Source organism: Trichosurus vulpecula, chromosome 6 (assembly GCF_011100635.1).
Source record: "Trichosurus vulpecula isolate mTriVul1 chromosome 6, mTriVul1.pri, whole genome shotgun sequence".
Lineage (NCBI taxonomy): Eukaryota > Metazoa > Chordata > Mammalia > Diprotodontia > Phalangeridae > Trichosurus > Trichosurus vulpecula.
Genome location: NC_050578.1, coordinates 131,436,875 through 131,508,963, shown reverse-complemented (window position 1 = coordinate 131,508,963; position 72,089 = coordinate 131,436,875).

Here is a 72,089-nt window from a genome sequence, read left to right as displayed (position 1 = left end):
ACAAATGGCAACAGAGAACAGCTTGGTAATACCCCTCTCCTCTTTCCCCCAGCCCCAGGGGCAGTCTAGTGGTTCAGACATGTAACACGCTGCTCTTTCTGATCTCATGCCCTAGAGTTTTTGACCAAGAGTTTAAGTGGCACTTACAGGATATTATGCCATCATCCATTGAGAAGGACAGAAAAGGAGTCTGGATCACCGAAATCAAGGTATTTTCCAAGTTGTTTCATGGGGAATGAGGGGCAGGGACCCAGAAAACTGAACTCTAACTGTGTCATAGCAAGCAAATGACTGATGAGCTCGGCACTGCCAAAGTCAGTTCAACCTTACTTACATGCATCCTGAAAACTAAGGCCATACCAGTCAAGCCAGTGTTCACCAGTATTGTAACATAGGATGCAAATTAGGTTGATTTAACAACAATAATACATTTTCCTCGCCATCCCCCCTCATCCCCCAAGGATGCAGTTGATTGCAATCACATCCTGATGAAAATTTTCCTTTACTGATTTTTTACTTGTTGCCTCTCTAAGCAGCATAAACACATCAGAAGAAATAAAACCACTAAGAACAACTACATTGAGACTCATTATGCAAAATCCTTGAGAAAATGCCCCACATCATTTCCCCTTGGTTATCACTGAGAAAGGAAGTAAGAGAGTTTTGTTTTGGCAGGAAGTTTTCACTGATTGGAATAAAAATGGAGAAAGTTGTCACATCAACAGATCACTAATTGAGCAATTCCACATTGCTATTGTCTGTCATCTTGGTCTATTTCCCTAAAATGGCAAAGATTCCAACTTCAATATTCATTACTTGGTTAAGGTGCTAGTGCAATGATTTCCACTATTTTAATATGTTTATTATTAGTTATGAAAAGAGCGAGGGCTGAATATATTCAGATGACTTAATTAAATTGATTCCAATTGTAATGCAACAAAGATTTTTTTCCCTTCCCTTCTGGAGGTCTGCTGAAACCCACATGTATTGACTTGAAGATTCTTGCTGAAGCTGTGAGCTAATTAGCATCTGCTTTTAAATGATAACACTAGTTAAGATGCTGTTCATAATTAAAGTGTTAAAATGAAATGGGGATGGGATGATTTAGGGTGGACAGATTCCAAAACAGTCATTATTTAGGACTGGCTCCCAAAGACACTTTCTGACCATGAAATTGCTTGTAATATAAGCAATTAAGTTTCAGAGTCATTTTTAAAATTTAAATGTGGCTGTAATTCTCTATTCAATTGCTTCCATTCCCCCTGAATTTTGTTTGCTATTTATGACCTATAACATATTCACCCCGATTTTGTTCTGTTGTTCACTTGTGTCCTTGATGCCCTACAGAAATAGCATGAATCACTAGTTCCTAGATGCTTGTCTAGTAGTGGAGTCCTTATCTTTTATCTTTTTAACTGTTTTGAATCATTAGGGCCTTCACTCAAATTGGTTTCAAAGAAGATAAAGAGATTCTATATGCAAGACTAGGTTTCTGAAGAGTGAGATAAACTGCCATGAGTGCATTAAGTGATTAAGTGCCCCAGTTGATAATGATGACTATATCTGCCCCAGGAAACAATTTTAGCTCAAATATTACTCAAGTTATTATTATTATTTATATTATAATATATATTTATGATATATATTTATATTATTATTATTATTCTGTTGCATTTGTTCCAATTAAAGTTAAAGTTCACTTCTCTCTTTCCCTCTCACATCCTCAAAAAAGCATAGATATTTTATGAGGAAACATTGGATTTCCATTTAGGTCCAGCCAGTTGAAAAATTCTCAAGTGTATAGACACTGTATGAGTCTTAGAAAAGAAAAATTGATTTCCTTCAGGTTATCACTTATGATAAACTGAATGATTGCATATGGAACCCTATACATAGACAGTATGAATCGTTGGGAACTGTACCTGGGAAGATAACAAAATATCCCTACTGATGGGTGACCTCATAATAAGATTGTAGAGTCTTCTAAAGAAAAGTAAAAGCTTCTTACATTTAAACTTTAATCCTCTTTATTAAAAGAAATGGTAAGCTTATGTTAAGGATGGATATATTGACTTCTTTGACAACATTATGTAAATGGTTGATTTGGATTTGGAGTTATTGGGCCTGGGTTCAAATTCCATAGTCACTGACTACATGACCTTGAACAAATTACTTATTTTCAGTTTCTTTTTCTGTAAAATGAAAGGTATGGATAGATTAAATGATCTGACAATGTGCTCTTGACTCAAAATCTATGATCCTACGAGGTGGCAATGATTTTAAATTTGTTTTAGAAATGGTGGTGGATTCCGTTGTGCTATTCTTTTTCATTTTTTTCTTGTCATAGGTTATTTCATTAAGGAAGCTTGCTAGTCAAAATCAGAGAATGATAACATTCAGATTTCTATCCCTTGCCATATTTTTAAAAAGGGCTTAATTTAAAAAAAAATTAACTGGACTTAATTTTTCATTATTTTTTGGGAGAAGGAACAAGCAATAGAAGTCTCATTGAAATTAATTTAATACAGATTCCCTTTGATTTCATAAATTGTTATCCAAAATGATAGCCTTCAGTTTGGTATTTTCTGACCATAGGAATATGACTGAGAATAGTGATACATAACATTCTTTTCAATGAAAAATTTTCTCACCAAAGAACTTGAGAGAGAATATTAACCTCCACGTTTTACAAAGTGCTGATATGACTTGGGCAAAGTCATCCAAGGATTAATTAGCACAATTGAGCTTTGAAGGCATGTATTTGGGCTGAAAATTCAACACTATCATCCCTGTATCACATGGGTATTCGTTATTTGCACACGATAGCCCCCAAGAGTTCAAAAAAGGAAAGGAAAAAAGTATACTCCATTATGCATTTAATATTAACTTGTTTGAATTTGATTCAGTCCACTAATTCTGCATTCTCTCATCCTTAATAATAATAATAACTGGCTATTATGTGGTATAGCAGGTTGCAAAAAGCTTTACACACATTATCTTTGTAATTGGGGATTCTCTCATGGATACTCAGTCCAATGAGTATGCATGAGAGTCTTTGCTTGCTGTTGACTTACCTGGAGCCTGAAGAGTCCCATTTCTGGCAATGCATGATGACATACAAGGAAAGCCTTGATTTTATTTGTCCTACTCTTAGGTGAATAAATGTAGGGGATGACAGTAAGGTGCAAGAGAGACCCCTGGGTCAGCTGAATTTTATCAGTTTGATTGTATGCCTTAAAATTCCATATAAATTGTCTCCCCATCCTCTAAAAATTTTCTGGGGTAGACTTCAAACACATTCCTCATAATACCAATCCAGAACAGTCCTCTGGGGTCCAGGAAGAAACATTTTTGAATGTTTCCACAGTGCCATATAGAAGATAGTCTCAAAAGAGACAATAAAACACAGTCCCACATGGGCAGGTGAAAAATCACCAGTTACCCAAAATACAGATACATTTATGTAGATGCAACAAATAAAGACCAGAAAATATGGAAGATAGCAGACAGGAAAAACAACACAAAATAAAAACCATTGCAGTGTAATGACATGCAAAGTGATACTTTTTGCTGTTTTTTCTTTTGGAGTACTTCTCAGTACCAAGGCAGTCAAATGCCTTTGATTGAGTCTTGCCTTTGTTTGAATCAAGAGTTCTTGATTAGAAACTGTATATATACTCTCAGTTTAGCATTTTTCATTGTGGCTTACTCATTGGAAGAGTGTTCTTGTGATTTGGCCAGATAAGACTCTGGGTAGCCGTTAAGGAGCCTCCTGGCTTTGAAAACCCAGATGTTGGTGCTTCTCTCTGTGGTAAATATTATTTGAGTTCTGACTCAATGTCTGAATTAGGATTTTTAACAGTTCACCATGTCCAGGCTTCCACCTTTTACAGGGTTTAAGTTTATGATTTTCACTTCTTAATGTGTATTATGGTTTTTACCAACCAGAACCCCACATAGATTAATCATCATCAAAGTGGTTGGCCATAGTTCAATTGGAGCCCTATTTAAATGGGTGTGCATGACTTCTTGCCCTGATCCGTACCCAGACCATTTCTGTATGCATGGGAGTGAGTCACATTTAACTTTTAAAGCTGAGTCATTAAGCAAATAGTGGTATTTGATTTAACCTTCTTTGACTTGAATGAAGTGACTCTTTGAACTAATCCATTATTGTGCCAGATGTGCAAAAGTTCTTATTTCTTGAACCTGGGATTACTTGGTTGTAATTTGCATGATTCTTTAAAATTTTTCAGGGTTTATCAGTGTGACTCATGGTTTCAACTTCTCCCTCCTGAAATATCTACTTTCTCAAACCCTCCCTTTTGTATGTACATTCCTGACCATAGGGATGGTAAGTGCTTTAAGAAACACTGTATTAGTGGAAAGAATTTCCTTTCATCGATTCTGACCTTCTGTTATATACAGAATATAAGTGACATTGAACCTTCTCTCCTGTTGTCCCCTTTTCAATGAAGATGCCTTTCCTTTAGCTTGAATCAAAGACATATTCCTCTGATCAAAAAAAGAGGAGAGATGGAATAAGAGCAAAAGTTTTGATTTTTGTATAAGCAAAGCTTCATCAAAATAATCTTGGCTATAAACTGAACATACCACTAGAATGAGATTGTCGAGACGCAAAAGAGAAGCCCAAAGTTTGTTATTTGGTTTATTCTTAGACTAGACCTATGATTTCATTGCTATAATAACTCCTTCCCCATGCTAAAAAAAGATATGAAGCTGTTCTACAACTTCTAGTCTGGAGAGTTATTGGAGGCATGGGGAGGTTACGTGAGTTGGCCAGGGTCAGAAATTTAGTACTGTCAGAAGTGACCATTCATGTCAAATTCAAATAGAAATGGATCCCTGCCAAGCCATATTGACTTAGAAACCCACAAATTCACATCATCTTTGTTGTATTTTTTAAAAAAATATCTTGATTACATTTTAATCTGCTTCCCTACAGTTGTATAAATGGTATTATTGACATCTTTGGTGAAGATTACAGTGATTAGAGTCATCAGACACTACACTGACATTCTAATTATCAAATATTTTGCTTAAAGAAAGATAATAATGATTATGCTATGTCACATTTATAGTTTTTCACCCCTTCTAATTCTTTGCATTTCATACATGTAGAGGACAAAGGGGTAGATTACAAATACCAATGCTTAATTGATATGTGATGAGAGCAGACTATGTTTGACGACTTTTCATATATTTCCTGCCCATTGAAATTTAAGAATTTTATTTTCTTTGTATGAAATTTCATAAAGTTTTCACTTCAAAAAATTTTCAAAAATGCAATTAAAGGACTGTTTCCTTGGAATTATGAGGACCATAAATGCAAGTTATTGATAAAGGATCAGAGAATAATAAATTTATAGCTTCAACTTTGTCTAGTCTAAATCCTCAAATTAACAGATGAGGAAACTGAGACTCAGAGAGTTGAAGGGCATTGCTCAAAATCACATGAACATTTAATTTCAGAGCCAAGATTCAAACTCAAGTCCTCTGACACCAAACCCATTTTTTCCTAGAAAAAAACTCATCATTCTAAATATTGTTTTTCCTTTCAAAATAAAAGTAGAAAAGAATAATGGAGAAAATGTTGGACTTGCAGTCATGAGTACAAGTTTTATTTTTGACACATTAACTTTGTAACCCAGATAAAAGTAACAACATTTCTGAGCCTCAGTTTCTTTATAGAAAATGACAATAACAATTTTAGTCCTTATGTCATGGAATTATGACTAAAAGTTTTAGGCAGAAATTTTGGTATTTATCAATCATGGAATTAAGATGTGGAAGAGAAACTGTCAAAAAGGTGTTTTTAAGGTCATAAAACAATTGTTGACTTAATGAATACTGTTTGATAGTTATTATCTCACAAGGTCCGCTAAACAGGACAGGAACTCTCTCTGCCTTGAAACAACTAACAAAATGTTCTTTTAAGTATTAGAGCCACAGTTGAGGTAAAATTATTTTTGCCTGGGGATGGTTATGTAGTAACATCTCCCACATTTTTGGAATGGCACATTATAGCTATTATTCATTTCTTTTATAAAAAGTTTAGTAATAATTAATATTATTGAGAATGATAGGAATATGTGTGTCTCCTAGCAATTCTCTCTCCCTTCTTCTTTCTCTGTCTCTCTGTCTCTTTGTCTCTCTCTCTCTTTCTCTCTCTTTACCACACATCCTGTATTTCACCCTCATTCTTATCCTACCTCCTTTGTCTCCCTACCTCAAACTTTCCATGCATCTTTTTCATTCTCTCCTCTTCTTCCTATATCTTTCTCATTTTCTCTTTTCTTCTCTTTTCCTTCTCTCATTTTCTCCACTTCCCTATCTGCAGCAACAATTTGGCTAGCAGATGCTGTAGGGGTGTAAGACCCAACAAGACCAGCAACAAAAGCTGCCAGCACAAGTTTTTTTGATCTTCTTTACTAAGGAGAGTACCTTTAAGGGGTTAACAATCTCACTTTAATCGAACATACATCACTTAGTTCAGGAGGAAAAGCCAGCACACTGAACTTCAAAACAAATATGAACAAATTACAAACAATATAAACAAACCAAATCACAATTCATAGTTACCAAACAACCAATGGGTCTGGGTTAGCAAAGCTGCGGGTGGTGCAGTTGCAACGAACTGTCCAGAGTCCCACACCACTCTTCCAGTGAATGAGAGCCCCAAACAAAACATTTGGATTTCTTTAAAGCCAGGGGCTCTAAACAATGGCCTGCCCAGCGTCACATGCCACTCTTCCATTGAGTGAGAGCCCTGAAGCAAAATGCTAACCTCTGAGTTTTTATATCCTGTTCAGGGCTTGAAGGATTCACATCTAATCAGCAAAGGGGTGTGAGTCTAGGGCTTTACACCTAGTAAGACTTAAGCAAAGGCATTTAATTAATTTAGCATTCTAAAACAGTAAAAAAGTCCCACCTTAATTACCAATACACTGTCCCATGTGCACAATCTTACATAAGTCTAGCAAATGAAGAATATGTATGTATGTACACACACACACACACACACACATTTAACTTCTAAGAGCATAAAATACCTTTAGAGTGTACCTTTATTATAGAACAATGTGCCCAATGTTTTTATAAAAACTTCTTAACAATAAAGATAGTATATTAGTGGCCATACTTTCAGTCATACCTAATTTTGTATGGAAAGATGATAATTTAAAAAACAGAAAAATGAATTAAAGTTCTGAGACATGTTAGGTATGATTTTCAGAGAATTTGTAATCCTCTCTCCCACCCCTCAAAATACAGTTCCTAGAATTGTGGAAAGGGATAGATGACAAACTTTTATGGTAAATTATCTTTCCTAACAGCCACAATGAGAACTAAAAATTTGCACTTCACTACGATCAAAATGATTCTTTTTCTTTATATTTTGCAATATTCATACCTGTTTCTCACACATACATATGTTTCTTTCTCTCTCTATCTCTCGCTCTCTCTCTCCTCTCTCTCTCTCTCTCTCTCTCTCTCTCTCTCTCTCTCTCTGTCTCTCTCCCTCCCTCCCTGTTATAGCAGCAAAGATCCTAGCATACCCAGGATGGCCTGCTGGCACAGGTTCTTTAATCTGCTTTTAAAAGGAAAAATAGCTTTGAAAGGGAAAAACAATCTTCTCTGATCACGTTCACTAGTTCAGGGGAAAAGTCAACACCCTGAACATGAGAGAAAATACAAGCAGAGAAATTAGAATAAAGACCAACAGACAGTTAACTGCCTGATCAAAGCAATATTGCTATACACTTTACATACATCACTGGATCAAGAGAGCCTTTACATCTAAGCAGTCTGGTGGTCTGAACATATATCTACTCAGAGTGTCTACCAGGAAACCAAAGATTCTTCTCATAAGCAAACCCCCAAAGCAAAATACCAACTCAGAGTATATATACACTTCTCAGAGCCAGAAGGCATCACAACCCTCCTGACTCAGTGCCTAATCAACTTAGTATCAAAAGGTACAAGAAAGCCTGCTCTAAGCAGGCTTCCCTTCCCCAATGGGCTGTATATGACTCAGCTATGATCTGGGCCAGATCTCAAAGCAGATCACATAAGCCTATTAATGGATGGGGAAGATCTTCCTATTGTATTAGCATTACACCTCTCCCCGCCCCCCTCCCCGTCTTCTGTGTGTGTGTGTGTGTGTGTGTGTATGGCTTATGTAACTTTTGATGGCTCTATATTTTATATAGCACCTTAATGTTTGTAAGGTGCTTGACCTGCATTATTTCATTTGAGCTTCACAGTAACCCTGTGAGGTAGGTTCCATGATGCCCATTTCACAGATGAAGAAACTTAAGCTTAACGGGTTAAATGACTTGCCTGTTTTCAGATATTTAATGTCTCTGGGTAGTATTGGGGATCAAATCTGCCTGGCTCCATTCTAACCACTATAACAAACTGCCTCTAACTGATATGGGTACTCCTCTTACCGGTATAGACAACTACCCACTCTTGTACTTCTAGCCTATACTATTCTTGTACGTGATCTTATAAATTCACTCAGAGGATCTACTCATCATGCTGGGAGCCTTCTCTTCAATCTCAAGGTGATATGCAAATATTTCACATGGTAGAGTATCACTAAGTGAAGGACAAGATATATATATATATATATATGTACATCTATATATATATATATATATATACACATGTGTGTGTAAAAGTGTGCATATACATGCTGTATACATGTATATTTAAGTCTATATGTGCTATGTCCCAAAAGTCTTGGTGCAGTTTTAAGCTATTAAAAGCTCAGACTAATGATGTCATTGCTATAGAGCATTCTTGATGAGGAAGTGTTCTCTATCAGTGCTAAGACTGAAAACTCTTCTGAAATTTATAGTCTAACAGAAGTTTCCTGGAATGCTGAGAAGTGGAAGTTAAATGCAATCTCTTCCTGAGTTTGAGACTGGCTCTCTATACTGTCTATATTCTTATGCTGCTTATATAAATTGTTAACAAAGGAAAATCCATTGGTATCCTTAAGTCAAGTGAATAAAAACATATGTACTATTCATTATTTTTGATCAGTTCAATTATTCCACACAGCAATGGGCTTGAATGCTTTCCTGTTATATGTAATAGTTAATAACATTGCATGCATTAATGTACATGGGCTGCTATTGTGTTGTGGAGTATCTTGGAGTGAGTCCTCTGAGCAAGTAAGCCAGGCATCTATCAAAAGGGTATATCATATTTGGAGATGAGGGTGGGGTAGGGATATAAGTTAATATATTAATAAAAGTTAATGAGTTCATATGAGTTGAAATCTTAATATAAGTTAATATGTTAATGAGTAATTTGAGGGAGAGCCAAGGGGAAAGAACAGAATTCACAGAGTTGAGACATGGAAGAATCATGGGATTATAGAATCCTAAAATTAGAGATGGAAAGACCTCAGAGGCCATTTACTCTACCTCCCTCATTTTCCAGAATAGGCATCTGAAGTTCAAGGGGGTTAAATGACTTACCCATGGTGACAGATTTAGTGATAGCAATCACCAACATATGAGCATTCCCAGTGATGAGATTTTTATATCTTGAGTTCTTCAAACTTCAAATTTTTCTCCTATTTTTTCTAGCTTCTTGTAATATTTCCTCCTTGACCTGTGAACTCAGGAATTTGGCTATAACATTCCTAGGAGTTTTCCTTTTTGGTATCACTTTCAGGAAGTGATCAGTGGATTCTTTCAATTTCTATTTTACCTTCTAGTTCTAGAGTGTCAGGGCAATTTTCTTTGATAATTTCTTGAACTTTGATGTCTAGGCTCTTTTTTTTTGATCATGGTTTTCAGGTAGTCCAATAACTTTTAAATTATCTCTCCTGGATCTATTTTCTAGGTAAGTTGTGTTTTCAATGAGGTATTTCACATTGTTTTCTATTTTTTCATTCCTTTGCTTTGTTTTATGATTTCTTGATTTTTCTCAGAGTCATTACCTTCCATTTGCTCTACTCTAATTTTTAAGGAATTATTTTCTTCAGTGAGCTTCTGGACCTCCTTTTCCATTTGGCCAATTCTGCTTTTTAAGGCATTCTTCTCTTCATTGGCTTTTTGGACCTTTTTTGCCTTGTGTGTTAGTCTATGTTTTAAAGTGTTATTTTCTTCAGTATTTTTTTTGGATGTCCTTTAGCAAGCTCTTGAGTTATTTTTTTCATGATTTTCTTGCCTCACTCTCATTTCTTTTCCCAATATTTCCTCTATGGCTCCTCCTTGATTTTCCAAATCTTTTTTGAGCTCTTTCATGGCCTGTGACCAATTCATATTTTTCTTGGCAGCTTTGGATGTAAGAGCTTTGACTTTGTTGTCTTCCTCTGGTTTTATATTTTGATCTTCCTTGTCACCAAAGTAAGATTCTATAGTCTGTATTTTTCCACTGTTTTCTCATTTTCCCAGCCAATTACTTGACTTTTTAACTCTTTATTGAGTAGAAGTAGAACTCTGCTTCCAGTGTGTAAAGTGTACTGCCCCAAGCTTCAGGGGATTTGTACAACTGTTTTCAGAGATACTTCTAGGGACCCGTAAATTTTTCAGTTCTTCCAAGCTGGTATGATTAAAAAAGAGGTGTTTACTCCTCTCTTGGCCTGTGCTCTGGTCTTTTCTGCCTTGGAACTGTGAGGAGGATTCAATCACCACCACCACCACCACCACCACCACAAGCTCCATCATGCCAGCATTCCACCTTGCTCCAGGACTGCCACCTAGGACTGCAATCCAGATCCAGGCACAAGCAAAGCAAGAGAATCTGGCCTCAGTGCCAGCAAAGAGGTCCATGTAATCCTCCTCTGATCAGCCACTAGCTTCTTCCACCATCTGTGGGCTGAAAGCTCTGGAAACAGCCAGAGCTGCCACCTCCCCAGGGCTGGGGCAATACCGTACTCCTTTCTCACCCAGATATGAAAAACCTTTCTTACTGACCTTTTAAGTTGTCTTTGGCATTTGTGAGTCAAGAAGTCTGGAAACCACCACAGCTTCCAGTGATTCAGTCCTCTGAGGCCTGTTTCAGGTTTGCTGGGGCCTGGTCTGTGCTTGCCTGTTCTGTACTGGACTGTGCTCCTCTCCCAGCCTGGTGAAACAGACCTTTCCTGTTGACCTTCCAGGTTGTCTTGGGCTGGAAATGTATTTCACTCTGTCATTTTGTGGGTTCTGTTGCTCTAGAATTTGTTTAGAGTCATTTTTGCAGGTATTTGGAGTGGTTTGGGGGAGAACTCTAGCAAGTCCCTGCTTTTGCTCTGCCATGTTTGCTCCATACCCAATCCTGTATTTTAGTGTAGTATGGAAAAAGGCATGGGAGAGAAAGGGAAAAGGAATGAGTTTAACCACAAAGGAATGAGAATCAAAACTGAAATCAAGAATAGATACTTTAAAGTGAAGACTTGTCATCAGATCCTGGAAATGAAGAACTTCTGCAGGCAGCAGGGTGGGAGTGACTGGGAAAGATACGAGTGGATAAATGATCATTTACAAACACAGAGTTATTTGTAGAACAAAAATCCACTTTCCTCTGCATGTAACATTGCAGCAATGCCTGGAACACATGCTGCCTTAATCAGGGTGGTTTCCTGAGACTTTTTCTTCTCATGAATACTATTACATTGGTGAGTATGTTTTTTTGTCTGTTTCTACTTGAATCTGAGCTGAGAAAAGTAGAAAAATTGTTGATCATATGGTTGCTCTTCTCATTGTTTTGTGTGGTGATATATACAAACTTTGCTAGCCCTTTGATCTGAGTCCTATAGGAATCCAACAATATTTGTTGATTGACACAGATGGTCACCATCAACTTCAGTAGAAATATCACTATATTTGGAGTAAAAGGATATGGGTTCAAGTCCTGACTCTCCTACTTGTTATGTTATTTGTGTAACGGTGGCAAGACATTTCACTTTCCTGAGGCTCAGTCTCCTTATCTATAAAATAAAGGAATTGAACTAAATAGACTCAGAGGTCAATTCTAGATCTAAACTTATGATTTTTTTTGACAATTTGAGCCTATAATCTTTATTTAATTTATTTAATTTTCAGCATTGATTTTCACAAGAGTTTGAATTACAAATTTTCTCCCCATTTCTACCTGCCCCCCCTCCAAGATGGCGTATATTCTGGTTGCCCCATTCCCCAGTCAGCTCTCCCATCTGTCACCCCACTCCCCTCCCATCCCCCTTTCCCTTCTCTTGTAGGACAAGATAAATTTCTATGTCCCATTGCTTGTGTGTCTCATTTCCTAGTTGCACACAAAAACTTTTTTTGTTGTTGTTGCTTTTGAACGTCTGTTTTTAAAACTTTGAGTTACAAATTCTTTCCCCTCTTCCCTTCCCACACACCCTCCCCAAGAGGTCAAGCAATTCAACATAGGCCACATGTGTATCATTATGTGAAACCCTTCCACAATACTCATGATGTGAAAGACTAACTGTATTTTGCTCCTTCCTAACCTGTCCCCTTTATTGAATTTTCTCCCTTGACCCTTTTCGAAAGTGTTTGTTTTCGATTACCTCCTCCCCCTATCTGCCCTCCCTTCTATCATCCCCTCATTTTGTCTTCTTCCTCCTTCATTCCTGTGGAGTAGGATACCCAATTGAGTGTGTATGGTATTCCTTCCTCAGGTCAAATCTGATTAGAGCAAGATTCACTCATTCCCTCTCACCTGCCTCCTCTTCCCTTCCTACAGAACTGCTATTTCTTGCCACTTTTATGTGAGATAATTTACCCCCTTCTGTCTCTCCCCTTCTCCCTCTCTCAATATGTTCCTCTCTCATCCCTTAATTTGATTTTATTATTTTTTAAGATATCATCCCTTCATATTCAACTCACACTGTGCGCTCTCTCTCTCTCTGTCTCTCGGTCTCTCGGTCTCTCTCTCTCTCTCTCTCTCTCTCTCTCTTACACTCTCTCTCTCTGTCTCTCGGTCTCTCTCTCTCTCTCTCTCTCTAAAAATATATATATATATATATATATAAATATATACACACACACATACATATATACATACGTACACACACATATGTATATATACATACACACACACACACACACACACACACACACACACATATATATGCATATTCCCTTCAGCTTCCCTAATACTGAGGTCTCATGAATCACACACATCGTCTTTCCATGTAGGAATGTAAACAAAACAGTTCAACTTTAGTAAGTCCCTTGCTATTTCTTTTTCTTGTTCTTTTTCTTGTTTACCTTTTCGTGCTTCTCTTCATTCTTGTTTTTGAAAGTCAAATTTTCTATTCAGCTCTGGCCTTTTCACTGAGAAAGCTTGAAAGTCTTCTATTTTATTGAAAGTACATATTTTTCCTTGGAGCATGATACTCAGTTTTGCTGGGTAGGTGATTCTTGGTTTTAATCCTAGCTCCATTGACCTCCAAAATATCGTGTTCTAAGCCCTTTGATCTCTTAACATAGAAGCTGCTAGATCTTGGGTTATCCCGACTATGTTTCCACAATACTCAAATTGTTTCTTCCTGGCTGCTTGCAGTATTTTCTCCTTGATCTGGGAGCTCTGGAATTTGGTGACAATATACCTAGGAGTTTTCTTTTTGGGATCTTTTTCAGCAGGCGATTGGTGGATTCTTCAATTTTTATTTTACCCTGTGGCTCTAGAATATCAGCGCAGTTCTCCTTAATAATTTCTTGAAAGATGATACCTAGGCTCTTTTTTTGATCATGGCTTTCAGGTAGTCCAATAATTTTTAAATTATCTCTCCTGGATCTATTTTCCAGGTCAGTGGTTTTTCCAATGAGATATTTCACATTGTCTTCCTTTTTTTCATTCCTTTAGTTCTGCTTTATAATATCTTGATTTCTCATAAAGTTACTAACTTCCACTTGCTCCAATCTCATTTTTAAAGTAGTATTTTCTTCTGTGATCTTTTGGGCCTCCTTTTCCATTTGGCTTATTCTGCCTTTCAAGACATTCTTCTCCTCATTGGCTTTTTGGAGTTCTTTTGCCATTTGATTTAGGCTATTTTTAAGGTGTTATTTTCTTCATTATTTTTTTTGGGTCTTCTTTAGCAAGTCATTGACTTGTTTTTCATGGTTTCTGTGCATCACTCTCATTTTTCTTCCAAATTTTTCTAACTTGCTTTTTCCCAATCCTTTTTGAGCTCTTCCATGGCCTGAGACCAGTTCATGTTTTTCTTGGAGGCTTTATATGTAGGCTCTTTGACTTTGTTGACTTCTTCCAGATGTATGTTTTGGTCTTCTTTGTCACCAAAGAAAGATTCCAAAGTCTGAGTCAGAATCTGAGTCTGTTTTCGCTTCCTGGCCGTGATCCCAGCCAACCACTTGACCCTTGAGTTTTTGGTCAGCACATGACTACTTGTAGAGTAGAGAGTTCTTTGCCCCAAGCTTGAGGAGCTGCACTGTTGTTTTCAGAGCTATTTCTGCACAGCAAGCTCTGCCACACCAGGGCTCCTCCTCCCCAAGAACCACCAACCCGTACCGTAAGTCAGATCTAAGCAGGCTCTGCACTCCTGCTCTGCTCTGCCACTTAATTCCTCCCACCATGTAGGCCTGGGGCTGGAAGCAACTGCAGCTGTAGCTCTGGAAACAGCCTCAGATCTGCACCACCTCCGTGGCCCCTGGGGTCTTGGCTGACCATGCACTCCTTTCACTCAGTCCTCGCAGTATTTCCCACTAACCTTCTCTGTTGTCTTGGGTGTTTTGGGTTGACAAGTCTGGTTACTGCCACAGCTCACTTATTCAGGGTGCTACAGACTGTTCTGCCCGTCTCCTGGTTTGGTTGTTCTGGTCGCAGCCCCTGCTGGTCTCTGCTCCACTCTGCTCCCAGCTCCATGCGATAGACCTTACTCAGTGACCATGCAGGCTGTCCTCGGCTTGAGCCCTCCTTCCTGCTATTTCCTGGGTTTTGTGGTTCCAGAGTTTGTTCAGGGCAATTTTTATAGGTGTTTGGAAGGTTCTGGTGGAGAACTTTAGGCAAGTCCCTGCTTTCCAGCCACCATCTTGTCTCCCCTCCGGGGAGCTGGCTTTTGAACCAGAAAGATGTGGGTTCAGTTCCTACCTCTGAAATGAATTATCATTGCTACCTTTGGCAGGTCTCATAAACTCTCAATGCTTTGCATTTCTAAGCTCACCTGAGAACACCATTCAGAACACAGATGGAAAGGTGAGAAATCAATACCACCTAGATCTTTTGAAGCTAAAAGATCCTCCTTATGTTGAAGGTGAGTGGTGGTAGAAATGGAGGGAGAAGACCTTGTCAAGCCAAACTCTCCAGACTCCCCTCTCCTCTTTATCTCCCATCCTTAGAGATGTGGCAGAAAGCCATATGCTCCAGTTTCTGGAAGTCAATCTTACATCTAACTTGGATCTAGAGGGTGTGGCAAAATCCCCTCACCAACGGAAACAGACCTCTTGTTTGGCATCATTCACTTCATAGAATGGGCTTTTAAGCACTTTTTAAGGTATTTTGATCGACTACGATGTTCTTATCTAGTTAAGGTGTGAGACTGAAATTGAGTGTCATGGTTTCCATCCTACCCTTACTCCCTCAGTAGAATCTAGGTTCATTGAGGGCAACAACTGTTGCATTTGCATTGTTGTATCCCTTAGCACGTAGCTAGCACAGTGCTTTGCATTTGACAGGCACTAAATGTTTACTGAATGAATGAATACTAACAAAAGTGCCATTTATAGAGAAATTTAAAACTTTACTAAGGGATAGATCAAAAAACTTATATGAGATGGACCAAGCAGGTGTTATTACCAGTTTACATTTGAAGAAAAGGAGGTTCTAAAAAATTGCCTGGGGTCACATGGCTAGTACCTATGGAGTCAAAACTTAAACCCAGGCTCCAAAATGTCAAGAATAGTCCTTTTCTGCTATATCAACTTGACTTTGCTGCCCAAATCAATCATTCTGAGGAACTGATATTGAACTTTCTGCATCTGAAAGTTCCTCTCTATCATTAAAAATGTATATATTATAATGGGGAAATTATATTAGATGTTGGGAAACTGAATGTTAATCATTCATGTTATATTCCAGTCTACCAGTGCTGCTGTTAATGAAATGATCTAGAATATACTTGCATGTAGTGTGGACTTCAATAGGACTTTGACAGCAGTTCAGCAATAATTAATGTAACATTAAAAGTGTGACTGATTACTTTAAAATAAGTAGCCAGCAATTATTAATTCATTAAGTGTCCATTTCGCTAACATTAATCTTGTATTGTGAATTTAAAGTGTTCTTTCACAGATATCTAATGGTAAATGTGATTTAAATGAAATGCTGTACCATTTCCATTGAGTAGTTGCCTATAATAAACAGCTAATCATTACTTCTCTTGGGTTCCTTGTGCATTGCTATCAATAAAGACAAATTCTTTGCTATTTGTGTGGATTCATTAGGTAATCCCATTGGTGTACTAATTTCATCAGCTATTAATTAACATTTAGTTATTTCCTTGTAGTGGTCCAATTTTGAACCAATATCCATCCAAGTATTTATTCTCGGTGTAATTGAGAAACAATCATTTCTTCCTAACTTGTCTGTGTCATCTTTCATTCCATTGCTATAATATGAACATCCACAGTGGAGTAGGTAACATGTGGCCTTCACTTCGAGTCTGTGGCTATGCATTGCATAGTATATAAATTAATTGGAAAATACTCCTCTAGGTTATGGTCACTTGAAATCAAGTTTTTTTCCCTGTTCGTATATATTCTTCACAGTGCTTTCAGAATAATAAATGAACAAATATATTAAAAAGTACTAATTAAGTCCTTACCTATGATGGTAGGGAATGGGGAGAGGAAGTGTATGTGCCTGGCAAGTTGTGTGATGAGAAGATGGAGAGAGGAAAGTGAAACAACCAGAACCAGATGAGATATACTCACAATACACTAACCAATCAGGAAAGCTGTGATAAAGAAAGAAAGAAAGAAAGAAAGAAAGAAAGAAAGAAAGAAAGAAAGAAAGAAAGAAAGAAAGAAAGAAGGAAGGAAGGAAGGAAGGAAGGAAGGAAGGAAGGAAGGAAGGAAGGAAGGAAGGAAAGAAAGAAAGGAAGAAAAAAGGAAGGAAGAAAGAAAGAAAAAAGGAAGGAAGAAAAAGAAAGAAAGAAAGAAAGAAGGAAGGAAAGAAAGAGAAAAAGAGAAAGAGAAAGAAAGAGAAAGAGAGAAAGATAAAGAAAGAAAAAGAAAAAAGAGAAGGAAGGGAGAAAGAAAGAAAGAAGGGAAGGAAGAAAGGAAAAAGGAAGAAAGGAAGAATGAAAGGAAGAAAGAAAGGAAGGAAGAAAGAGAGAAAAAGAAAGAATAAGAAAAAGGAAGGAAGGAAGGAAGGAAGGAAGGAAGGAAGGAAGAAAGAAAGAAAGAAAGAAAGAAAGAAAGAGAAAGAACAAGAAAGAAAGAGAAAGAACAAGAAAGAAAGAGAAAGAACAAGAAAGAAAGAGAAAGAACAAGAAAGAAAGAGAGGAAGGGAGGAAGGAAGGAAAGAAGAAAGAAAGGGAGGAAGGAAGGAAGGATAGAAGAAGGAAAGAAGGAAAGAAGAAGGTAAGGGAGGAAGGAAGGAAGAAGAAAGAAAGAAAGAGAGAGAAAGGAAGGAAGAGTGGGAGAGAGGAAAAGGGAGGGGGGATGGAGGAAGGAAGGAAGAAAGATAGTAGTATGACAGTAGAGCTTTTTTAAGTGTGCAGGATACCATGCTAAATACAGGAGAGATGAATCCAAGAAAGGAAGGTAACTCCTGCCCTGAAGAGCTCACATTCTAATGGAAGGAGATAACACATAAAATATTAGACTGTAAATTTGGAAGACTCACAGAATAGAGAGAAGATATTGGGAAGGTATTTTACCTATGGTCAGAAGTGCTTATTGGATATTTTAAAATTTAAAACTCAATGGAAGAAGCAAGAGGTCCTAACACTTGTACTCTCAAAGTAACTAGGGAGATGAGTTTCTGGCACAAATTGCTGGACATGTACACTCTCCAACCTCTATGACTAGTTAATGGAATACTGATGATGAGAGCCCTGGGATGGAATCAGGTATACAAATTAAAAAGGAAGAGCTGATTTTTCCAACCACTTATTTAGAAACAATCTCCCTTTTACTGGATGAAGACAATGGGAACAAAAACATGCCTAAAACAAAAGGTTCTTTTTTTCTTCCAAAAATGATGTTAAAAAATAAACTTTAGAAAGCAATTCCTATCTAGAATACAACAAAAATCTAGTGAGACCAATGCTATTCTGAGTATTTAGTGATATTATAATATATACCCACATATACATACATACATACACACATACATATATGCATACATATGCAACATATACATACTTACATTCATAAATACTCATGTGTTCAAAATATTGCTGATATCTTGGACATTTTTTAAAGGTATATTGATTGCTCTCAGTAAGATAGAATTGGAGAGACAGACACAGAGACAGAGACAAAGAGAAAGAGAGTGAGAGAGACAGAGAAACAGTGAGAGAGAGGGTGAGAGAGGGGAAACAGAGAAGGAGAGCCAGGAACAAAAGGAGGAAGAGAATGATATGCAGAGAAGTAAGTGTTACTCATTATGTTTTTCTGTAATTCCTCACCTACTGCAGTGGCATCTACCATTTTGACAAGAGGAATTATCGTACTTCGACTCTAATATCACAAATTATGTTGTTCATAGAGGATGTAGAAGTATTTATAAAGAGAACACATCCAGGAAAAGCAGATGCATTTGGACTAAATCTATATCAAAGGAAATAGAACAGCAAGTGGTGGTGGGAGTATTGAGTGAACCACATTGACTCCATCTTGTAATTCAATTCTGGAACTAGCTTAGTTCCCTTTAGGTTGATTTATGCATTTAGTCCAGTTTCTGCCTTGTGAGAAAACTTCATTAAATTATAGGAATTTTGAGAAAACTTTATTGCCTTGTTTGAACCTAGTCCTCTGTGGCTGGGAAGCTGTACCACCTCTACCTACTACTTAGAAACACTTAACTAACAATGTAGGTTATGCTGACCAGGAACCCAATCAGATCTGAAGATTGATGCAATGAGTTTTCTCACAAACCTCAAGCAACCCATATGTCTTATCTGAAACCTGGCCCTGTACTAGTCAACCAGCTTCCATGTTCCTTTGATTGAGTACAGATACTTGGGGTGGGGGGGGGGGAGTGGGACATTTCTTTTTCTGATTTCAGGGAATTGCATCCATTTGTTCTCCCTCACTCAACCTGGAAAATCCTTAATCTTTCCTCCATTTAGAATTCAGATTACCTAATTCTGTATCTTAGTTAATTTTCTTTTAATTAGTTGGTCTCATTTGATTAATATTTTAATGTCTAAAAAGCTATCTCCCCCCGTATTCAGGGTCCAAAGCTGAAGGGCCTGGTCAGTTTGTTAAGTGATTGGCATGAATTGCTTAACAAATTGATAAGCTCAGAAGCTTGAATCTTTGTTTGCTGAGTCATTTCATATTTCACTCATCACCATGTAAAAGAGATCTATGTGTCAGCCATCACAATTGTAAGGATAACAGGGAACTGATGGATAACATATATAAGGGAGGGGAAGATAACCAGGGAAATTTAAAAAAATGTCAGGCTTTATTAATACAAAGAAGTTGCTGAGATAACACTAAAACTACCAACCTACATACCTACTCTGTTTAAAGAACATTTCTTTTCGTCATCTATATACAGATAAGTACATCCCTTAGCGAGGGCATCAATGGGAAACAGTAGGATTTGCCAAGTCAAATTCAACATTTAATTAAATGAAAGATAGAGAGTATAAAATCCTATTGGGCTTACTGTTTGTTCGTTACAAAAGGGGGGAAATGTTTAAGTAGAAAGAAATGCACCCTCTTGCCTATTTTACAACAACACCTCTAATTCATATGCTATTATTGTTTAAAATTCCTTGAAAAATATGGCAGAAATAACTCTTTTCAATAACTGTTTAAACATTCAACACGCTATTAAGCTTGTCTATATAAATATGTATATCTAACACAGGCAGTACAGAGAGAAAACAAGTTGGGCTTAGTGTTGAATGAGAAAGGGGGAGTGGGCTGTATTGCCTTTGGGAAACTATAAAGTTCCTTATTGACTAAGTTTCTCACAAAAGTAAAAGGCCATCTTTTTTAATACTAATGTTTGACTGAATTTTGATTGATCTCATCTCCTTACCTTTAATTATCCAAGTGATGACTCTCTCCCATTCTGTGCGCACGCGCGCATACACACACACACACACACACACACACACACACAATTTTATAGATGTGGAGACCGAGCCTCAAAGATGGGAATGGACGACAAATGTCACACAGTGGGTGAACCTTTATGACAGAACTTTTTGTTGTTGTTCAGTCATTTTTTAGTTGTGTTTGACTCTTCAGGACCCCATTTGTTTTGGCAGAGATACCAGAGTGGTTTGCCATTTCTTTCTCCAGCTCATTTTACAGATGAGAAAATGGAGGCACACAGGGTTAAGTGACTTGCAATGAGTCAAACAGCTGATAAGTGTCTGAGGCCAGATTTGAACTCAGGCAGATGAGTCTTTTTGACTCCAGGCCTAGCACTTTATCCACCGCACCATCTAGCTGGCTACTGAAATAGGGGATCCAATCCAATTCAACCCAATTAATTTCAATACAATAAATATTTATTACATTCCTGCAATGTGCAAATCTGGAGAGAAAGTGGGGCATTGAACATAGAGAGATGGCTTCCTGGTTGGGAAGATCTGGCCTCAATTCCTACCCCTGACACATAATGATTATGAGACTCTTAGGCTGGACACTAAACCCCATCTCTATGACTGAAAAAATCTTTAAGACTAAATTGCCACACATGTTCTTATCTGCAATGTCAGAAGTAGTTTTCTCACCAGATATTCCCTATACCAGTGAAATCACAGATCTGCCCCAAGGAGCAAAAAAAATGTGCAAGAAAGAATGCTAAGAATCTAGGGTAAGTTACAATATTCCTCATACTCTGGTTACTGTGGTGAGTATTTCTCAGTTTAATATGTGTGAGGAAGGAATTAAGCACATGATATTTAAGCAATGGGTAAATCCATTGTGGGGGATTTGCAGAGATATATGAATCAAATTGTTGGAGGGAATATATATATGTATATGTATATATGTATATGTATATGTATATATATACACACAGATATATAGACAAAGGGCACAGGGTGTATTGAATATGAAGGTACAATATCTAAAAAATAAAATTAAGGGGTGAGAGAGGAATGTACCGGGAGAAGGAGAAAGGGAGGGGTAGAAGGTGGAAGGGGATAAAAGAGGATGGTTTTAGAAGGAAGGGCAGATTGGGGGAGGGGGTAATCAAAAGAAAACCCTTTCAAGGAGGGACAGGGTGAAAGTAGAGAATAGAATAAATGGCGGGGTGGGATAGGATGGAGGGAAATATAGTTATTCTTTTACAACGTGACTATCGTGGGAATGTTTTGCATGACCACACATGTATAACCTTTAGTGAATTGTTTGCATTCTCAATGAGGGTGGATGTAGAAGGAGGAAAGGAGAGAATTTGGCACTCATAATTTTGAAAGTGAATATTAAAAATTTATTTTTATGTGCTACTGGGAAATAAGATATACGGGCAATGTGGTATAGAAATCTATCTTGCTCTGTGGGGCAGGGAAGGTAGAAGGGGAAGGAGATAAGAAAAGGGGGGTGATGATATAAGGGAGGAAAGAGTGGGGGAAGAGGTAAGGGGTGAGGGAAGGGGTGAGGGAAGGGGTGAGATAGGGAGAAAATTTGGAACTCAGAATCTTGTGGAATTGGATGTTGAAAACTAAAAATAAATAAAGTATAAAATGGTGGATTTCAACCAGATGACCTAAATCTTTGATTCTAAAAATTTCATGGATAGTGTGGGAGAATCATAGCTGCCCAAATGAAGAGCACATCCACACCAAGAATACCCCTCATGCACTGACAAAGTTGCCTTATTGATGAAGTTAAATGTGTAGACTGAATTGCCCATTAGAAAGCTGCTTATTTTTGCAGCAGATTTGGAAGTTTGGAAGTCAGAATTGAAGCAGGCACAAGAATATTCATGCTAGAATATCTCTCTGTCCCTAACTCTCCACAACACCAGTCCAAAGAGGTAAATTGTTGCCACAGCAGCTGTGGAATCAGAATCTCTGATATGCTCAAACATCAAAGAGATTAATTGCACATTTGATATAAGGAGGCAAGGTCCTAATGTTCTGTCACTTTTGCCATGTGAATAATACAATCCTTGAGCCTTGTAGACACTTTAATAGGACTTGACTTGTTTTATTCTATCCTCCCAATCCCATCGAGACTCTGCTTCAACCTGTCACCTCTGGTATCACATTCATACAACATTCCTTTATTGCTTATATTTCAAATTTGACTTGTTCCCTGGGGATCTGAGTGAAACTGCCAGAAGTCATTTCACTTGTCACCTTTAACAACCATCAGAAAGATAGAACTCCATCTGTCTATGATGGGCTTGACTCTGCAGTTAACATTTTTGCAAGGCTGAGGGAGTTATTTACTCACCATTTATGTAAGAATATTGAGATGAGCTACCAAATTGTCCTGCTTCAATAAGTTGTCATCACATCTACATACTATACATAAAGCAGGCATATCAACTTCCTTCAAGTGAACAGGAAATGCTGTCCCAGCTCAACCTTTTACACATAGAAAGCGATTTTTCAAAAGTTAGAAATGTGGTGTTCTTTGTGTTATAGTAAACAAAATCAATTAGTAATTGCCATTTTTCTTTTGAGCTGTCTTTTTAGCAGTTCTGTGATGAATAAATTATAAAATATTTAACTTCCAGTATGCCAATGGATTTGTGATCTCAAGTTTGGGGTATGTGGGTATTCCCTCGTTTCATCCATGACTGTTCACATTATGTGACTCCTGTCCTTGTCCTCCTTTGAATTCACCCCAGGGGACCTATCCTTGTTACTCTTTTTAGGTATAACTCATTGTTCATTTGTGATGCCTGTCAAAGATAAAATAGCTGATGGATGAATTTTACAACTTGCCCATCTTACTGTGTATGGGCAATGGGAATTCTTTATCTAATTGACTTTTCTTGTGTGATAGGATGAATTCTTTAGAGTTATTAGTGCACTTGTTAGCACAGTGCCTACAACATGATAAGTAATAAATTTTTATTTCCTGCCTGACTACAGAACGCACTTAGCGGGTTCTGAAGTATTCTTTGCTTTGACGCCATCTGCCTGCCTTACGCCTTTCCAGATTGGTAGCCCATGGAGCCTATGTTACACTGACATGGCCTTGGAAAGACTGGGGTCACTTTCACAGTATGATGAGGTCTTTTGCAGCTTTGTGCTCTACTGAATTAAATGATCCAAATGACTTTTTAGCATAATGTAAAGCTGCTGGTGCATTTAAAGACTGATATTGGAGTCAGAGAGATGGAATCAATACCAAAAATATAGGCACTCAGAAGGCAGAAGTTTTCTACACACACTTCCATATGATAGCAGTAGGGAATTTTGAGATAGTATTCTTTATTGTGTCTGCCAAAGAAAAAGACCCCTTGTCAGAAGGAAGTTATCACAAGACTTGAGTTATGTATGAAAGCTGAGAATATGGATGCAGCGTGGCACAATGGATGGAGCCCTAGATACATAATCCAGAGAATGCAATTGTGAGTTTTCTCACAAATTAATGAACCTCTGTTTTTGCAGCCAAAAAATGTGATCACAATAATAGCTGGCATATTTATATAGAACTTTTATGTTTTCAAAGCACTTTTCCTATACTATTTATGTCATTTGAGGCTCACAACTGCTTTGGGAGTTAGTACCATGATCTTTATTTTACATGAGAGGAAAATGAGGCTCAGTGGGGTTAGGTAATTTGCCCAAGGTTACACATTTAATAAGTGTCAGAAGTAGGAAACAAATATACCTGTTCCTACATCTTGGTATAGTATGTTATCCCTGTACTACACTGTCTCTATCATATTTATACTATCTACCTCATAGCCATGTTGGGAGGGAAATACTCGCTAGTCAGAAAGTATTAAAAGAATGGAAGCTAGATTAGACTCTAGGAGTGACTCAACCTCAACTTCATGGGTCATCTGTGTTGGCACCTGAAAAGTGACACACCTATCTCTACTGGCACTTATAAAGTCATCTCTGTGAAGCAAAAATCACCATAGATATCTACAAAGCCCAAAAGAGATACCTTGAATTAAAAATCAGTCTTAAGATTAAGATGAAATATATAAAGTCATATATACATTGACATATTTTTGATGTATAAATATATAAAGACATAAATAAATAAAATATATTTAGAAACAAATACACACATATGTGTATGCGTATATTTACACACAAAATTCATGAAACACTATGGCTCAGGCAGTGCTTAGGTCTTTTTTAAAAAATTATTAACATATCTTCCAGTACTTTCTTTTTGTCTGTGTGGTTTTTTAAATTTATTTTTAGTTTTCGACATTCATTTCCACAAAATTTTGAGTTACTAATTTTCTCCCCAACTCTACCCTTCTACCCACCTCAAGACAGAATGTATTATGATTGCCCCTTTCCCCAGTCTGCCCTCCCTTCTATCACCCCACTCTCCCTCCCTTATCCCCTTTCCTCTTACTTTCTTGTAGGGCAAGATAGATTTCTATACCCCATTGCCTGCAAATCTTATTTCCCAGTTGCATGTAAAAACAATTCTTTTTAACATGTGTTTTTAGAACTTTGGGTTCCAAATTCTCTCCCTTCTTCCCTCCCTACCCACCTTCCTTGAGAAGGCAAGCAATTAAATATAAGTTATACATGTACAGTTATGCAAAACACTTCCATAATAGTCATGTTGTGAAAGATTAACTATATTTCCCTCCGTCCTATCCTGTCCCCCTTTATTTAATTTTTTCCTTTGACCCTGTCCCTTTTCAAAAGTGTTTGCTTTTGACTACATCCTCCCCCAATTTGCCCTCCCTTCTATCATTTCCCTCCTCTTATCTCCTTCCCCTCTACTTTCCTGCAGGATAAGGTACTCAATTGAGTGTGTATGTGACTCCCTCCTTAAGCCAAATCTGATGAGAGCAAGGTTCACTCATTCCCTTTCACCTACCCCCTCTTCCCTTCCATTACAACAGCTTTTTCTTGCCACTTTTATGTGAGATCATTTACCCCATTTTATCTCTCCCTTTCTCCTTCTCCCAATATATTCCTCTCTCACCCCTTAATTCTATTTTTTTAGATATCATCCCTTCATATGCAAGTCACACTGTGCCCCCCCACCCCGTGTGTGTGTATATATATATATATATATATATATGTATATATATATATATATATATATACATATACATATTGAGCTGGATACTTGTTTTACTCTGTCATTTCATGGGTTCTATAGCTCTAGAACTTGTTTAGAGTCATTATTACGAATTTAGCTAGGTGACATTGTGGATAGAGCACATAGAGTCAGGAAGACCTAAATTCAAATCCAGCTACAGATATTTACTAGTTCTGTGTCCCTGGGCACACCAGTTAACCTCTGTCTGCCTCAGTTTGTTCATCTACAAAATGAGGATTACAATGGCATCTACCTTTCAGGGCTGTTGTGACTATTAAATGAGGTCATATTTGTAATATGCTTTCCAAACCGTAAAGTATTATATAAATATTAGAAAGATACATCTAAAATATTCCCTGTGCTTATGAAAGCATGTCTTTCATGAATGAATGCCCACGAGAAAGAGCAACATGATGAACATAATGCCTGCACATATGCGTCTCCCTACTATCATGGTCTAAGTTTAAACTTACTCTCTTCATGGATACTATATGTTATTAGTGATTAGGAGTGAACCAGGTTCTTAGGAGAAGATTTTGTATTAACTGTCTTTATTTTGTTATCTGCTCCCAACTGGAGCAGAAGTTGGGGAATACTGCCATTTCTCCTTCTCCTTCTTCTTCTTCTTCTTCTTCTTCTTCTTCTTCTTCTTCTCCTCCTCCTCCTCCTCCTCCTCCTCCTCCTCCTCCTCCTCCTCCTCCTCCTCCTCCTCCTCCTCCTCCTCCTCCTCCTCCTCCTCCTCTCCTCCTCCTCCTCCTCCCTCCTCCTCCTCCTCCTCCTCCTCCTCCTCCTCCTCCTCCTCCTCCTCCTCCTCCTCCTCCTCCTCCTCCTCCTCCTCCTCCTCCTCCTCCTCCTCCTCCTCCTCCTCCTCCTCCTCCTCCTCCTCCTCCTCCTCCTCCTCCTCCTCCTCCTCCTCCTCCTCCTCCTCCTCCTTCTCCTCCTCCTCCTCCTCCTCCTCCTCCTCCTCCTCCTCCTCCTCCTCCTCTTTGTCCTCCTCCTCCTTTTTTCTTCCTTTTCTTTTGAAAAACTAGAACTCTTGTCTGTGTAGTTTTCAGTTTTGATTTCTTGAAATATAGCCCTAAAAACAGGCTTTAAAAAAGCCCATTGTTTTTTAAATGAAGCTGCTTGACTAACATTTTTAAACCCATGTCATTCTGGCTTTCATTAAATAGCTCAACCGAAGCCTCAGTGGTTCACTGTTCAGGTTTTGATGGCTTTGAATGAGTGTCTCACTTGAAACTCTTGAAGGTCTTCTCCCAGATTAAAATTTTTGTGATGGTAAATTGATCTGTCTTTTGTCTCATTTCTTATGTAAGGCTTAGTCATTTTACAGATATGGCCTTAAACAAACTGAGACATGGAAAATACCTTAATTTAGAAGGTCGAGGTTACCCACTGTGTTTTGGGCCATTGCCAGTCATCTTGACTTTTGTTTTGCCACTGGATTCTGATAACTCAAGAGGAGTGAATAAGACTGACGACTTTGTGCAGCATTGCTTCACTTAAATACAATTTATACATAAGCCAAGATATCACCCTTGTGTGCTCATTGGTCCTCTTTGAGGACAAAAGACAAATAACATATGAAAAAAAAGGATGACATAATCTTATGGATTGTCGCAGGAAGTTTGCACCAGCTTTGTACAGTGGCTTTCCAAATAATTGGGTTAGTTAGTAGCAAGCTGTAGCCAAGTGGTGAGTTCCTTCTTTGCAGAATCTATTCCTATTGATGGTAATAGTGGGTTAGGTTTCCAGCTTTGTAGGAACAGGTTCCTTAACTGTCTTTTGTTTCACTTTGTTAGTTATTGTTCTCTATAATCCAATCCCTTCCAAGGGCCAAGATACAGTTTTTGGCAACAGGAGCTTGGACAGATCACCTCCCTTTCCATTTACTTCCTTTATTTCAATTTTCCAGAGTGTTATGATGATAGCAACTCAAGCATAGCTTGAGCCCCTTTTAAGAGTTGTTAAAGTGAACTGAGCTGTTAAAACAGGGCCTCTGGACTTTGGAGGTGAATTAAGATAGTGTTGTTGGTGGTGTGTGTTGCTGTCCCGCTAAACTTCCTTTTCCCAGAAATAGAAGCTGTGGGCAGGAATCCCTGGAGCCCACTCTTGGAAGGAGCTTGGAGTAGAGTAGTCTCTGTTAGCTGAGGTCTGGTGCAGGAGTGGAGAGCTGCCTTTTGGTGAATCCAGGTGAGAGTTGGGAGTGGTCAGCCTACAGAGTAGGAGTCATGGGACCTGGAGGTCAACCTCAGGTCAGGATGAAAGACGACTTTGCTTGGATGCTTGGTAATGATTAAGGAGATTGTACTTACCTAGTGGGTGGATGGTGTGGTATTTTTTGCTACCCCTTGAGGATGTGTTGTGCTAAGGAAGACCTCAGACTGGGACTGCCCCACCTTCCAATTTGGGGATGCAATTATATATATAGTTTAGTGTGATGTTCTTACTGAATGCAATGATATACACAATGGAGTGTGATATTCTGTAACCTAGGTGTGGATATGAGGTAAATGGTATACTTTGCCTAAAGATGTTGCCATGAATGTTATGCTATGCTTTATTGAAAAATGCTTTGGTTTATTGGTGAATAAATAGGGAGTTCATTTTACTGTGGCGTTGGACCCCTGAAATTGATCACAGCAGTGGTCCTTGGATGCGCTCTGTGATTGGTGTTACAGTGGCCCCCACTTGAAGGTTACTTTCAGGTCATTTTGGTTCAATTTTATTTTTTCCCAATAAAAACTGGCCTTATGTGTCTTCTATTTCCACAGGAATCTTGAATTTGAAGTATGCATGAATGGCTCAGTTTTAATTTTTTTTATTCTCCATTGAAAGTCTTCCTTTTACTGAAAATGTTCTTTCATATTTTGTATATATTCAATGTAGAAATGTATTCTGATTTATGCATTCAATTATGAGAGTTTGATTTGATTTCATATTGTAATAAGATGCACCATAAAACAAAGTACACTTGACATGATTTGCTTTTTTTTTTTTTTGAACAAGAGTTTAAAAACCTGGCCAGGCTCTGTTAGGAAAGATATTGTTCTCTAGGAGAAAGAAGCATACTTTAGGATGAATTGGAACTTTTGAGCCATCATGCTAGCAGTAACTTTCCAAAGCAGTTCATTTAGTTCTTAGACATGGAGCTGAAAGAATCGTCATCACCATCTAATCATCACCACCACCACCATCATCATCATTATCAAAAACATTTATATAGTATTTTATGGTTTACAAATTTATCTATCTATCTATCTATCTGTCTATCTATCTATCTATCTATCTGTCTGTCTGTCTGTCTGTCTGTCTATCTATCTATCTATCTATGGCATTTGATGCTTACAACACGTCTGTGAGGAAGGTGCTGTCATTATTTTCATTTTACAGATGAGGGAACTCGGGCTGAGAGAGTGTAAATGACTTGCCCAGGCTCACACACCCTGGTAAATAACTGACACAGTATTCAAACTCATTTTCCTACTTCAACATCCAATGACTCTATTCATTGTATGACTTATGTGACTCACAAGTGTGAACTGAAAGAGTTTATCTTTTCTCTCTCTGTTTCTCTGAATCTCTTTGTCTGTGCCTCTTTCTCTCTGTCATATATAACAATTCCTCGGTAATGTTTTTCTCTGAGAATAGACTGCATGCCATAGAAACTTACTGTGAATCTTTGTATCTACATTTCTTTTCCATTATGATACTGATCTAGAATATAAGCAAGGCCACAAAGGATACCATTTGGTTTTTTGGTCTGGCACCATGATTTCAACAGTGTAGAGAATTCCTGGTATGGAAATTCTCTCCACTAATTCATATTGGCCACCTTTCCATACCATAATATTTATTACAGCAATACTTATGAAAGCAGGAGGTTGTGTCTTGCCCATGGTTACGTAGCAAGTATGTGTCACAGGCAGATCTTTTTGACTATGAGGCCACTTTAGTTATTATACCATGCTGCTTCTCCTTTATGAATACTTCATCAAATTAAGTTTGTTTTGTTCCCATGTTAAAAAATAAAAAAGGGAGGAAAATAGAGAACATTTTTAGTCAAGTGGCCTGATAGAGAAAATGAATTGGCAGAGGGAATATAGATTTCAACATGAGGGAAAGTACTAGGTTTAGTGTCTGAGGTCCTGCATTCAAATGATGGCTTTGCCATTTATTACCTGTGTGTCCTTGAATATTTACAACCAGAAAGTTTTATAATTCCTCACCTGTAAAATGAGGGGATTGGACTTGATGAGCTCTAAGGTTCCTTCCGGCCCTAAATCTTTGGTTCTATCACTCGGAACAATTTGGTCCCCGGTGGCTATTGTTTCATTAATTCCAAGGGCTGTGATTTCTGATCAGTTCTGATAGCATCATTTTACACTTCCATGACTTCATTAGAAATCTGACAGAATATGGCAATTGAATTCAAGCCAGATGAATGAAATATCTCACTTGCTTGCATTTAAGCTGCCGAGGGAAAAAGTGCAAAACTGAAAATAAACAGTTTTGGTACCTTTCCAGAAGGTGAAAATTAAGTTAAACAAAGCAAACCTGAAGGCTCAGTAGAGGGGTAGACAGGGTGAGCATTAGGTGGAGACAACACCACGGATTTTGGAGCTATGGCTTTGTTATGCTATTCATAAGTTTACTGAATATAAAGGATTATCATTATGTAAAGAGGCAAGACCAGAACTCCCCAAACAAAGAAATCTTTGAACAGTTTATGGGGGGGGGGGAAGGGTCATAATGGGGAAGACTGTGGCACTGAGAAAGCAAAAAGAAAGAACACTAGCCATAGTAAGGAAGAATAAGTTTTAGATCCAATGAGGACCTGCCTCTACTCAATCCTTTTTTCCTTCTTTAGTAAAAAATTATAAGTTGATATTTGGAGCTATATAGACAGGCATTCCTAAGAAATATCACCTCTCATTTGGAGTATACTGTCCTAATTTAAATATGGGCAATTATAATGACTGAATTTGGTTGAAATAGAGAAGCGAAGAGACTATAATAATGGCGACAATGATCAATCAACCAACCAACCAATCAATGGGCATGTATTACATGCCTATACTGTGCCATACATTGTTAGGTACTGAGTGTAAAAATAGAAACTAAGCATGTGATTTCCTTGATGAAGAATTTCCACTATTAATGTGGATTACAGCACTGGTAGAGCACTGAGAGCTTAAGTGATTGGTCAGGTCACTATCCAATATATGCTGGAGGTGCAAATTTTACCTAGATTTTCAGGCTTCAGGGCCAGTTCTCTACACCCATTAACTGAGAAATGAAATAGTCCCTCCCTTTAAGGAACTGATATTCTATTGGATGATTATGATGACAATTAATATCTCTATGGTGTTTTTAAGTTTTATAGATCACTTCGCTCCCTAAAGTTCAGCAAACCCATAGAGCAAATATGATTGTCCCCACTTTATAAATGGGAAAACTGAGATACAGAGAGATTTAAATACCTTGACAGCAGTCAAAAAAGTGAATATTAAATGTGGTAAATGTGGGACTAGGTCTTCTCATTAAAAACCCAAAGTTTTCAGGATATGCTTTGCTAATTCATTCTCCTCTAAGTTAATCAATTTTAAATAAATTGATGTTTATTTCCATTGGATTTTCTTTATTTGAGAGCTATTTCCTTCTCAGAGAGAAGAATATTATGGGATTTGGTTAAACTAGAAAAATAAGGAGGTATTAGTGGGGAAAGAAATAGAATAAGCTAGAAAATGAAGGGCCAATGGAAATAAGGTATAGGAGGAAAAAAATCTTTGTAGAAGAGGAGAAGGAAAAGTTAACATTGGAGGACAGAAGAAGCTAAAAGACGAATGTACTAGCATTTTAATTCAATGGTATGTTGGTACACACCAACAAATAAGAAAGGTGATGCTAGGCTCTTCATTATAATTATTGCTCTATTTTCCCTTGCAATTACTTTCTTTCAGAAATTCTGGCATAATATAGCTGATCTCTTAAAGGACAGAGTATGACAATTTTTTTAAACCTAGAAGGAGACATTTAAGTTGTCATAATGCCTATGTTTAGCTCCTACAATTAGTCCATCCAGGCTCAACACCCTTATGAAATCTATCTCAGTGTATTTCTAACACCAAAAGGCACCATAAGCACATGCCAATTTTAGAGTAGTTCTAAAATTTCACTCCTCTAAAGAATAGAGAAACAATTGTTTGCAGATTCCCAACATGATAATTAAATGACAGTTCTAAGAATAAAAGCTAATTGAATTACATTTTGCTCTTCTTTCTGCATCAACAACATGTTTTCAGAAAGGTTTTTTCAAATATCTGTATTATGCTCAAGTATTTCATTACAGTGTGACATTAGTGGGGTTGTAAGTAGATTGTCACTTCCACTACAGACCTCTTTTCTCAAAGTTTGGTAACTAAAAAAAAATTACAAACCAAAGGATAATGGACTGTACAACCACTAACACTTCTTCCAACCCCTAGAGTTTGTGATTTTAAGAATTTTTAAATGTCTTATTGTATAGATGTCCATTCATATGTCTACACAACTCTTATATACACTCGAACCTATTTCTCTACTTTTATCTTTATCTTATCATCTATCTATGATTTTGGTCAAAATATGGACCACTCTGAGTATAGGTAACATGCTCTAAATGAGAGCTCTTTCTCTGGGAATATCTATAATGAAAAATATATTGATTATAGGCCACAGTTGGTATTTACATAATTCACATTGGGAAAAATGTCATCCTACACTCATTAGTATAGTATTTAAGCATATATACTAATACTTAGGAAAAGGAGCACTTAACCAAAGATGAACATAAAAATCTAGATCTCTCAATTTGAATAGATGTAATAATTTTTCATAAATAATAGGAGGGCAACAATAGCTGGATGATTTTAAAATCATTGCTAGTATATTTTTGGTATATAGGTGATTATGCATCCATATATACTTATATGCATATATATATATGTGCAAATAAAAAAGTATGCACACACACACATACTTACATATTTTAATATAAGCTCCATGTTGGTATCTTGAATTCATTTCTAAAAATTACCCTACTACTTCATTCCAAGACTTTAAATCAGACAGGACTTGCTCTTTACAAAGAATAATTGGTATTTATCCAAGCCAGTATCCTGCCCTTTTCAAATGACTAGGCCAGCTCATTTTGTACTTGTGATTACATAGTATTACATAGTAGTCCATTGTGCTGCCATGTCAGTATATAATTCCTGGTGATCACTTGTTCATGGAATTAAATAGATATACTTTATTTTAGCCTAAAGTTCTTGAAAAATTACTTATTAGATTGTATGCAATTTTCCTCCCTCAAAAATGTCATTAAATAATGGAGCCTTATTTTCATCAGAAAGCCATCAAAATAGCTTTTTGGAATTTAGAGAGCAGCTAGACACTTTACAGAAGTAGCTAAGTGTTGTAGTGGATAGACGATTGGGACTAGAGTTAGAAAGGAGGTTAATCTCGAAAGAGATTAAAAAATTTTTTCAAGGTCATGAGATCAGAATCTTTTCTTTTGTTTTCTTTTATTTGTTTTGTTTTGTCTTGCCCTAAGTTTTGTATTGCTACTCAGGACGGGAAAAGATAAAGCTATAAACTACAGTTGGCAATGCAGAAAGCAGCAAGAGCTACAAAATATTCTTTGAATTGCAAAAATTACTGTTTCTATGCACTGAAAAGAATAGGTTATAAAATACTTATCAGTGTCATTGACTAAGAAACACAATTTCATTCCTTGTAGGTATAGATGTGGGCAGTCAATGTGGATTGCATAAGGGTGATACCTTGAGAAAAAAAAACAGCGTCAACAACTTCGTATGCAAAATATCTGGGAGTTTTAGTGGAATGATAGATCAAATAAGTCAGCAATGATATGTGGCATCTACAAAAGCTGATGTAATCTTGGGCTTTAATAATCAGTCAATTGATAAGCATTATTTAGTACTTATTATGTTCCAAGTTCTGTACAAAGCCTTGAGGATACAAAGACAAGAATGAAATGAAATCAGTTCTGTTATAAAACTTAGCTTCAAAATCAAACTTTGTAACACTAACTGTTTGAATTAGGGAACAATTTGTGCATAAAGTTTATTATTATTATTTACTTCTTGGAAATAGAAGGAGGAGAAAAAAGAAGAGTAGAAGGAGAAAGAGGAGGAGAGTTAGTAGTGACAGTAGTAGTGATGGTGGTGGGAGTGGTAGTAGTAGTAGTAGTAGTAGTAGTAGTAGTAGTAGTAATGGTAGTAGGAGGGGTAGGAAGAGGAGAAGGAGGAGGAGTAATAGGAAGTATTAATGTAGTACTTTAAGGTTTGCAAAACACATACTCTTTGATATTTACAACTATTTTGGGAGTTAGGTACTATTGTTTTCCCCATTTTACAGATGAGGATAGTGAGACTAAGAAACACTGAGTGGCTCATCCACAGTTTCCTATTTTACTTGAGTTAGGATTTAAACTCAGAGTCCTCCTGATGCCATGTCCAGCACTCTATCCACTGTTCACCTAGCTACCTAGAGGTGATTAAACTAAACCTATTTAGTACCAGGGGACAGAAATAGGAGCAAAACGTGGAAGCTTCAAAGAGGCAAATTCAAACTTAATTTGCAGGAAAAAAAAACAGTTCAACAATTTGAGCTGGGCACAAAGGAAATTGAGTCCTCAGAGAGGAAATTAAAATATTGAATGATGACTGCTAGTTGTGTTGCAGACATGTTTCTTTTTCAGCTATAGATTGGGCTGGATGGCCACTGAGGTTGTGAGTAGAAAGTCTCTGGATTAGTTTCATTAAGTCTGATAACTTTATTGTCACACTATACATTTTGACTTCATCTCAACCCTCTGGCCTTTCTTAACTTTCTAAGTTTTTCATACTTGAGTTGCACAGAAATTCTTTCTTTATAAAGGTTCTCTCCAAGTAGCTGTGAGAAGTCTTCCTTCTTGGATCACTTAGAGCAAGCTAATGTTTTTAAAATTCTGGTTAGTCATGCTTTTTGTCCAAGTGCCTGGGAGATGTATCTTCCACTCAAATCAGCGCCACATTCCATGATACCTTGGGGATCAAGAGGGGAACTCCCTCTCCTTGAATTTCCATCTTCCCTATTCTTCCCAAGAACTAGGGTTAAATTATGCAAATTACCTTAAATTCCATCTTGCTTGCTCTCTAAGAGAGTGGAGTGCATCCTACAATTCCTAATGCCAGTGACTATAGCTAATACAGACTGGGGTAACAGTTCTACGAGGGCAAAATGTTGTTATCTCACTATGTGTGTCTCCAATTTCCATTTTCTTTCCCCTGTGTTCCAACCTGAATATTGAACTGTCTGCTGGATATCTTGACCTTGAAGTCCAGATAGCACCTCAAACTCAAATTCTCCAGACTGAAGTCACAAGTTTCCATTAACTGGATGTCTTCTTTCTACAATAATTTTTGTATCCATCTGCTCCTCATATTGCAACCTCTGTACTTCTAGCCCTGATTACTGCTATCCTAGACTATTATAATGATCTCCTAATTGTTTCCCTGCTTCCGGTCTTCCCTCAGCAACTTCTTCTTCATACAAACACACAAGATATTCCTTTTTGACTGTATTTTTACTGGATCTATCTCATGCCTTCTGTTTTCATTTCTACCTTCTGTCTTCCCTGGCCTGCATCAAATCTCAGCTAAAACTCCATCCTCTGCAAGATGCCTTTTCTTTCCCTCATTAATACTAGTTCCTTGCCTCTGAGATTATCTCCAATTTGCCCTGCAAATATCAAAAAAAATTAAATGTTAAAAATTCCTGCTTACATGTAATTGAGAAAAAAATTATAACAAACAAACAGTAACACACACAGCCTTGCTTTTCTGTAGTCTTATTTTTCTTCTGCCCCATTTAACTGTGTGCAACCTTTGTATATACCCTATAATACTATTGTGTTCTTGGTACACATCCTTTCCCTTGGAGGCACATTGCATTACCACATCTCAATTTAACTTTCAGATTGGTTCAGTTCTTGATACTTTGTTGCTAATAATCCTATCTTATATTTATGTTGTGCAGGTACTTAGAGTTTATTCTGACATTGAAGACACCAAGACCATCCACTGCATCCTGGGCTACCTTTTTTACTTTTGTCTTGCCACTGACCTTTGATGTCTCTGGAACAAAGAGTGAGGCTGATGACTTTGCACAACTTTGCCTTACATAAATCTAATTCACCCCTTAATGTAATTAGTCCTCTTTGAAAACAAAGGATGAAGAACTACATCTTATATTTATGTTAGATATGATGTTAACAAGACTACATAATTTTCTCCACTTGAATCTGTTAAAAAGCCTGCAATATATTACATCTGGTAATGGTAAATATTCTTTATACATAGGAATATTTTGCAGCAGTGGACTAAAGGACTTTTTATAGATTGAATCTCACTAAATTTCATTTCTAAAGAGAAAGATATTTAATGAAGCTCATCAAGTATGTAGGACATCATCAATTATTGGGGGCATCCAAAAATATCAAATGTGTTAAAAATTTGAATTGGAAATAATAAAGCTAACAATCAAGTTAAAATTCTTTCTGAAAAGATGATGACAATAGATACCTCTCCTTATAGATTTCCCAACTCCTAACGAGGAGAGAGAAAAAAAGATAGGCTTTTTAATTTTAGAAGACCACCAAAGGATGGTCTCTTCACTGTCACTGTCTACAGAGAAGGTGAAGAACCTGAGGTTCCCTGCTACTTCATCCTTGGAGATGTTTAAAAAAAAGTATGAAGCAACAGGTCAGTTAACTGTATCTGTGGGATTTGAAAACTTGACTTTTTTAAAGTTTATAGCTTATAAAAGCTATAAAGCCTTATAAAGCTTATAGTTTATATGCCATTGGAAGAGTGGTTGTTCCTAAGGGTGGCACTCAACTCTGGTTAACAATTAATGAGAGAATGAATATTACAATGAGAAGTGGACCTGTTTACTTTGATTATTTGATTTACTTCTAAATTATCTCCAGCTTCTGGAAATCTAGACAAAGAATCTATATAGCCAACTTAAGCCTGAGCAGAAGACAATTGACTGGGAGTTTAACCTTGGATTAAATTCCTTGTAAGGCTGGGTGGAGTCTGACCAAGATTAAGGAGAGTTAATTCAGTCTCATTATCAGTAATATCCTTCAATAGACTGAACTTTAAATTGAAGATTATAGAAAAAGGGAAAACTCTGGCTCTCCCCAAATTATTGGTTATTAATAATCATTTCTCCTACACATTGTAGCAGTTAATGAAAAAATTACCACCAAGAAAGAATTGCAAGATACAGAGAGAATAGAGATAAGCAATATGTGTTTTCTTGTACAATAGGTAGAGAAGAAAGCAAGGGAGAAGAGCCAAGAGACTCACGGGAGGGAGAGAGGAAGAAGAGAGGGAGAGAGAGAGAGAAGAGAGACAGAGAGACAGACACACAGAGAGAGACAGAGAAAGAGAGATGGAGAGAGACAGAGAGAGATGGAGAGAGACAGAGAGAGATGGAGAGAGACAGAGAGACAGAGACAGATTTTTCAGAAGACTGGTGTCTTAAAATTCTACTTCTTTACTTCCATTAAAGTCACATGGTCATTATATAATTATATTCCTTATAAGAATCCAAGTCTACTCAATTTTTCCCATTTGAAGGTGGGAGGTAATATTTTAATATTCTAAGTTCTGAGGCCATTTTTTTCAGGTGAGGGAGTGTACCCTTTTAAAGGATTGAGCAAGTTGTAAAAAAAAGAGATCCTGCCCTCAAAACAAGCAAAAAGTTGTCTCCTCGATGCATCACTTGATAAATCTTGGAGTCTGCTACCTGAAAATTATTAGCCTATCTGGACATGAGTGGAGAAGAGACAGTCTACACTCACCAAATAGGTGAATGATAACTGGCTTTCTATTGATAATTTACAATATTCATAAGAATGGACATACAGGTTCTTAGCATGGTGACTTATGGGTGAAAGAAATCAAAGGCTATGGAATGATAGCTAGTTCACCTTAAAACATTATTTCTGCTGTCCTCACCACCCCCACTCCAGGACCATACATTTGGCTTTATTCCCTTATTCAACGGGTACTTATTAAGGGTTATGTGCCAGATACTTGCCTAGGCCCACATAAAAATTACAAAAGTTCGTGTCTTCAGAGAGCTCACATTACCTCACAGGATGGCAGGATTCTCAAAAAAGGTACTGTGTACAAATAATTTTGCAAAATTGATAGTACCACATAAATTCTAGCTATCATCCTCACCTTCATCTTCCTATTACTTTATGATCTCTAAGGCACAGGCTGAAGCCTTCTAGTCAAGAAGTAAGGAAAGGATGCTGCCTAATTATTCATGCTTAGGCAGGAGTCTGAAGCATCAGGCTGATCATAAAAATGCAACATATCCAATAGCCAGTGATAAGAGATATTGATCTGAGGCTATAGGCAGAAAATGATGTCCAGGTTATATAAAACAAAGAGCCTGCACCAGAATTAAAACAGTTTCAAGGAGTTTGTCAAGAGCCATGGCCTGGAGCTGTGATATTAATTAAGGTGAGACTTTTTTAGAATGCTAAATTAATTAAGTGTCTTTGATGGAGCCTTACTAGGTACAAAGCCCCAGGCCCAAATCCCTAATTGCTAGGTGCTAAGCCAATGTGGGTGTGAAGCTCTCAGGGTACTAAGGGGAGTTGCTAAGTTGCCAGTAGTAGGCACCTAAGTTCTGGTGGCTCAGTTGACATTTGATGATGTCTAAAGACTGTATAAAAAGAGAGAACAGAGTTGTGTGCTGGGGGCTCTCATTCTTGGAGGAGTGCTGATGTGGAGACTCTGGGCAGCTGTAGTTAAGAGTCCTCCAGTTTATGAACCCAGATGTTGATGGTTTCTTGGTAACTATGAATTGTGATCTGGTCTGTTTATATTGTGTATGTTTGTAACTTGTTTGTATTTGCTCTGAAGTTCAGGTTGTTGGCTTTTCCTCCTGAACTAAGGGAATGATATTTGTATGTTGGATTAAAATAAGATTGTTAACCCCTTAAAGTTACTTTGCTTAGTAAAGCAGATCAAAGAACCTGTGCTGGCAGCTTGCTTGTTGTTGGGCTTGTGTTGGTCTGTCACCCCCACAACAGCTGTGAGCTGAATTGTTGCAACAGGAGCTTAGGTTGAAAAGTTGGAAATGGGCATAAGATAGGGGGTTTGTATTCCACCAATATTGGACAGGACTTGCTGACCTTCCTGCAAATGATTTTATAACTGTCCTGGTCAACCCAGCCTTTCCAGATAGATTCTCCAATTTAATTTCAGCTGGGCAGTTCCTAAAGCAAGTCAGTAGGGAAGCTTTCTTTTCCAAGGAACACATAGAAATATGGCTATAAACATAGTGTGAAAAGGCCTATCCGACCTTTTGAATGCTACTTAAAATTAATTTTAATTTTCAGACACTCAGGTTCTCAACTCTCTACATACACTGATGCTTGTAACAATGAAAAATGATATTCTCAAATTTCATTGGGGAAAATAACAAAGCCTGAATTGTGAAAACACTTTGTGGATTCAGAAGTTTTTGTGATGTACAAAGTTTTAACATCTAATCTTAAAAAGAAGTGTGAGGCATGAAATAACTCTGAGAAAAGAAATTTTTGAGGAGCCAAGTATAAATGAATCAGAGACAGAGGGCTAACATTATCATGGACATGCCCTTCAGTTTTTTTTTAATTAAAGACAAAATGCATTGTTAAATACATTTGAGAATTTGATGGATAATAAATATTTCTAAAACAGCTTGAGATTTTTGTTAACCCCCAAAGCATTTACATTTGTCTTTCCCTATTTGAACTAGTGTTCTACTTAAACATGTAAAATCTCAGAAACTAAGTCTCTTAATTTGTGATCCATATACCTAGAAACATAGAGGTATATGAGACCTTAGAGGATCAGTCCAACCTCCTACCCAAAGGAAGAATCACTTCTGCAGCATTCTGGATGAAGGTCATCTAGTTTATGATCTCTTCCAGGGACAGGGGATCACATTACTTTAAAAAATAGACCATTACATTAATATGCATCTCTTAATTGGTAGAAAGTTGTTTCTCATATTGAGCTAAATCCCCTTGCAATCTCTGCAATCAACAATTTTCAGTAGTTCCCTAATACCTTCAGGATAAAATTAAAAAGTCCTCTGATATTTAGAGCCCTTCACATCCTAGCTCCTTCCTACATTCCCAGTCTCCCTTTTTTTTTAATTTAAATTTATTTAACATATTTGGTTTTCAGCATTGATTTTCACAACAGTTTGAATTACAAATTTTCTCCCCATTTCTACCCTCCGCCCCACACCAAGATGGCTTATATTCTGGTTGCCCTGTTCCCCAGTCAGCCCTCCACTATATCATCCCCCCTCCCCTCTCATCCCCTTTTCCCTTCCCTATTTCTATGCTCCATTGCCTGTGTATCTGATTTTTTAGTTGCATGCAAAAACTTCTTTTGTTTTTGAACATCTGATTTTAAAACTTTGAGTTCCAAATTCTCTCCCCTCTTCCCTTCCCACCCACCCTCCCTAAGAAGTCGAGCAATTCAACCTAGGCCACACGTGTATCATTATGTATAACCCTTCCACAACACTCATGTTGTGAAAGGCTAACTACATTTTGCTCCTTCCCAACCCATCCCGCTTTATTGAATTTTCTCCCTTGACCCTGTTTGTTTTGATTACCTCCCCCCCATCTGCCCTCCCCTCCATCATCCGCCCCCCTTTTATTTTTTTTTATCTTCCTCCCTCTTCTTTCCTGTGGGGTAAGATACCCAACTGAGTATGTATGGTATTCCCCCTCAGGCCAAATCTGATGAGAGCAAGGTTCACTCATTCCCCCCTCACCTGCCCTCTCCCCTCCTCCCACAGAACTGCTTCCTCTTGCCACCTTTATGCGAGATAGTCCACCCCATTCTATCTCTCCCTATCTCCCTCTCTCAGTATGTTGCTCTCTCATCCCTTAATTTCATTTTATTTCTTTTAGATATCTTCCCTTCATCTTCAACTCACCCTGTGTCTGCTCTTTCTCTTTTACATCTATATATATACATATATATATAAACACACACACACACATATATATATACATACATACACATACACACATATACACATAGATATATACATACATTCACATTCACATATATAGATACATAAACATATATATATATATATATGCATATTGCCTTCAACTACCCTAATACTAAGGTCTCATGAATCATACACATCATCTTTCCATGTAGGAATGTAAACAAAACAGTTCAGCTTTAGTAAGTCCCTTGCAATTTCCGTTTCTTGATTACCTTTTCATGCTTCTCTTGATTCTTGTGTTTGAAAGTCAAATTTTCTATTCAGTTCTGGTCTTTTCACTGAGAAAGCTTGAAAGTCCTCTATTTTATTAAAAATCCATATTTTGCCTTGGAGCATGATACTCAGTTTTGGTGGGTAGGTGATTCTAGGTTTTAATCCTAGCTCCATTGACCTCCGGAATATCGCATTCCAAGCCCTTCGATCTCTTAATGTAGAAGCTGCCAGATCTTGGGTTATTCTGATTGGGTTTCCACAATACTCAAATTCTTTCTTTCTAGCTACTTGCAGTATTTTCTCCTTGATCTGGGAGCTCTGGAATTTGGTGCACAATATTCCTAGGAGATTTCTTTTTGGGATCTATTTGAGGAGGCGATCGATGGATTCTTTCAATTTCTATTTTGCCCTGTGGCTCTAGAATATCAGAGCAGTTCTCCTTGATAATTTCTTGAAAGATGGTATCTAGGCTCTTTTTTTTGATCATGGCTTTCAGGTAGTCCAATAATTTTTAAATTATCTCTCCTGGATCTCTTTTCCAGGTCAGTGGTTTTTCTAAGGAGATATTTCACATTGTCTTCCATTTTTTCATTCCTTTGGTTCTGTTTTATAATATCCTGATTTCTCATAAAGTCACTAGCTTCCACTTGCTCCAATCTAATTTTTAAAGTAGTATTTTCTTCAGTGGTCTTTTGGACCTCCTTTTCCATTTGGCTAATTCTGCCTTTCAGGGCATTCTTCTCCTCATTGGCTTTTTGGAGGTCTTTTGCCATTTGAGTTAGTCTGTTTTTAAAGGTGTTGTTTTCTTCAGTGTATTTTTCAGTATTTTTTTGGGTCTCCTTTAGCAAGTTGTTGACTTCTTTTTCATGGTTTTCTCGCATCCTTCTCATTTCTCTTCCCAATTTTTCCTCTACTTCTCTAACTTGCTTTTCCAAATCCTTTTTGAGTTCTTCTATGGCCTGGGGCCAGTTCATGTTTTTCTTGGAGGCTTTTGTTGTAGGCTCTATGACTTTGTTGTCTTCTTTAGGCTGTATGTTTTGGTCTTCTTTGTCACCAAAGAAAGAATCCAAAGTCTGAGACTGAATCTGGGGCCGTTTTCGCTGCCTGGCCATATTCCCAACCAACTAACTTGACCCTTGAGTTTTTCAGTGGGGTATGACTGCTTGTAGACTAACGAGATCTATGTTCCACGTTTGGGGGGGAGGTGCCAGCTCTGTCAGACCCGCACTACTCCTTCCCCAAGAACCCCCAGTCCAGACTGGGCTTAGATCTTCAGCAGGCTGTTGCACTCCTGCTCGGATCCGTCACTTAATTCCTCCCACCAGGTGGGCCTGGAGCCGGAAGTAACGACAGCTGTAGCTGCCCCACCTCCGCTGCCCCCGCGGCTGGAAGCCGAACCGCGAACTCTTTCCTCTCCCTCAGCTTTTCCCACTAACCTTCTCCGCAGTCTTTGGTGTTTGTGAGTCGAGGGATCTGGTAACTGTCACAGCTCACATATTCAGGGCGCTAGGGCCCCCTCCGCCCGGCTTCTGGTCTGGATGGGCCATGCCGCTCAGGCTGGGCTCTGCGCCACTCCGTTCCCAGCTCCCAGCTCCCAGCTCCGTGTGGAATAGACCTCACCTAGAGACCATCCAGGCTGTCCTGGGCTGGAGCCCTGCTTCCCTCTGCTGTTCTGTGGGTTCTGCCATTCTAGAATTGGTTCAGAGCCATTTTTATAGGTTTTTGGAGGGACTCGGGTATGGAGCTCACTCTAGTCCCTGCTTACCAGCCGCCATCTTGGCTCCGCCCCCCAGTCTCCCTTTTTTAAAGTTGTTTTTACCATTTAAAAATGTTTCAAATTCCCTCTCTCCAGGTTGTCCCCCAATCCTTGAGAAGGCAATCAATATGATACTAATTATACATGTGAAATAATGTAAAATATTTCCATATTAGCCATGTTATAAAAATACCAAGAAAAATAAAGGGAAATTATACTTTAATTTGCACTCAGAGTTCATCAGCTCTCTGTCTCTGTCTCTGTCTGTCTGTCTGTCTCTCTCTGTGGAGGTGGACAGCATTTTTCATCACGGATCCTTTGGAATTGTCTTGAATCTTTATCTTGATCAAAGTAGCTGTCTTTCACAGTTGATCATCATTACAATACTGCTGTTACTGTCTATAATGTTTTTCTGGCTCTGCTCATTTTACTCTGCATGATTTCAGGTAGGTATTCCCAGGTTTTTAATGAAAACATTCTGCTCACCATTTCTCATAGCACAATAGTATTTGATCCCAATGTTCATCTATTCACCTAACTATCTCCTGACTCTTTGCCTTTGTACTAGCTGCCCTCTGTGCCTATAATGATATCCCCTTCATCATTGTTACTTAGCCTCCCTGGATTACTCCAAGAATCAATTCAAATCTCAATAAACGTAGGAGGCCTTTTTTTTTCATGCAAACCCTCCTATGAGTTTTCCTTCAACTATGCTAATCTATCCTTTCCTAACTTGTAGTTCTATAGGAAATTTTCTAGATCTAAGATATCTTAAGATCTCACTAATATTCTCATCTTTGTGCAATCCAAAATTTTTATCAGCATGTCTTCCATAAATTCATCCAAGTCATCAATTGACTTGGATTGAACTAGCCTGTCTATGGACAGTTTCTCGACCATTCTAATAAATTATGCCTTCCATTTTTTTGTTTATCAATATCCTCTGGATAGATTTTTGTACCAGATATAATTCATTTGGAGCATACAAGTGTTCACTTAGTAATTTCCTGACCTGTCATGTTTTTATTTCTTCTTTTAAAATTTTATTTATTAGAAAAAATCCACTTTGTTTCCCCTCCCTCAACTAAGAAAGAAAGAAAAACACAGCCTGTTACACATAATTGAGCAAAACAAATTTCTACAAGTCACATCTAAAAAACGTTTATGGATTCATGTATTTGTGTGGATATATTCATATATTTTACATACATGTGTACACATGCATATGTATATGTATGTGTGTATATATGCATATATGTGTGTTTATTTACACCACATGTAAGCATACATATGCATATGTTTGTATGTGTCAGTATTTCTGCACTCTGAGTCCTTCAGCACTCTATCAGTATTTGGTTAACATGTTCCATTATTAGCTGTCCCAAATCCTGCTTGGCCATTGAGATGATTGGAATTCTTGTGTTTTTAATTATATAAAATACTCTAATTCTGTTTATTTAACTCTGCATTGGTTCATACAACTCTTCCCAGGTTTCTTTGAAACTATCCATTCATCATTTATTGGAGCACAGTAGTTATTTATCACATTTATATACCATAGCTTATGCAGCCATTCTATTGTTGATGGTCATCCTCCTCCTATTCCCACTCAGATTCTCTTTGCCACTTCAAAAAAGGTATACATATTTTTGTACAACCTTAGAGTATGTTTCATTTAATTTCACTTTTAATCTACCCTCCCCCTTTCCCCTTTCCTTCCTATTTTCCAATTAAGTGAAATATATTTTTGTACCTAACTCTGTGTGTGTGTTTATATGTGTGTATTCTTCCCTCCTTTGACCAGTTCTGATGAAGGCGAGGTTCAAGTGTCAGTCATTCCTTATAAGGTTAATGGAATATAAGATTTTCTCCATCCATTAGTAGGCCTATGTGACCATGTGTTCCCTTTTTCCCTGAACAGGGACTGTATTCCCAGGTCTAAAGGTACACAAGTATTTCAACCACTGATGTCTTCCTGCTTTGAGCTCTAGCCCAGTTCACAGCTGTGATACATCCAGAGTCATAAAGAGCCCATTGGGGGAGGAACTTGCCTAAGAGGAAGCTTACTTACAGGGAGGCTTGCTTGCAGGAAGGCTTTCACATCTTTTGGTACTAAGCTAATTAGGCACTGAGTCACAAGGGTTGTGATGCTTTCTGGCTCTGACCCTATTGGCCTAAAGTGTATATATATTGTGAGGTGAGATTTTGCTTTGGGGCTCACTCATGGGAAGAATGTTCACCTGAAGTCTGTGTGATTTGGCAAGATGAGACTCTGGGTAGCTGTTGTTAAGGAGTCCCCCAGCTTTGTGAACCCAGATGTCGGTGCTCCCTGGTCTGGTGATTATGTGTCTATTACTTTGTTTAAGTGTTGGAGCTCTGTCTACTGGATTCTTTATGGGTACGTACTTCTTTCTACTTATCTGTAATTGAAGTAAGATTGTTGAGCCCTTCAAAGCTGTCTTTCCTTTAGAAAAGCAAATCAAAGAACCTGTGCTAGCAGGATGCTTGCTAATACATTCCACCATATATCTCCTCTTTTTTTGTATTTGCACACTTATTTTCATACCTTGTTTACATGACATAATTTCTCCTAATCTTCCTTTCCCTTTTCTCTCCCTTAGTATATTCTCTTTCCTCACCTCTTCTTTTCATTCTTCTCTTGAGAACATCAAGACTTAACAAAACCACTCCAAGGCCTCTGATCTATTTAGAATCCTTCTGTGACTTCTTGTGATGATAGGGTTCATATGAGCCATAAGTTTCATCTCCCATATTATAACATAAGCAGTTTATACTTGATTTTTTATGTTTCTCATTTTCTGTGTGTGAATTTCAAAGTTTCAATGCAGCTCTGGTCTTTTTATCAGGAATTCTTGAAGTCTCCTATTTCATTAAAGGTCCATTCCTCCTACCCCACTCCCACCCACTCTTTTTTTTAATTAAGATTTTTTATTTTTAGTTTACAACACTCAATTCCACATGATTTTGAGTTCCAGATTTTCTTTCTTCCTCCCTTCCCCCTTCCCCCACAAGACGACATGGAATCCAATATATCTCCTACATATAATTTTGCATTAAACTTAATTACACTATAGTTAAGCTGTAAAGAAGAATTATGACCAATGGAATGAATCATGACAAAGAAGGAACAAAATCAAAAAAAGAGGGAGAAAAAGAAAAAAATAAAAGGAGAGCAAATAGTTTGCCTCAGTCTGCATTCAGACTCCATACTTCTTTCTCTGGATGTAGACAGCTTTCTCCATCATTAGTCCTTTGGAGTTGTCTTTGAAGCTTGTATTGCTGAGAAGAGCCAAGTCTATCAAGTTCAGTTTTCACAGAATCAATATATCTGTGGTTGTGTACAATGTTCTCTTGGTACTGCTGCACTCAGTCTGCATTGTATCATGTAAATCTTTCCAGGTTATTATGAAGTCCATATCTTCCCCATTTCTTATAGCACAATAGTATTTTATTACATTCATATACCACAACTTGTTTATCCATTCCCCAATTGAAAGGCATCCCCTTGATTTCCAATTCTTTGCTACCACAAAAAGAGTTGCTATAAATTTTTTTGTACATATGGGTCCCTTTCCCACTTGCGTGATCTCTTTGGGACACAGCCCTAGAAGTGGTATTGCTGGGTCAAAGGGTATGCACATTTTTATAGCCCTTTGGGCATACATGCAAAGTGCTCTCCAAAACGGCTGGATCAGTTCACAACTCCACCAAAAATGTAACCATGTTCCAATTTTCCCACATCCTCTCCAACATTTATCATCTTCCTGTTTTGTCATGTTAGCAAATGTGACAGGAGAGATGTGATACCTAAGAGTTGTTCTGATTTGCACTTCTCTAATCAGTAGTGATTTGGAGCATTTTTCATATGCCTATAAATGTCTTTAATTTCTTCCTCTGAAAACTGCCTATTCATATCCTTTGGCCATTTCTCCATTGAGGAATGGCTTGTATTCCTATAGATTTGGCTCAGTTACCTGTCTATTTTAGAGATGAGGCCTTTGTCAGAGACACTGGTTGTAAAGGTTTTCTCCCAATTTTGTGCTTCCTTCCTAAGCATTGTTGCATTGGCTTTGTTTATACAAAACCCTTTCAATTTAACATAATCAAAATTATCCATTTCACATGTTGTAATGCTCTCTATCTCTTGTTGTGTCAAAAATTCTTTTCCTTCCCAAAAATCTAACAGGTAAACTATTCCTTCCTCTCCCAAATTACTTATAGTATCAGCCTTTATTCCTAAATCATGAATCCATTTTGACTTTATTTTGGTATATGGTGTAAGATATTGGTCTATGTTCAGTTTCTGCCCTACTATTTTCCAATTTTCCCAGTAGATTTTGTGAAATAGCGAATTCTTACTCCAAAAGCTGGATTCTTTGGCTTTATCAAAGAATAGATTGCTATAGTCGTTGACTACTGCATCTTGTGTACCTAACCTATTCCACTGATCCATGACTCTGTTTCTTAGCCAGCACCAGGTAGTTTTGATGACTGCTGCTTTATAGTACAGTTTAATAGCTGGTATGCCTAGGCCACCTTCTCTAGCATTTCTTTTCGTTAATTCCCTAGATATTCTGGATCTTTTGTTCTTCCAGATATATTTTGTTATTATTTTATCCAGCTCTGTAAATTTCTTTTTGGTAGTTTGATTGGTACGGCACTGAATAAGCAAATTAATTTAGGTAAAATTTTCATTTTTATTGTATTAGCTCGGCCTAACCACAAGCAATGGATGTTTTTTTTTTCCACTTATTTAGATCTGACTTTATTTGTGTGAAAAGTGTTTTGTAATTGTGTTCATATAGGCCCTGGGTTTGTCTTGGCAGATAGACTCCCAAATATTTTCTGGTGTCTACAGTAACTTTGAATGGAATTTCTCTTTCTGTCTCTTGCTTATATATTCTACTCCAGCCTTTTCCCTTTTCCCTGTGTGTATCCCCCTGTTTCCAATGTGTTTCTTGTAAACAACATGTTGAAGGATTATATTTTTTATCCATTCTGTTACCTGCCTCCATTTTATGGTGGAGTTCATCCCACTCACAGTCACAGTTATGATTACTGTGTTTTTTTCCTCCATACTATTTGCCCCTCCATTTATGCCTTTATTTCTCCCCTCTCCTTTCCCCTCCTCAAAAGAATTTTGCTTTCTACCACTGCCTCCCTCAATATTCCCTCCCTATCATCCCATATCTTACTGTTTTCCCTTACTACTTCTTCCCTCCCTTCTAATCACCACTGCTTTTATTTCCCCTTTCCCTTCCTACTCCCTGTAGGGCAGGTTTGATATCTGTACTTAGTAGACTATGTTATTCCTTACTTCAACAAAATTTGATGAGAGTAAAGCTCAAACAATGCTCTTCTCTCTCCCTTCTTTCCTTCTGCTATAATATGTTTTATGTGATATAACTTACCCTTTTCTTCTTCATCCTCACCTCTTCTACCATTACAATCCCTTTACATCCCTCAATTAGCTTTTTATGATCACATCAGTTGGTTTATACCCACATGCTCTGTCTATGTGTATTCCTTTTAGATGCTGTAATAACAATACCATTCTCAAGATTAACAAATATCATCTTCCCCTAATACGCATTATTTTTCCAATATGTATTATCATACTAAATGTTCATGATTTTCTTAAACCAAACACATGTTGCAAAAATGGCAGTTGTTTGAATGAATGTCAATGCATTTTAGATTATAATGATTGGAATACATTGCAACAATACTGTGTATTATATTTTGGAATATAGTGAAGGTCTCCATATTGTACAGGCAAATAATGTTCTGTTAAAGAAGAAAACTGAATCTGAAACTAGCACAGATCTTGCTATCTTCATTTAAGTTCCAGGACACATTCAAACTAAACCCAATGGTAGAAAATGTTTTTTTTTGGGGGGGGAGAGGAAATGGGTATCCCCAGAGTGGTGTTCATCAAACAAATCCTAGATAACTACTTAAAATACATACTGTAGAATAATAATAAAATCCAAGATTTGGAGATCAAAGAGACATAAAGGGCATCTAAACAAACCTTATTTTTATGGATAAAAAAAACTGAGGCTCACAAAGTGGTGTGCTGATAAATGTTTAACAATTGGTTCTAAACCTCCTCCCCTCCACACCCCTGCAACATGCATGCACAATGTACTTTAAAAGTTAATCTGAATTATTAACCTTTTCACCATTGCTTAATAAAGCAATGAATCAAACCATGAGTTTTAGCATTTGCTGATTGCTGAGGTGTAAATGCTCACATAGAAAAAAAATTAACAATTTCTCAGGCTGAAGTGGGCTCCAGAACATTCCAGTTGAAGGTTGTGATTTTCTTAAGGTCACTTAGGGTACAAGTGGCTGAGGCAAGATTTGGACCTAGATCTTCCAACTTCAGAACCTTAACTTTTACCAGTGTTCCATGCTACATCCATAACAGGGATTCTTTTTAGGAACCAGTTGAATGAGTTGGTATCTGGGATCTCATACAATGATTAGATTTTGTGACTTTCTGATTATGTCCATCTTAACTTATTGTTTATTGTACATGAAGATGACCCACCACCAGCATAGCCAGGGAATACCAGAAATGTACAAGGGGACTGGAAAATATTTTGGAGTCAAGAAGACCTGGGTTCAAATCTTACCTCCCATACTGATTAGCTGTGTGATTGTAGGTAATCTCTCAGCATCTCAGGTTCCTCATTTGTAAAATGAAGGGGTTAGACTCAATGTCCTTCAAGGTCCCTTTCAGCTCTACATCTAGAATCCTTTTCCCTTTGCAGTTTGATACAGTTAATATCAGTCATAAATGGCATTTTTGAAGAGGGAAAGAGGTCGCAGAAGGGCAGCATACAAAGAAAAAGAGAGTGGAAGAGAGAATCGAGTCTCTCTTGTTTTGTTTATGAGTTCTTGGGAAGTAAGAAGACAACTACCCAAGGGTATTTAAGCTTTAGGTAATTTTTAATACCATTTTAAGGTGCCACTTCCAACCTGATTGGCTATTCCCTTTGTGTGCACAGTCATTTTTAGCACGGAATTCCCCAAGTTGATTGGTCTGGGCACAATCACTCTGAATTTCTGATGCATTCCAAGGGATTACTGAGTAGTATGATACCCTTTGAGTGGTTTTTCCAGTAGCGGAGATTGATCACAAATGTTTTATATTCAATCTCTTATCAGGTCCTCTTTCAGCTGGCTGGGCAAATACCACCTTTAGAATTGGCACAGAATGAAGTTAATTTATCAAAACTGGGATTAAATCTAAGACCAGGGTCTGCTTAACCCTACTTGAAGTAAATGTAGTGGGAAGACTGTGTCTTCCCTCGCCAGTAGCCCCATCAATATTCATAAAACATTTATCTGTCTTTTGCACTTGAAAAAACTTTTTACTAGTATTTTCTATCTGAAATAGATAAAAATCAATAACTTATTTTACATACATGTGTATATGTATGTACATATACACACATATAGGATGCTTAGGTAGGAATTGGGGTGGGAAAATATATTTTTTCTTAGAGTGCAGAAATGTTTTTGTGGTTTACACACCTTGGAATCTTCGGGGGAATTTTCATCAAGTTTAAATCAATTCAATTCAATTCAGTAAACATCAATTAAGAGCTAATAGACAGATAGACAGATAGATAGATAGATAGATAGTACTTTAAATTATGGAAAGCACATTACGAATCTATGATCTCAGTTGACCATTAATTACTTGACTGGGCTATGAAATAGAATGACAAAAACGAAATAGTCCCTTCCTTCTTCAAGCTTATATATTTGTACTGGAGGAGTAGGAGGGAAAGAAGAAGGAGTATATTCATAGATGATTAAACACAAAGTATATATAGTTAGGGATTCTATTGGGGAAGGGCCTGTTCAAAGGCTCTGAGTCAGGAAATGGAATTTATTTGTGTGTGTGTGTGTGTGTCTAGAGAGGGGGAGTACAGCTACCAGGCCAGTTTGATTAGAACAGCATAGAGCTGAAAGCATGGAATGAGACTAGAAAGTAGAGTAGTAGCTAGATTATGGAGGGTTTTAAATTCTAGGTTCATGATTTTATACTTATATTTAAGAGGGAGCCATTGAAGGTTTGTGTGGTGTGTGTGTGTGTGTGTGTGTGTGTGTGTGTGTGTGTGTGTGGGGGGGACTACCTGATCAGGTTTATGTTTTAGAAATATCAATTTCTAAATTTTTGGCAGCTAAGTGAAATGTGGACTAAAGGAAGCTGAAGTGAGAATGCCAATTAGGAGATTATTACAGCAGATGCTTTATAAAAATAGAAAGAAAGACTGGTAATAAAGAGTTAGGATAGATGACAACTTAATCAGTTATCAATGAGATATTGGTGGGGGATATAAGGAAGAGGAAGAGTTAGGATGTTGTTGGTCACAAATATGGATGATTGGAAGAATAGTGATGGTCTTAATAGAAATGGGGAAGTTGGAAGGAGCAATTGGTTTAGGAGGAAATATGACTTCTATTTTGGACTTGTTACGTTTGAAGTATCCATGGGATTTTGAGGTAGAGATCTAAAAGGCAACCTATGCAGAAGATATATTCTAGAAACAACAGTTATTTCAGGAGATCTTCTCTGAGTTCAAAGAATAAAAAAAAAACAATTCTCAGAACTACCACCACCACTGCTGCTACCATCCTCCTCTTCCTCTTCCTCCTACTTCTCCCCCCACCTCCTCCTCCTCGTTATCCTTCTTTCTCCTCCTCCTCTTCCTTCTCCTCTTTCTTCTGTTCCTTCTTCAGAAAGACTCTTAAGGTATTCAGTCTAAAACATTATGAAACTCTTCTTCTTCTCTTACTTTGACTCCTCAGGAGTGACCTAGTCATTTGAGACATGAGAAGCCCAGATAAGATGGTTGAAGTGACTACAATTTAGTTTGTTTCCTAGACCTGACCAATTCTAAGTCCGACTTTTAGTACAGTTCCAATGGGTCTCAAAGACAGCCCAGGGCCTATATCCAGCTCATATCACATCACCAGCACCAAATGTGTGCTGAATGATCCAACCCATATTTACCTCTGTAATTTCTGAGTTCCAGTCAAATTTGTATTTGGTGCTAAACCATTTGATAGTGTTCTCTAATTTTACCTCCTCATTAAGGGTTCAGCATTTCTGAAGACAGCAATTCCGTCCTACAGTTCTGTGACATCAACTAGCATAGGGTATAGCAAAGGAGATGTCTCCATAAATAACAAGCAGATGCATGCATGAATGAAAAAAATATTATTTTTGTTTTTAATGATTACAGAGTATAGCCTAGGGACTCCCAGTGTCCTAAGCAGGGTTATTTGTAGGTCACTATGTGAAAATACTTTTTGAGGCATCTTTCTGGGTTGGAATCTAAGTAATCACAGCATTTCTGGTACTTGGTGTATTGAAAAGAGCATTGAATATGGAGTCAGAACACCTGGGGTTGAATCCCAGCTTTGTTCCTAATGAACCTATGTGATATAAGGCAAATCAGTGACATGTTCTGGGCTTCAGATTCCTCAGTTGTCACTTGAAGGGGTTAATCTTTTATCACAAAGGTTCCTTAGAGCTCTGAGAAATCTATGTTTCTAAAGTCTACAACCCCAGAATATGCAGTCCTTCTGTGTCAAAACAAAATTTGGATTTTTCCTCTCAAGAGGAAACTGATTAATTGCTTTGACAATTGCAATAACTACAGAGATGATGGCACTGAATTTGTTCTGGGCATGTTTTCTAACATTTGGAATTGGGTGCTCTGACTTTATATAACTGATGCACAATTTCTGCCCAAAACAGAAGTCTCCCTTGAGATGTTCCCTCCATTTTCTATAGCATTACTGAACTGTCTACCATTTATTAGAGATCTTGAAAAGGAGTTTCAATTTTCAAACTTCTAAAGGAGGCTCTGGGGGTGTGTCATTCACTACACCACTGATCTCTGGACCAGCACAAATTAAATTCCATGCATGCTTATCTATCTTTGACAGCCCCTCAGAGCAATGGCTCCTCCAGGGCTTTCAAGTATGCTGTTACTAGACAACACCACTGATTGTGGATTACTCTTCTTCCTCTTCCACCTGGACTACTGTCCAGCCAAGGTTTCCAGCAGAATACCTGCAAACCCTGGGTTCTGCTGACAGAAGATTTTTTAGCAGATGTTCAAATCCCAACATTTTTATAAGGTTGTCTCCAGAAATGGAAAGCTGCTGTCTGCTGCATAAGAATACATTTTAATGTCGGTTCAGACTGCGCCTAAAGACCTCTGGGTGCCTGCTATACCTAATTAAGAGTCACAAGATTAAACTCAACAGATGCTATAAGCCAACAATTCCAGGGAACTAAAACAACACTAATATCTTCCATAGCAGTACCTAAAAAGAAATGCAGCCCGCTCTTAACTTATACCTGGCATTTCTTTGAAGGACAACAGATAAGGAAGAGGGTGCTTGGACATTCTTTGTTGTCAGTGACAAGATGATAAGGATCTCTAGATTTCAGACCATAAGGGTGAGATTGCCTATTTTGCCTCCTTCCAGGAAACTGAATATAGATAGAGGCAGTGGCAGAAAAACACTTCAACAAATGCATTAGGCTCTAGGGGGAAGGGAAAGGAATAAGCATTTATGTAACATCCTCACAACAACAATGCCCATCAATTGGGGGATGGCTGAAGAAGTTGTGGTATATGAGTATGATCTAATACTAATGTGCTATAAGAAATGATGAGCTCAATAATCTTAGAAAAACATGGAAAGAGTAGCATGAAATAATGAAGAATGAAATCAGCAGAATGAAGAGAATATTGTATACAGTAACAGCAATAGTTTTAAGAATGACTTCAAGTCAATAAGTTATTTTGAATATTATAAATATCCAAATTAACTATAAAGGACCTATGAAGAAAAATGCTATCTGTATCCAGAGAAAAGACTGATTGTGTGTGTGTGTGTGTGTGTGTGTGTGTGTGTGTGTGTGTTTGTATAATGGAAGCCATGTCTAGGGTGGGGGGGGTAGGGAAGACAAAAAGGAAAAAAAAATTACATGATAATTTTGTTGTATATTTGAAAGGAATGACAATTTGTGCATAGTAGATTTGCAGTTTCAAATGCAATCATCTTTTTTATTGTACTATGTTATAGAAATGCTTGTTTTATTTCATAGATCAAAAATAAAATAAATAAAAATTTAATAAAACCCTGTGAGGTCATCATTTTAAAGTTGAGCCAAACTGGTTAAGTGACTTGCTCAAAGTCACATAGCAAGAACGTGTCTGAGGCTAGATTTGATGTCAAGACTCTAGGTTCAGTGTTCTATCCACTGTGCTATCTAGGTGCACTAGGGTTATAAAGACAAAAATAGTCTCTTCCTTCAAGGAGCTTATATTCTAAGAAGGGGAAAAATGTCTAAAGAGAGAAGTACATATAAAATTTTGTGTAGGAGAGGGCATTAAGAACTAGAGAGCTAGAGGTAGAATTTCTGAAGGAAATGGCTCTGAGATGAGCCTGGGGGGAAGATAGGGGTTCTTTTTTTTGACATGTCACAAATACTACTACAACATAAATGCTGTTTATTTGCTAATCCTTCATTCTCATACCATTCCCATCATTTTTCATCATATATGTACTGGACAATGTATGTATTTCCACTTATCATAAACAAATCCCGGATGTATGAACATTTTGAGGTAAAACTAACACTTTATCCAAAAGGAGGAAAAAAAAGTATGAGCTATAGTTCTGAAACAAAACTGATGAAATGATGAAATATTTTATAGAGTGACTCGGTTTGCAGTATAATTTGTATGCTTATATCCACGAACACAGAAGGAAAACTATTAAAAATGCAAAATGAGTCTGTTTTTCTTTCTTTCAAACAACCTCATATTCTTTGTATCAGCATATTGATTTTTTCTTGATGGTTCTCTCTGATAGCAACCCCAAACTCAATAAGCCAGGAGCTAAGTAAACAGCAAGAAAATGAATTGTTTTACTGGAACTCTTTCCTTAATATTGACTTCTCAGATAAAAGTTCAACTATTTGAAAATGAAATAATCTATTGGAGGTAGCTGGATCTGATGTCAGCTATAATTAGCCATATCACTAGTTGGCAGGTTATAGTACTCAACAGAATTCAGAAAACACTTTAAAAAGTTAGGGTCTGTTTAAGAAGGCAATTTACTTCTCATTAGAACCAGTAGGATAGCTTCACTGTTAAAATGCTTGTTTGTTTTGTTTTGTTTTGTCTGAATGTCAGCCTCCTACACTGTGCAAAATGACAACTGACTATATTTAATCTCTCTAAAATCCTCTTCAGGGCTCTTGGTTGGTTTGAGCTCAGCTTTGGTCTTTCTTTTCAGGGGATAGAGGTCTACTCTATTTCTCTCTCTATTTCTTCTTAAATAAATCAGGGAGTTGTGCCTTCAAGTCTTTGCCATGACCCTTTGTGGTTACTAGAATCAATAGTACTAAGAGTTGCTCCCCAGGACAGTCCATATGCCACAGGTGATGGAGGCAAAAGTATCTAACCGCTTATGCCTGCTGAGTGATAGTTCAAGGGTTCTACTTGTGAATACAATTATAGAGGTTAAGCTTAATTTGTCTTGTTATGGATTTTCCATGTCAGCCTAATTAATCTCCTACCAGTTCTCACTGTTGCCACAGTTGCAAGTGTCAAAGGGTAGACCTTTTGTTCCAAAGACCAAGAATTGGTCTAAGACAGGACTTTGACTTAGAAAGAAGGAATCCGGTGTGTATGTGTAAAGGGGGATTGGTGAGGAGCTGGTCTGCAAAGACACTGGAAGGCCACTGTTAACTTTTCTCAGCTTCATGTTGAAGGAGCCCTGTGAGATCTTATCTAGTGCCATTTCCTTCTTATATCCTCTGAGTTCACTTGAGAGACATAGAATTAGCCCAAACAAAAAATGTGATCCCAGGATAAAGTTTGTAACCTTTTTCTGTTTCATGGACTCCTGTGACAATGTGGTGAAGCCTAATACCAGATTGGTTTGTTGCCTACATTCATAATAGAAAATAATGCTAAATTTCAGTTAGTGATTAATTAAAATTAAAATGTATTTTTTCCCTCCTCCAAGTTCATGGATCCCAGGATATTCAATTACTGACCCTTGTGAGGCCATGGTTCCAGGTTAAGAGCGCCTGCCCTCAATGATCCTGATCTACAGTGATTTCAGACTGCACAGAATCCACCTGATCTTCCAGGAAAAAATGGAATATTGTTTGCATAGTGTCAGAATTAAATTATGTCCTTCTCCTTTTCCCTCCTTCCTTTGTTCATTCCTTCCTTTGTTCATTGTTCATTCGTTCCTTCCTTCTTTCTTCCTCCCTCCTCCTCCTCCTCCTCTTTCTCCTCCTTCTTATTCTTCTTCTCCTCCTTCTTATTCTTCTTCTCCTCCTCCTCTTCTTCCTCTTTCCTCCTCCTCCTCCTTTCTTCTTGAGAATAAGGAAGATGAAGCAGGCTGGTGTAGTACTGTATCATAAAGATGATGGAGGAGAGTAAAGTGTAAAAATACTGGAAAGGTAGGAAGAGACCAGATTGTGAAATGCTTTAAAGATCACAGGAATTTTTATTTCATCCTGGAGGTAAAAGGGATGGATTTTATCAGTAGGATGCTGACATGGTCAGATTTTAGGGAAATCACTCTGAAAGCTCTCCATAATTTGACTGGAGAGAAAGGAAGACATTGCCTTTAGTAGTATCCTTAGAAGTAATAAGATTTGATAGAAAGAATGCTGGAACAATCTTCAGGGGTACCCCAGTTCAGATCCCATCTAAACATTTACATCTATTTAGTGAGTATATTAATAGATGAATTTCCAATGTTAAGAAATTCTACCTAGGAAAGTGCTACATGAAATGTGAGCAACCATCATTATCCCATTATAAAGGGAAATACAGGCAAATAAGTGGTACAGTGCAGAGAACATTGGGCTTTGAGTTAGAAAACTCATCTTCATGAGTTCCAATCTAACCTCAGAGGCTTACAACCAGTTATACCCTGGGAAAGTCATTTAACTCTGTTTGCCTTACCCCTGTAAAATGACCTGGAGAAGGAAATGGAAAGCCACTCTAGTATCTTTGCTAAGAAAATTCCAAATGGTGTCATGAAGATTAAGGTGTGACTGAAACAACTTTATGATCACAATAAAAAAGGAACTGTTGATTAGGATGGAAAGGAAAGGAATTAAACAGATATCTCTGAGTGTGTCAGGTTTCTAATCATGATCTCTGAATCCTTAGTATGCCCCTAATACCAGATCTCCTAGAATTATAGGAATTTGTCTTAATTCACTTTCTGGATTTTCTTTCTATTTCCTAGTCAGCTGCCTTCCCATCCTAGAAAAACCTCTTCCCTGATGCTCTGCTCTTCTCACTGGTAATACCCTTGCTGAGGTCACCATTTCAGAAACCACTACACTCACACTTCATGTTCCTCCTCCTTTGGGGGCTATCTCTAGTCATCCTGATCTATATATTGACATGGGACCTAGGTGGCTTTGGAAGACACAGTAAGATTGGGGATTTTGCACAGCCCTTAAATCCAATTCCCTTGCAAGTCTTGGCACCTCCTTCCTCACGCATGATGGTTCTCTTTGAGAATAAAGGATAAACAATGACAACAATAACCATAATAATAACACCTAGCCTTAATCATTTAATGAACTTTGCCTCAGTTAAATATGCCTGTGAAAGACCTTAGCCTATAAAGATCAAGGTCTCCCACTATATCCAGGGGAATATCCAGTTATCCTGATTTATATCTTGCCACTGCACCCAGATGGCTCTGGAGGAGAAAGTGAAGCTGGTGACTTTGTGCAGCCCTCCCTCATTTAAATCCAATTCACTTTCTAGTCATGGCATCACCTTCCTGATGCCATGGTCCTCCTGGAGAATGAAGGACAAACAAACAACAAACGTGTAAGTAGACAGGATGCCCCACTGGGGACCCAACTGGTCAGTTCCAGTTGCTCAATGATGTTTCCATATTCCGCTCTCCTTCTTTCCCCTCCCCTTCCCTTCCTTTCACTTCCCTAGTTTCCTAGCATGATACTGATATGTAGGTTTCCTGAGCATATAACAATGAAGACAGTACAATGGCTTCAAGTTGGTAGTCATTCCCTTTTTGGCTCAGTGATAATGAGGGTCTCTAGGTTTTCATAAAATTTTTCTTTGACCTCATTAGGGTTTGCCATGGTGGGAGCATATGCACTGATGATGGTGGCATGGTCTTTTTTTCACTGTCATGAGCCTGTTGTCTACTCTTTTTGGGAGGTATACAAGCTTATTGACTAGATAAGTTCTGATTGTGAAATCTATGGCAGCTTCCTAATTCTCCCCATCACTGTGGATACTCCAGAAAAGTGTAGTATATGGGTGTTCATAGCTCTGCTGTGGGGGGTGCTGAATGCTTTTCATTGCTGCTTTCCATCTTTCGTGTCCTATTGGTCAACTAACTCTCTCCCGTTCTCCTGTGTCTACACAAAGTTGTAGCATGTACACTGCTACCCCCCAGTAAATCATTTTGGCAGATGGGCTAAACCAGGTAGAGGGTACGTGATGGGCTTCAAACTGAAAGGTGAGCTGGGGGGTGTCTATGGCAAGTATATGAAGAGTTCCCACGATGGAATGGACAGAGGAGAACAATTTCTTCCCATGGCCATGAAAGTGGCTAAAGCAGGTGCTATGATGTGCTAAGAGCTTGGTTAGACATCAAAGACTCCAAGGTAATCCACCACACCCCAAGATATAGCCAGTTGTCTTGACACTTCTCTTGCCACTGGACTCTGATGACTCTGGAAGTGAGGGAAGGCAGTGATTTTGAGAAACTCTGCCTCATTTAGATCCAATTGAGTCAAAGATATCTCCCATACTATTTTACCATTTTTACCTACTTTAAAGTTTTGTGGTGAAGGGCAAGCAGGTGCTGGGATCTGTACTCACAACCCTGTATATAGGCAGCTGAGAGTATGGGGCCTTCTTCTCACTGGACTGAAGTAAGAGTGGGATTTAACATCCCCCTGGATTTCTGAGCAGCTTTTTCTTAAATATATATACATATATATATATATATATATATATATATATATATATATATATATATATTTATTTATTTATTTATTTTTAGTTTTCCACATTCACTTCCGTAAGATTTTAGTTCCAAATTTTCTCTCCATCTCTCCTGTTCCTCCACCCCTAGATGGTGTTCAATTTGATATAGGCTCTATATATACATTCATATTAAACCTGTTTTCACATTTACTATTGGTATTTTTTGGTATTTACATGTAAATACCAAATAGTAACTGTTTTAATTTTGGCCAGGAACCCCGAGGGTCTTTCCCTCCTATTTTAATTTTTTTTGGAGTTTTGATTAAAGGGGCCATCCCTTGATTAACTTCTTAATGAGGCCTATTCACTGAATGCACTTTACCTCACTCAATGTGAGAACCTAAAAAGACATTAGCCTGAAAGGGCCAGGGTCTGGCAATGCATGCTAGGTCATTTCCAGTCATCCTGTTGAATATCAGGCCCCTGGACCCAGATGGCCCTGGAGAGGAAAGTAAGGCTGGTGACTTAGCACAGCCTGCCCTCACTCAAATCAAAGTCAACTTCAAGTGATGTCATCATTTCGCTGATGTCATGTTCCTCTTCAAGAATGAAGGACAAACACACAACAACAAATTTGCACATTAGTTATATTGTAAAGAAGAATTAGAACCAATGGAGAAACCATGAAAGAGAGAGAGAGAGAGAGAGAGAGAGAGAGAGAGAGAGAGAGAGAGAGAGAGAGAGAGAGAGAGAGACAGAGAGAGAGACAGAGAGAGAGCACAAATAATACGTTTTGACCTGCATTCAGACTCCATAGTTCTTTTTCTGGATGAGGAGAGCATTTTCCATCATGAGGTTTTTGGAGTTGTATTAGATCCTTTCATTGCTAAGAAGAGATAAGTCAAAGTTAGTCATTGCCCAATGTGGCTGTTACTGTGTATAACATTCTCCTCATTCTGAACATTTAACTCAGCATCAATTCATATAAGCCTTTTCAGGTTTTTATGAATCTGCCTGCTCATCATTTCTTATAGTGCAATAGTATTCCATTACAATCATATACTGCAACTTGTTCAGCCATTCCATAATTGATGGGCATCCTTTCAGTTTCCAATTTTTGGCAACTGCAAAAAGACCTATTATAAATACTTTTATACATGTGAGTCCCTTTCCCATTTTTATGATCTTTTGGGGATATAGCAATAGAAGTGGTAGTGCTGGGTCAAAGAGTATGTGTAGTTCTATAGCCCTTTGGACATAGTTCCAAATTGCTCTCCAGATTGGTTGGATCAGTTCATAACTCCACCAACAATGCTTTAGTGTTCTTATTTTCCCACATCTCCAGCATTTATGATTTTCCTGTTTTGTCATGTTAGCCAGTCTGATAGGTGTGAGGTGGTACCCTGCAGTTGTTTTGCATTTCTCTAATTTGTGGTGGTTTAGAGAATTTTTTCATATGAATATAGATAGCTTTAATTTCTTCCTCTGAAAACTGCCAGTTCATATCCTTTGACCATTTATCAATTTGGGAATGAGTTGTATTCATATAAATTTGACTCAGTTCTCAGGATATATTTTAGAGATGAGGACTTTATCAGAGACACTGGTTGTAAAAATTGTTTCTCACCTTTCTGCTTCCCTTCTAATCTTGGTTACATTGGCTTCAGTTGTGCAAAACTTTTCAATTTAATATAATCAAAGTTATACATTTTACATTTCATAATGTTCTCTATCTCTTATTTAGTCATAAATCCTTTGCTTTTCCATAGATCCAACAGAAAAACTATTCCTTGCTCTCCCAATTTGCTTATAGTATCACCTTTTATGTCTAAATCCTATACACATTTTTCCAACACATAGTAAGTATTAAGGTACTTGTAGATAATTGTTTTAAACTTGGAGCCAGGGAGAAATGAATTTGAATCCTGCCTTAGACACTTGGTGAACCTGGCCAAATCATCGAACCTTCCTCAGACTCAGTTTCTTTTTCTGTTAAATGGGGATAATAGGCACCTATGTCATAGGATTGTGAGGGTCAAATGACATAATATAAATTGTTCTGGAAATCTTAGAGCACCATATAGCAAATGCTCTATGTATCAAGAAGGGATCTTAAAGGTAATTTAATTCTAATTTTGAAGTTAATGACATATTATATATATAGATATATTGTACATTTTCTAAGGTTTCACAGTAAGTAGCAGAGTCAGAATTTGAATCCAAGTTCTTTGACTCCATTTAGGTGTTTTTCCTCTCCTAATATATCACTTGTAAAGTATGTAAAAGATGCTCCCTTTTTGATGAGGGGAGGTGGGCTGAGAAATCCTTGGTGAAATGTATTAGCAATGACAATTACTTGGCAGTACTTTATTATCTAGAATACCCTCCTTTCTATCAATATAAGCTTTATTCATACCTGTCAAAAGGGAGACATGCCCCTGTCTCCACCTTTCCTTCTCTCTAGCCATCTCGATCTAGCTTAGTTCTTATTTCCTTTTCCATTTTCTCTTCACAAAAGAAATAGCTATAACTTTTCAAAAGGAACTTTTTAGAAAAATAAGGAAAATGAGACCATAGTGTATGTAATGTGATTTTACAAACTTTAAAGTACTACATAAATGTAAGTTTCTATTATTTTTATCATTATTAATAATATGTAACCAAAAAATAGAAATAATGAATATAAACCTATGCTCCACAAACCTCTGTTTCAGGTTTCTATAATTTTCTCTTTTGCTTTTTTCCTATTATGATTATTTGCAGCATCATTACTAATTTAAACATTAATAACAATGACCAGAAGAGTAATAGCAAGATTATGACTTTTCAAGGATCTTTTCTATCTGTACTCCTTTGTAATAAGAAATGATGATAAGATGAATAATTAGTACAAATACTTCAAATATGTCAAGAAAAGATAGAGATTGAAGTCTCTGGGACAGAATTTGGAGGACATATTGAATACATAGTTGAATACAATTTGTTTTCTTTAAATACCTTGTTTTCTTCAAGTTTGAGCATATAGCTATCAAGGACAAAGTGTGACTGGGTTTGGCAAAAGTCATTAGGACACCCTGGAATAAATGCTCTGTAAGAAGACTACATTTAAAGCAATTAACACCTATGCAATGGTAGTCTTAAACAGTTTTAGAACTACAAAGGAGTTAATAACAGATGTGGAAAATGTCCTAACCAAAAATATATTATATGTTAAGGAAACACAGAGCTCATTTCCAAAACCACTGTGGAAAAAATTAATAATTCCTTGTCAAAGGGAGAAAGAGGATTAATAGATACCCTCGTTGCAAGCATATAGAAATAATTTTGGAGATTTTATTTCACTGAGTAAAAGTATGAGATGACAAATACATACATGCCCCTGGATTTGTCAAGTATGATTGAAAGTAATTTACTTCTGGATAAGGCCTATAAATCAGTTGTAATCCAGGAGTGGAAACAAAAATCCCTCTGTTGGTGATGATATGTTAGTAAAGAGTATTAAACAAATTTATAGAAACAAATTCAAAACACATTTATAGAAACAAAAATAATATAAACTCAACTTCTATGGAGCTCCAGGGGTGTTGTGGATTATCCATAATTTAGAAACTGCCAAACCTAGGGTTCCAATCTTTCCTTTGTATTAGGAAGGGGAAAAATCAAACAACAAAACACTAAATTCTTTCTGCTCTTTTCATATTTTCTAATTTAGCTAAACTGTTGGGGGGCGGGTAGGAAATATATCTGAAAAGCTTTCCTCTGGGGAGACTGAGAAAAGTGAGGCTCACAGTCATTAGTCTAATTTCAATAATTTATTGATTGTGCCTTTTATTGTTGAGTGCTATGGTAGTTTCCATAGAGTTGTATGGATATGCCTACCCACTGGAAAAAAAGCAGACCAGTACACAGAAAATATGGCCTTTCAATTTGCCCTTAAATATGTGTAATATACCTGACAATACAAGTAATAGGAAGGCAGTGCTTGTGAAAACTGGGAGCAGTGCATGCAGGTTTGGGAGCCTCTCAACCCTGAGTCATTTCACCTACTTTATGGGTAAACATGTGTGAGAAATGGAGCATTTTAGCATGATGATCCAAATCATCTGAATAGTTCATTTTCAAACAAGTGCCTTTGGAGTCAGATGAGGTGACTCAGTTCTTACCTGTGTGAGCTTGGACAAGTAATTTAGCTTCCCTGGATTTCCTAATCTGCAAAATGAAGGAGTTGGACTAGATGGCCTTCTAGCTCCAGATTCCATGACCAGTTGCACAAGGTTAGAAAAGCACTGGAACTTCTTGGGAAACAAGGATTTTCTTTTTCTTTTTAATTTTGTGACTCTTTTCACAAAGCTGACTATAGTTTGGGGTCACATTCCTTAGGCAAGTCACACTTGTGAAGGAAATTTAAATGTCTGCCAAAGCTAACTAGTGTTCATATCTCAGCTAAGATGCCATTTTCTGTAAGAAGCCTTTTCCAATCCCCTTTTAACTAGTGTTGCCCCTATGAGAGATTATTGCTAATTTATCCTGTGTATATCATTCATAAATAGTTGTTTGCTTTTTGTCTTTCCCATTAGGGTATAAGCCCCTGCAAAGCAGGGGCAGTTTTCATTTCTTGGTATCCTAGAACTTAACACAGTTCCGGACACATTGTAGATTTTCAACAAATACATGTTGATGGACTTGACTCTCATAGCTTTGACTTCTAGCAAATAAATGTGTCTATCTGCTTCTAATCTTCATCTCCAGACTTCTTTCCCCATTTCCTATGGAAAATGACTTCTTTCCAGATGATCCGGGAGTTGCCACCTGCTGATGTGTCTTCTTTTTCTTCTTCAGGGGGAATTTATTGTTCTTTTTTTGAGGCTGCCCTAGTCAATACACTTGCAACCTAATTACACTTTAAGCTCTTATGTTAATTAGATACATATCCAGATCCAAAACATCTCCTCAAGCTGCTGTGAAGATCTTTTTATAAACTCACTTACACCCTAGTCCCCATAAGTCCCTAAGTAGTCCCTTCCTGTGGGTAGTTTATTTCCTTTCAGCTTCCATGGTGCCTAGGGCAGTTGGATGACAAGGCAAATTATCTAGAAGCTTTTGGATAGCTACTTGGTAGGAAGGTTTTCCTTACTTTGACCCTAAAGCTGTCACCATCTTCTAGGCATTGCTTCTAGTTCTGCTTTCTGGGCCTAAGCAGACTAACAAGGAATTCCTTTCCCCACCCTTACCCCCATCCATTTCATAGTCTTTCAAATTCTTGAAGGCTGTTATTCTTCCCTCCTACTACATATTTTCTTCTCCAAGATGTTATGGTAATTAGGGTGGGACTTTTTTTTTACTGTTTTTATCTTTTGAATGCTGAGGTAATCAAGTATCTTTGATGAGTTTTACTTTTCAAATGTAATGGAAAGTAAAGTGGACTTTTTGTTGTCTTTGTTTTGGAGTGCTTATTAGCACTAAGGAATTTTTGATTGGTTCAGGAGTCTTTGATGACCTGCATATGTCAAGGGGAGGCCTAGGTCACATGGGTTTGAGTCTCATGGTTGTGATGCCCTTTGACTCTGGAGAAGTTTATATAAACTTGGAGGCTAGCATTTTGCCTTTGGCGGCTCACTCATTGCAAAAGTGTTGATGCAGAGACTCTGGGTAGCCATTAAGGAACCTCTGGCTTTGAAAAACCCAGATGTGGGTGCTTCTCTCTCTGGCAACTATGTATGTAATGTCTTGGTTAGATAGCTAGAAGCCTTGTCTGTTGATTTGTGTTTATTTTCTCTGTTTATATAATGCCTGCTTGTAGTTTCTGTTTGTATTTGCTCTGAAGTTCAGGGTGCTGACATTTTCACCTGAACAAAGTAAATGACACATACATATATACATATATAATACATATATATATATATATATATATATATATAATTAAAGTGAGATTTGTAAGCCCCTTAAATTTGCTTTCCTTAGAAAAGAACCTGGGCTAGTAGCCCTTTTATGTGCTGGTGTTATTGGTCTTACACAGCCACAGTAGAGGCAAGTAGCATTATTGTTACACAACATAAAATTACAAAATCAAAATTTGAATCCAGATCCTTTAGCCTCACTGTTTCCCTAGATTTTAGCAAAGTCTTTGATGATTTCATACATGGTTCTTATGGGAAAAGATAAAGTACTGTGGGCAAGGTGATAGTACAATTAGTTAGAATTAGACTTTGTTGAATGACTAGACCCAAAGTGAACATTAATATTTTAATTTCAACTTGGAAAGAGGTCCATAATGGAGGTCTTGGAGCATCTGTGTTAGTCTGTTAGTCTTTTTTCTGCTTAACACATTTATTAAGGACTTCAATGAATTTATAAACAACATACTTATTTAATTCATAGATGGCATGAAGCTAGAAGGGATGTATAACATGTTAGAAGAGAGAGTCAGCCTCCAAAATGATTTTGTTACACTAGGGGACCAAATCTAATGAGATAAAGTTTGGTAAGGATTAAAAAAAATCATAATACAGTAGAAGTATGAGTAAATAGCAATCCAATTGAACATGTTCTAGAAGCATTAATCAATTATATCTGGAGATTTTCCAGAGGAGGGCAACAAGAATGGTCAGGTACATTTAGATTTCTGCTAGATGAGGATTGGGAAAAGGAATTGGGGATATTTATTCTGGAGAAAATTTGACAGGGAGAACAAGATTTCTGTCCTCTAAAACTTACGTGGTTATCATATAAAAGAAGGATTAGCTTTCTTGGGCTTGGCCCAAGGGACCCGTAAGTGTGCTAGCAGAAATGCATAGAAGTTACAAAAAGGCAAATTTTAGTTCAATATGAGGAAACTTCTTAATGATTAAAGATATTCAAGAGTGAAATGGGCTTCTTTAGCAAGCAGTGTGTTCCCCTTCGCTGGTGGTCTTCAAGCAAAGACTAGATGAGCACTTGTGTTGAAAACTGTATAGACAATGGGTTGGACTAGGCCACTGAGGTCTCATTCATATAACAATATGATGCATAGATGAAATGATTATATGTTTTTCTTTCTACTTTCTTCCCCACCAACTTCTTCCTGTTCTCTTTTCTAGCAGATCATATTCTTCAATATCTTGAAAAACTAGGGTTTAAAAATTGCTGACCTGGAATCCCCAATTAATTAAAATGAGTTGTAAATGGACTTGTCACTGCTATTTTAATTATACATTGTCATTATATACTGAACAGTGGAGCATGAAATATATTCCAGATTTCTTCCCCTTTTTAATTTTTGTATGCCTATAATTAAGAAATGAACCGACAAAATGAATACCGTAACAAAAATATAAAATAGACTATATTTTGAAGGAGTGATTCATCATATATTGGTAATTTGCAGGATAAAGGATACCTAAGTAGGAATGGATGACTCAAATGTATGAAGAAGTTCTACTTCAAAGCCTCTGTTTGCTCATTGGAGCAATCTGACTCAGTGGTCATAGTTGCTAACACATAAGAAGTGCCAATACCTTTTTTTAAAAATTCATTGACTTCTTCAACACTATTATTAGCTGTATCAGCAAAAACAAGCATTTTGGTGATTTCAGAGTATAAGTTTGGTGCCAGGGATAGGAGGTTTAATTTTCAAGTACTGTACCAAATTCTATCCAGTCATAGAACTCATTACAGCCTCAGTCACAATGAAGGACCTTGAGGAGGATTGCTCTTCTGATGAGATATCTCATCTGATGGAGGAACTGAACCTCTAAGAGAAAATTCAAATCTAGCATTTCTGAGGGGCATGAGTAGATCTGGGCTTTAGAAAAGTCACTTTAGCTGTAGATTGGACGATAGATTGAAATGGGGACAGCCCTAAGGCCAGGAGAGCTATCTCAATACTCTAAGTGAGATGAATAGACAAGGCAGAGCCAAGATGGTGAAGTAAAGCCAGGAAGTTGTCTGAGCTCTCTCCAGTTTTGCTTAGAAACAATGTTAAATCAAGCCTCTAAGAAGATTCTCCAATGATAGAACCCACCAAAGATGGAGTGAAACAATTTTCCAATCCAAGAGAACTTAGAAGGACTTCAGGAAAGGTCTATTTCACTTGGATAAAAGGGGGGAGTGAAGCCCAGTACACTCAGTGTCAGGGCAAGGCAGCAGGAGGCTCTTAGCCACAGAAGGCTAGCTGTGAAGTCTCAAGTCCCAGTGCAGCAGGCAAAGTGCCAGCACTAGAACCTAGGGCACAACAGGTGAGACTAAGCTGGGTCACCTTAGCACAGTGGGCAAGCCACCCACACCTCAGGCCCTGGAGCAGAAAACCAGCAACCAGATCCCTGGTCCTGAGCACAAAAAGATTGGGGCAGTACCCAGGATCAGAGCTCAACTTTAAAAAAATGACCAAAAAACAAGAAAAGAGCCCTGACTATAAAAGCTACTACATGACCGGGAAGATCCAAATACAAACTCAGAAGAGGACAATGTTAAAATGCCTACATATGAAACCTCAAAGGGGAACATGAATTGATCTCAAGCCCAAAAAGCCTTCTTGGAAGAGATAAAAAAAAGATTTTAAAGTCAGATAAGAGAGATAGAATAAAAATTGGGAAAAGAAATGAAATTTGGATTAAAAAGCCTCTGAAGTCCATTTTAGCTGTAAACCTAGGATCCGATGGGAAAGTCCACATCCTATACGAGAAAATGCAATTAAAAAGCCCAGAGGCTCATCCCTTGAACCTCATAAAATTGTCTCCACTGATTACTCTTCTGTGTTTGTATCTAGTGGGCAATTATTATATTCTTATAAAAGGGAAATACATAAAAATAGGACAGGGACCACACTCTGATAGAAAAGAGGAAATAAGTGTATTCAGTTAATTTTATTCTATACACTTAGGAGTGCCCAGATTGCATGTGCTGTAGACATGCCATATAATAATACTTTTTTCAAACATATTAGAATCTTAAGCCTTAAATAGTTCACTTTTTTGGTGATTCCTCTCAGAGGTATTTTATATATTTTTTATCTTTAATAACAAACTTTCTAAATCTGCCTTTAACATTCACTTTTCTTATCTTAGGGACTGATGTTGGATGAAGTTGGACTTAATTTAGTTTAACAAATATTTATTGAACACTACCAATAACTGCTTCCTCAGTTGCATATTGTCTGTGTGATCTCATGTGAGCTCTCAGAGCATCCAGGCAACTCTCAAAGTCCATAAACTGCAGAGTAAGTGCGAATCTACATTAATAGATGAAATTGCTTGCCACAAGTTGACTACAGCAATAAACTGTCAGAACAATGCATAGGCCCTCTGTTAAGTGTCAGGATGAGGATGCATCTGCCCTCAAGGAGTTTATATTTTACTGGAAGAAAGCAGAACTACAAGATGGCCATTTGATTTGTTCTTGCCTGGTGTTAGTTGCTGCTTTGGCGTACATTAAATGGACTAATATTTAGGTACATGAAAGTTAAATGAGTTGTTCAACAATGTTAAGGAGAAATTAACAAACTACTCCCATTAAACCTTGACCTTCACATTTTGCAACATGCCTTCCTCAAAATGATCCCATTAGGTGGTAATATAAGCATCATTATTCCAAATCAATTTTTCAATCAACAACAATTTTTTTAGTGTCTGTTATATTTCAAGAAATGGTCTAGCTGTAGGAGATTCAAAGAAAAAAATCAAAACAGTTCTCACTTTCAGGGAGTTGACATTCTATAGGTAAGAAAACAGCAAAGTTAAATGACTTGTCCAAGGTCAAATGACTAATTAATAGTAGTGCTGAGGACGGTTAGATGTTTTTTCCCCACTAAGTAAATTTACTTGATAAAAAATTTCAAATGACAGGAACTTGGGCTGGAACAAGTCCAAAAAACTGAATATCCAACTGGATTCTTTGTAGCATAAAGACCAGTCATTGAAACTTATCTCGAGAATAAGATTCATATTTTTGATGTGTGAATATGTTGTGTTAGACATTAGACTTTTTCCTGAGAGTCTTCTGAGGCTACTCATTACTAGATGACAGCATACTGTAGTAACAAAACTATGCTAATTCCTTGCCATCTGGCTCTTTTTTACTCACCTGTTCAGTGGACATGTCCTGTTCGCTATCCTTCAGACCTCATTTTCTCAAGTCTTGCCTCAAAGGATGGATGACCACCCCTAAGGAAAGGAGGCTCTCCATTCCACTTTGTTAAGACAAGTTGGTGACAATTTGAGAAATAATAACTATGCAGAAAACACTGGGATCCTTAGAGATACTTGGGAGCTGCTTAAGCTGTTCTATGGACAGGCAGTCAAATGTTGTGGAATCTGGATCTGGAGTCTGGAGGACTGGGTTTAATTCTTAGATCTCTTATTTACTATCTGTAGGACCCTGGGAGGGCTGCATCAACCTGTGGGATTCATTTCTTTCTGCTGGAAGAAGGGAGTTAGACAGACAGGAGTTCTTAACCTGAGGTTTGAGAACTAATTAAAAAACCTATGTCAGTATTGTTGCTGCTTTGACATACATCAAATGGAGTGAAATTTTAAGTACATGAGAATCAAGCCAGTTGTTCAATAATATTAGGAGAAATTTGAAAAAAAAATGACTCCCATTAACCAGCACTTCACAGGCTGCAAACTTTCTTTCTTCAATATGATCCTATTGTGTGTAGTATAGTGGCCAAATTGGTTTCCTTTATAATCCTTTGTGTTTTATTTTATGGGGTTAAAAATATTATTCTAACAAAGGTTCAACCAGCTTGCCATGGGATCCATGTCATAAAGAAAAAGGTTAAGGACCCCTGGACAAGATTATCATTGGGGTGTGTTCTAGGTTTAAATTCTAGGCCCATTGTATTTGTCCTACAAAACAGAGCAAAATCTTTTTGTGGGCCTTTTTACAAACAAAGGTAAGACTCACTCAAAGGCACTTGATTACCTTAGTTCTGAGAAACATTCCAAAAGAAAAAACAGTAAAAACGACCCACTTTGCTTGCCCTTACAATCATTTCTCATACGACAATAATATTCCATTACATTTATGTATCATACTTGTTTAGCCATTTCTCAATTGATAGCCATTTCCCAATTCCCATTCCCTCAATTTCCAATTCTTTGCCACCACAAAAAGAGCTGTTTTAAATACATTTTCCATTTTTTATGATCTCTTTGGGATATAGACTTTGCAGTGGTATTGCTGGGTCAAAGTTTTATAGTCCTTTGGGCATAGTTCCCAATTTAATGCTTTCCCTTTTGCTCCAGCTACTAACATCTGTGACTTCCTTACATTCCCAGATTTTACAAATTGCCTTAATTCTAGTGCCTCCCTCTGTTGTTTTTTTCCTTTAGCTTATATATCCTCTATGTCTTTGTATATATTTGTTTGAATGTTGTCCCTTTATTAGATTGAAAGCCCCTTGAGGGCAGGGACTATCTTTTGCTTTTTGTACTTAGTTTTTTTTTAATCTGAAAGAACTTTGCAGATTCCACTTTTCTCATGAGAAAGAGAAAGCACTGTGACTAAGGATTTCAGCTGAATTCAGGAAGAAAGAAACGGAAAAAGCCACAGCCACAGCCACAGCCACAACCACAGTCACAGTCGCAGCCAGAAGCATAGTCACAGCTGCAGCCACAGCCACAGCTGTAGCAGCTTCATGTCTAGGAGAATCTAGAAGATTTTATTGTAGTGGAGCAACATCTGGTAAAGATGTCCAATATGCAGATACGACACTCAGAAAAGACTAATGAAAAGCAATTATGGTGGCAGCAGCAGGACGACATCACCAGAAGACATCAACATAGGTGCCCTGGTGAAATGAATCATCTACATGTGTGCCTGATTATGAAATTACCCTGGCTGCATATGTTTGTACCATTGTACCATTCCATGTGTATTTCCTGCATATGTAAAGTCTTCCCACTGATAGTGTGTGTCTTTGTTGAAGAGTATGCCCCTGATATATGTGTATGTGTGTGTGTGTGTGTGTGTGTGTGTGTGTGTGTGTGTGTGCCTGTGTGTATGTTTATGTGAATATTTTATTGATGTCTTTCTTGCTATGCTATTTCAAGTATCTTTGAACTAATTGTGTCCCCTGATTGACTAATAAGTATAAACACAAATTGGGAGGCTCATGATCTATGATTTGAGCTTACTATGGATTCAAAGAGTGTCTTGGTAGACTTACCTGCCATTTGAGTTAGGAGTAACTTCAGATGCTGCATTAATAATAAACCCTTGTGTGACAAAAGAGATTTCTATTTTCAGTTTCCTCTGGTGGTGTTCCCTAAATCTATATAAAATAATACTTTATCAAATATTTCAAAGATTATTCACTAGGTTTTACCTGTTACTTTATCTTGGCTGTCAGAGTATGCATCCCACATTTCTTGAACACTGTCTTAAAACTTCAGAAAAATTTCTATGAGAACTTAGTGATTCTACCGTTATCTGCATCCAATAGCCTAGGAACCTGAAGCTCAGGGAGGCCAAGTTATCTGCCCTTTGTTACACAGCTAGTTTGGACTGGAGTGAGTTGTTAGTGTTCTATCTTTTGTCAAATTCACATGTATGTACAAATACAGACAGAGACACTTAGAGGTACCCTGGTTTACTGGGTAGCTAAGCCAGCTGCCCTGAGAACCTAAAAAAACTGGGTTCAAGTATTGCTTGACCAATATTGCTTGCTTGGACCCATCTGATTGTGTGACCTTAGGCAAGTGCCTTAACTTCTGTGTTATAAGTCTAAACATTGGAGAGGAGGTGATACTCTAGTAAACAGAGTACTTTTATAGAGGAATTGCCTATATCAGTCAAATCCTAAGTGCATATATATTATAGATACTTTATCTGCATGTGTCAGTTCCTTAAGGTCAGGGACTGTCTGTTTCCCCAGAGCCTCATGTTGTGTCTTGCCTATAGGAGGTACTTAATAAAGGTTTGTAGGACTGATTTTTATTAGATTGGATTGGAATTGGTACTTCAACTTCAGACATATGACTCCAGGTCCAACTATCTTTCCATTATTACATGCTGTGAAGATTTTCAGATATTTCTTTCTGGAGACAGGCAATTATCTAATTAGTTCTATTAGTCCAAACTGGGTAATTTAGATCCAAGTCTTACCATTGCTTTTCTTTCATCAGGAGTCCCTTTGTATATCCTCATTAATTTATTAATAGTATTCAATATTCACTCTGTGCTATATAGATACAGGTTGAAGGGCTGTAATCATGGGAGGCTTGATGAGACCATGCAGTCCTGACACAGAGAAGCATCATGCCAGATGCTAAGTGTTTGTCATGAGGGAAACACTTGAGAGAAAGGCAATAAGAGAGGAGCAGGGGGGAATTCTCTGAGAGAAGAAGCAAAATGTTTGAAATAAGACAGTTAGGGTGAGCTAACACATATTACAATAACTTGTCTTTTTGAAAAAGAATCATAATGAAAATTAATGGCACATAATTGTGATAAATTAACAGTATTAAGTTTTTTTTAAAATTTATCCCATTGAGCCACACTCCCTGTAGAAACTGT